The sequence below is a fragment of the Eptesicus fuscus genome, chromosome 9 (assembly GCF_027574615.1).
Source record: "Eptesicus fuscus isolate TK198812 chromosome 9, DD_ASM_mEF_20220401, whole genome shotgun sequence".
Taxonomy (NCBI): Eukaryota; Metazoa; Chordata; class Mammalia; order Chiroptera; family Vespertilionidae; genus Eptesicus; species Eptesicus fuscus.
Window position 1 is genome coordinate 64893921 of NC_072481.1, and position 72089 is coordinate 64966009.

The following is a 72089-nucleotide window of genomic DNA, read 5'->3' on the forward strand; positions in this document are numbered from 1 at the left end:
GTAATAGGCTTGTGGCCACAAGTTGAGCTGTTTTTCTAATCTGGTTTAATAACCATTAGGACTACGTACAGGTACTCATCAGCTGAATTCTTATCTCTCGCCTGGTTCCTAACCCAGATGGAGAGAGACAGTGAGTCAAAAGAACATGTGTAATTAATTATACTCCTCTGCCCAACCCAATATTACTACAGTTAACATTTATTTAATATTTACTCTGTCCCAGGGTGCATTTTCTCATTAAACTCTCCCAACATCCCTGCGAGGTGACGTTATTTTTATTATTCCCATTTTATGAATGATAAAATTGAGGCATGGTGACACTCCTAGCAAGAGATGGAGCTGAAATTTGCTCCTAACCTACTGCCTTTCATCTACTTTCATCATAAATAATACATGAACTTTTTTTGTACATAAATCTATTCTCATTTTCCTTTATGATTTATTTCATCTTAACTTTTTTGCTCTTGGCTTTTGTGTTTTGTCTTTGCCTGCTCTAATAGATTTTCACCTATACTTTACTTTAAATTCCTATGGTTTTATTTTAAAAGTATAACACTTACGATCCAGAAATTATTTGGTATATGAGATCCCTTCAAATTGTTGGTATTTTTTCTTTTTAAATCAGTTGAAACTTTTACAAGGAGTTTTTTTTTTAAAGCCTTTGAAATTAAATTCCTGGAACTTCTTGGTTTCTAGAGTTAATATTAAGAATTTAATTTTCTGACTTCAATAAATTGTTAAATGTCTTCAAAGTTTAAAAAATCACAGTTGAGTCAGTGCCATTCTTTCTCCACTTATTTATGACGCATATATTTGTTTTTGGTCTCTGGTTTCTTCCATATGCTGATTTTTCTATAATCTCACCCTGTTTTAGTTTGCTTGTTGAAGCTTTATAGTATATTTTAATATTCAGAAGGATTAAGTCCCTCCTCATTGCTCTTATTTTTAGAAACTTGTTATCATCAGGTGATGGTCTTCCATATACATTTAAAAACTACTTTATCAAGTCTCTGTCCTAAAATCTTATTAGGAACTTAATTAGAATATACTTATATTTGCCACTCAACTTGGAAAAATTTAATATCTTTATAAAATTTATTTTTTATCTAGGAACATCTAATTTACTTATTTTTATATTTTCTTTTGAGTGTCTCAAAAATAATGAATTTATCTTCATGTAGGTGGCATACTTTTTTGTGTAGGTTGTTTATACTGTTTAAACTTTTTGAGACTGTTGGGAATGAAACCATAGAAATGGTTATTATGATTTAACATCGTTTAAAATAAATCATTGCTGGTATATAGACATTAAACAAATATTCATTTTTTGTGGCTTCTTTATTGAATTAATTATTTTTAAATATTTTCCTTCCATCCTCTTGAGTAGCCTATGTATAGCTATGCCATCCTATCTAATAAAAGAGTAATATGCAAATTGACTGTACCTCTGCTACACCCACAAGCTACGCCCACCAGTCAATCAGGTGTGAGTATGCAAATTAACCCAACCAAGATGGCTGTGGCCATGGAGAGAGCAGGAGGCTTGAGTTGCCCCTGGCAATGGAGGAAGCCAAGCTTTCCGCCTGCCCTGGCCTGCCTTGGCCTCTGCTCAAGGCTACAAAGTTTCAATTATAGAAGATAAATAAATTCCAACAAAAATGGCGGCAGCCACGGAGCAAGCAGGAGGCTTGGCTCTGCTCAAGGCTACAAAGTTTCAATTATAGAAGATAAATAAATCCCAGATCCCAGGGCTCCACTTGGGTTGCCAGGGGGTGTGGCTGGCCTGCAAACCACCACAGGCCCCTCGCCCAGGCCGGCTCACACTCCAAGGATACCCCCACCCTGATCTGGGACACCCTTCAGGGCAAACCAGCTGGCCCCCATCTGTGCACCAGGCCTCTATCCTATTTAATCCTATCTAATAAAAGAATAATATGCAAATTGACCACACAAGATGGCTGCCCCCATGTGATCAAAGATGACTGCCCCCATGTAGACACAAGATGGCCACCACAAGATGGCCAGCAGGGGAGGGCAGTTGGGAGGGACCAGGTCTGCAAGTGAGGGCAGTTGTGGGTGATCAGGCCAGCAGGGGAGCAGTTTGGCATCAATCAGGCTGGCAGGGAAGTGGTTAGGGGGTGATCAGGCTGGCAGGCAGAAGTGGTTAGGGGCAATCAGGAAGGCAGGCAGGTGAGCAGTTGGGAGCCTGCAGTCCTGGATTGTGAGTGGGATGTCTGACTGCCCGTTTAGGATGGATCCTACTTGGATCGGGCCTAAACGGGCAGTAGGACATCCCTCAAGGGGTTCCAGATTGGAGAGGGTGCAGGCTGGGCTGAGGGACAACCCCCCCCCATGCACGAATTTCGTGCACCAAGCCTCTAGTTTCAAATGATTTTTTTTCACATAATTGTTACATATGTTTCTTTTTTATTTCATTTACTACAACTTCTAGAATACTGTTAAATAAAAGCAGTCATAATGAACATTTTAATTTTGTTTCTAATTTTAATGGGATTGTCTGTAGAATTTCATTGTAAATTATGATGTCACTTGTTATTTTAGGGTACATGTTTAATAGATTTAAATATATTCTAATTGATCAATTTAAATTAGACATTTAAGGAAATAATATTTCTCTTTATAAAAATGTTTCCTTTTTAACAACCTAGACTAGATGTTGAATTTTATTATATTGTTTTTCTTTTTCCTACTTACATTTTCAAACATTGAACTATCCTTGCATTAGAATAATACCACTTAATGATGTGTTGGAAGACAATTCTCCCTGGGTCTCTCACATTCTTGTATATCTTGTAAGCAGAGCCTCTGACTGCCCTTTGTTTTGAAGTATCTTTTCAACAATAGAGATGGTCTTTCCCTACAGAACAAAGGGCAGGTTTGCTTATAGCCTTGAAGATATAGTGTCTCCCCTCTGAACCAAAGAGCAGGCATGCTTACTGTAATAAAGATTATGCCTCCCTTTGGGGCAATGGCCAGATACTTGCTGCCTATTTTTGAAGAATCACACCTCCAAAACTCAGAGTTCCTTTCTTAAAATGCAACACACTGAGCATGCAGGCATCTACCTGGGCCCATATTGCATCACACCCCTGAGAATGGGGGGGAAAGGGCATTGACACATATACTGATGCTCAGGCTGCTTCCTGTGCTATAAGTCATAAAATCCTTTGTATCTAACCCCAAAGTCTCATTTCTACTGCCACAAGAAATTGTGGCAGGCTATCTTTATCAGTTGTCAAGTAAGGTAAATGTTCAGACACTTCACAATTTTTATTGTTTGAGAGATTCCATTTTCTAAAAATCTATTTGTGAATTTACATTTATACTCAAAAGTGATATCGATTTATGTTTTTTCCCCATGCTATATTTATTAGGTTTTTATGGCTAAATGAAAGAAATTTAAAAGTTTCCATTATTTTTCTGCGCTGAAGTTGTATATATGAAATGCATATTAAGACATTCAAATAAATGTTTTTTGCAAAAGAGTTTTGATTTCAAAATGTTTTAGAATTAAGTTTTTCCCCCAATTTATTGCTGAGTTAATGTTAGCCATGTATATTTCCCCAGAAAATCAGTGAATTTTGACAATTTAATAGTGTTTGGTGTTATCATATAATTTTAAGAGTATTTTTCATATCTATAGTTATATCTGATTTCTTATTTTACATATTTGTTGTTTTAATCCCTTCCACTTTTTAACTTTTTTTTTCTGGACTTGCTAGAATATGCCAGACTCTTATATATTTATTGTTTTGCTTTTATTACTCTTGCTTTTTTTTTTTGATATTTACTTTCTTCTGCTTCTAAATGATGTTTTTATTTTCTAACATTTTAAAGCTTAATTTTTTATTTGTGTTACTTCTGATCTAATAAAGCAAGCGTAGAAGCCTACTTGTTTCAATGAATAGTTTTAACTCCATTTTGTAAGATTTGATATGTAATGTTCTAAAAATTATTATTTTCTCACCAATTTGTAATCACAAATTTGATCTTTTCTTTGTTCCAAGATTTACTTACGTATGTTTTCTATTTTACAAATAGTTTCCTTGTCTTAAACTCTTTTTACTATATTCTAGGTTATTTTATTACAGTTGCAAAATGTAGGTTATATATTTTTCTTTATGAATTTTATCAAAGTTTTAGTTTGTTCTACTACATGATTAACTTCTAAAATATTCTGCAGATGTTTTAAAAGTACATGTATTCATGGAAGGGCATAAACTTTATAACAATTATATCCATTAAGAATTATTAGTTAAATCTGCTTTATATTAGGCTTACTTAATTTATCAAGGAAAAATTTCAAGATCTCATTTGTGTGTCTGCTTATTTTTTCCAATATATCAAAGAGTTGTGTGCTTTATGTAGTTTAATGGCACTTACCAGCTGCATAATGGTTCCTACCTATTATAGTCTTGTTGTGAAATCTATTTTTTAAGCACTCCTTATTTACATTCCTTGTTTTGCCCTGTGCCTTTGTCTATTTTTTGTGCTATTAAACTTTTTATTTAAATAAACAGCAGATCTTTACCCATCTCTAACTTTTAATTTATATGTATATTTTATATCCAGATATAGTTGAATTTTATTTCTTAATCCAATTTGGGAGTCTTGATCTTTTAATAAAGAACTTTGATTTATTAAGATTTGTTTTCATAACTGATGCTTTTCCTTTTTTCATCATTTATGATTTCTTTTTCTCTGCTTCTGTGTTAATGCCTTTTTATCTTTTGTTTGACATATGGACTAAGTTTCCTTTGCTCTTTTTCCTCTCATGATTGAATGTTTGCCAGTGTTTCCTTAAAATTGTAATTAACATATGTAGTCATATATTTAATAATGCCAAGTATGAAACAATCTATTGACTTCTTTCTTTGTTAGATGATGAAATTAGTGTGTATCAACCATTTTCTTATCATGAAAAAATTTTTTATTTTTAAGTATTAACCATAGGACAGTCCTGAGACCTTTGCTTAATTTCAGGAGCTAGTCAATGTCACTAAAATTATAGAAAAGGTTGCTAGGGAATCTTAGATCTTCAAAATCATCCAGGCCAAATACATTCCTATAGTAATGAAACCTCAGAGAGTTGAAGTGACTAACTCCAGGTCTTAAAACTAGTTAGTGGCAATATTAGACCTAGAAATTTGGTCTCTTGATCCCCACACTAGTACTCTTTCTAGTGTATCACATATCTTACTAGTAGCAGTTGAAACAGTGAGCAAATCTAGTTGTTTAGGGTTGGGGAGAAGTGGGTGGAGGAAGAGAGCTCTGCAGCTTAGGGAAAGGCATGATGGCAGAGGATAAGAGGTTTGATTTAGAAAGGAGATGATACACAGCTTATCACTTAAAATAAACATCAAACAAAACTACACCCCACTTAGAAGTGGACTTAGGTAGAGCCTTTAGGTTATTTGGCTGCCCCTGTGCTCTAAACTTTTGTTCACTTTTATTGAGTTTTAGTAAGAAAGCCATCTGGTAAAATATTTTGGACTTAGGTTGATATTTAACATGTAAATCAGGCTGATTTGAAGAGTGAATATTTAGCCACCAAATGAAACTTAACAAATAAGGGAGATACTAACTAAATTATAACCCAAGTAGCATGTCACTTAAATGTTTCCTGATTGACATGAAGATGTTGGTAATTTTTATTTAGTTCATAAATATAACTTTTGGGGACATCATTCCAGAAAAGCTCTGGCATTAAGAAATAGGCCAGTTTTTCTTCCCAATATTAAGGGTTTCCAAACTCAGCTCAGTGAATTTAATGATATGTACCTTTAGGGAGGCAGAGGACAGTGGACTTGATGCTGGGCGTTCATGCACATGGATACCCTTTGATCCTAGGAGGTTTTTTTCCTTTTAACAACAAATAGGTGGTATCCTTTTTAATGTTACTTCCCCATCTCTAAGAAACCAACTGGGTGTAGATGTGGATCCCTTTCTGATGCCAATCATAAGTCCTGAACCACTCATACTTCTGACTGTCTGACTATAAATTAGGGGATCCCACTAGAATGATTCACAGAACTCAAGATGTACTAAATGGAAGAGATGCATAGAGTGATGTGGTGAGGGGAGGAGCATAAGGTTTCCATACCTTCTCCAGGCCTGTCATCCTCCCAGTACCTGGATGTGTTCACCAGTCAGGAAGCTTTCTGAATTTCATTGTTCAGGAATTTCCATAGAGCTCATTTTTCTAGGTGCCCCCCCTCCCCCTTTCTGGAAGTTGGTGGGAGGAGCTGAAGTTTCTAGTCTTCTACTCACTTGGTCTTTCTGGTGACCAGCCCCATTCTGAGGCCATCTAGCGGCCCTACCTTAAATCATCTCATTGAAATAGCCTTAGGTGTGATGGAATGGGATTCCTTATGAATAAACAAAGACACTCTTTTCACTCAGGCATTTCAAGGATTTGAAAAGTTCTGTGCCAGAAGCCAAAGACAAAGACCAAATATATTTTCATGTTATACCACAAATTCCTATGTTTTCATGGAACCCTCTGGGCAGAGCAATGGGGTCATTGCTTCTCTGCCAGGACACAGTTTATCGAGGAAGTTTTTTTGTTTTGTTTTTTTTTTGCTACAGAACCCAATAATTACATGATGAAATATTGAGATTGGAAGATCTAGAAGACAGATGTGGCCTGGTTCTTGTAATTTCTGAAGCTCATAGAGGAGGGTGTCAGGTTGTTTTTAGGGATTATATTGTTCTTATCTATTTTACCCATTTTTTACACCCTCTTTCTGCCAGTGAGTTTACTGTGTTTTACTGGTTGTATTTAAATAATCGTTAAACATTCTATAGAAAATGTTACTTGGTCCATTTTGAAGATAATGCTCAAAAAAGAATTACACACAAAATCATACACAAAATATTTCTCCAAATTGGCAAATAATCTGCAAGCATTTACCTGTTGGTTTATGCGATCCTTGAATTTTATAGATGGTGACACTGGATATGTGCCTACAAAACCTTTGGTCTTTTATATATAGTATCACTGGTCCTTGGGTAAATATTTGTGCTTACCATGATGGTCTGAATGGTATTTATGCATTAATAAACAACCCATTCCTTTCTGGCTGGTGGCATCCCTTCCAGCATGACCTCAGCTGGGCTTGACAGTGGTAAAAAACCACAACTCATTTCTTGATACTGGGTGTCCTGTGTTTTTCTTTTTAGTCTCTTCAATCCATTTTGCTGATTCATATTCAATTTAATTAATGAGAATCATGTCATGATCCCAGATAGCTACTGGTGTATAAGTTTAGTGTTCATGTATGGGCATTGGGTTTATTGCCCATATTTTTTCTTGACTTTGGGTGATTCTCAACTTGAATGTGACACTACTACTAGGCAGGTTAATTGTATTGCTTTCTAGACCTTCACTTCAGTTTTAAAATTGATGTCATGATGACTATGATATTTTTCTATAGGAAAGCTATTTATAAAAACTCCTCTCTTCTCCATCTGTCTACCATATGATAATATATGGCCAAGAAAGTAAAAATGGTGTACTACAGCTCTACCTCGCCAATGCACTGGCTCCATCGGGCAGAGGCCTTAGTGCAGGCTCTGGTTATCCTTGTACTCTCAGGCCATGGTGATTTTGCCAACCTTTCAAAGAGGTCTGAAGCGGAAGCCTGACTGCTCACCTGAAAAAGCTAAGGAGGGTTTAAAACACACACATTCTCAGTCTGCAACCACATCAACTGAATCAGAATCTCACGGGTCTTAGAACCTGAGTTATGAAATAGCTATTAAAGCAACAACAATGTTGCTGGCTTCCCAGTTGGAAGAATCACTAGTCTAGAGGCTCCTGACTGCTGGGGGTGTACATGTACATGTATATAAGAGGTACTAAATAGTAACACCTTGGAATTAGAAGGAAACCTCCTAGCTTATCTCTCATTTTGCAGGGAGGAAGTGGAGGTCTTGGCAGGTGATGTCACATGTCTAAGTGCACACAGTTAGTCAGTGAGAATTGTGAAAAGCAAAGCAAAGCAAAATCCAGGTGTCCTGATTCTTAATCTAGACTCATTTTCTCTAACTTAAGTTATCTTTGAATATTTGCATAGTGTTGCCATTCTTTCATTCAATATTTCCCCCCAGTAGATATAACTTAAATATAAGTTAAATATCTTCCTCTCCTGAGCATTAGAGCAAAAATAAAATTTGAGAAGCTATGAGTTAACTGAATAATGCAGTTTTACCACATTAGAAGCTGAAAATGCTAACTGATTATTTGAAAATTCACTTGTGATGCAGGCTGATTAGCACAGGCTGGTGTACTGAGAGAGGTGGAGGGAGAGTATGAAGTTAGCATAGCATTGGCAGACCTATAGGCTTAGGACCAAATTCTGACTCATCTAAATGATTCTAGGCAATCCTAGGACTCAGTTCTGGATCTATTAAATAGGTACAATGTCTTCCTTTAGTGGTTGTTGTTAGGTTAAAGAAAATAATATATGAATGGTGCCTGGTACCTAGTAACATTATAGTTCTTATTTATTGGGTGCTTATTTAAATTCCTGCCACTGGGCAGAGTATTAAAACTTACATTAGTCTTATGAGTAGATGTCATAATTAAGTCCATCGTAAAGATGAGAACCTGAGACTCAGATGTTTACTAACCTGCCTGGGGTCTCGGTGGTAGTAAGAGGCTGGGACTGGAGTTCTGCCCATCTTAAAAGCCCCAGGCTTCATGACTACTATACTGTTTTTCAATAAATGACAGGTATCATTATTACCCCCATCCTCACTCAGAAGTCAGTATAACTTAGTGGGCAAGCATGTGGTCAAGGAGTCAGGCTCAGGTTTTAATACAGTTTCTTCCCTTTCAATAAATGACAGCTCTGTGACCTTGTGTGAGCTCTTTAATTTCTCTAATCCTTGGTTTCCTCATTTGTAAAATGAGGATAAGAAGCTAGTTTATAGGTATTGTGTGAGGATACCCAATAAGTAAGTCTTAATGCGTCTTTTGCTTTTTTACACCTTCGTCGGTCTGACATGCTAAGTGAAAGTGAATGCTGTGTCATGTCTTGACCATGTTTTAGAAGATTGTGTAGAAAGTGTTTTTATAGAACTTTTTCCAAATCTCAGATGCTATTGCAGTCAAGCTGTTTGCTGAAGAGCAATCGAAGTAAAGGTTGGTTGCACCTTTAAGGTTCCTCCAGCCAGAGTTGGTCTTTTCTTTAGCAGGGAAAGGTTCCCCTCAAGTTCTATGGCCCCCAAAACCTCTGAGGCTTCATCGGTTGAAGGGTAACAGTTCAAATATGCACATATCTTATCACCCCACTTGTGATACTTTTGGTAAGCACTCTCACAGAGGAGGGGCTCTGTGCTATGGACTTCTTACTGCTCTGCAGAACAGCCCGGTTCTAACGGGGCATTGATAGGGCAGCCAATGCAGAGATGATCCTTCTAATGTGATAGCTGAGGTATGGGGCCATTCATTCTGTACTGTCCACTCAAGTGAAAGGTTTTGGAGTATAAAAACAGGTGCTGCTAGTGATAGCAAGGGATACATGTGTGTGTGTGTGTGTGTGTGTGTGTGTGTGTGTTTACATGTTCACATGCTTTCAGTTTTTTTCTCAAACTCATTCCATCTTGAAGGCTGGCTAAATGCACATGTTACACCTTAGAACATTCATGAGACTATTTCTCCTTTGTACTTACCTGTCAATATCAAGAACTAAAACACACTCTCCTAAAGACAGTGGCTTTCTTTCTGATACTAAATCTAAAGAGAGGCCTTTTAAAGACCATCTTTATATATTTTAGCTTTCTGAAGGGGAAACGCCGTCATTAGGAACATGAAATATCACTGACTATGTCTGAGTTCAGTAACCTGAAGTTTGACAAGTTTCCCACAGTCTCCGCTTTCCTCACAGAAGCAATGCATGGGTCTACTTCTAGGCCTTTATAACACTTGGTTCTTTGTCATGCAAGAACGCATTTTAACATTGCTTTTATCTCCCTCCTTCAAGCACATTGTGCTCCTCATCCTGTGCCAAGATGAGGCTGAACCACAGCCTAGGGGTAGAGTTTTTATCTCAAGCGAGCTGTTTCCTGCATCCTCCCACCTCACCTGAGAGCTGTATGCTTGACTGAGCTGTGCTTTCCTTATCAGAGTTAAAATATATCCCACAACCAAAGTGTATCTTTATAATTTTATTAATGAGCATTGCATTAAGTACTGAATTAAGTATACATTTATAGGACAGCAATTTTACATGCCTATAAATATCTGGATCAGATATGTGATGAGCTGAATTTATAAAGTTGCTAAAAACTGGATGATTATTTCAATTGCAAAGGAACCCGTTCACTTTTTTCAAATATTTCTTTAAAAGTACAATAGTAATAGTGTCTTACATTTGCATAGTGGGGAAGGCTTTGCAGATGTTTTCATAGCATTAGCTCATTTGTTCCTCAGAATAATCCTGTGAACTAAGTGGGTAGTGACTATTATTTGCATGATTTATGGATAAGAAAGTACAAAGCATCCTTAGCACATTTGAAATGTAATCACCTATTCACAAATCAACTCATGACCACTTTAGGAGGGATGATCCATTGTTAAAAGAATGCCTACCTGTCTTTACTCAAGTGTGTAGTTAGTGTCCTGCCTATCTCTTGCTGTGTAACAAATTACCCCAAAACCTAGTCACTTAAAAGATCATTGAATTATACTTCATTATGTTTTTGGTTAATAGTTTGAATAGGGCTCTGATGGGTGATTCCTCTCTTCCATTTAGAGTCAACTGAAATCACTTGGGATACTCAGCTGGCAGATGAGTTGGTTTGGAGATTCTAAGACGGTTTCATTCGCAAATTTTATACCTGGGCTGGAAGACTGATCTTGGCTGGAACTTTCAATTAGAATGCTTACATGTAGTCTCTCCAACATGGTATCAGAGGATTTGGGGACTCGGGACTTCTAAAGACATATTCCAAGAGAATACAAGTGAAAGTTTGTCAGTAGCTTAAGCCCTGGCTAGGTCCAACAACTGGCCCAGCATCACTTCTGCGATATTCTGTTGATTATAGCAAATCATGAAGCCCACCCAGATTCAAGGGGAGAGGATATACACACTACTTCTCAATAAGAGTTAGCAGAGAATGTGTGGCAATCTTTAAACTGCCAAAGTCCATTCTTTGGTTAATTATTCACATTCTTCAACCTGAAAACTTGTAAATGAAAGAAACAGATTATTTTTTGTCCTCTGCCCTCAACATATAATATTAAGACAGTAAAACAAATGGATGTGCATTCTCATTAAAAATGGAGATAATAGAAAGCTCAGAGCAGTCCCTAGTCTACATCACTTCTGAAATCTTGCTAGCCATGTGTTGATATTCTTTGATTAGGTTTCAATTCTGCTTCCTAGGAATTATGCAGTTATAATATATAATAATATTAATAATTTATCTATTACAATTACTTTTTCACCTTACTTTCCTCTATCTGTATTATATCATATATGCTTAAAATAAAAAATAAAAATGGACACTTTAGCATTCCTTCCAGAAATGAAAATTCAGCCCATTCATTAGGTCTATTTTCTATAGGCTACATTGCCACTGGCAAGAGTATTGCCAAAATTTCTGCCACTTCATAACCAGAGTCACTTTTTCTTCAGTGTCCAATAGCAATTATCCTATTATCTTCTGAATATTCACCAACAGTCTCCTCAGGTCCTTCCAGCCTTCACTAGCCAGTGTCCCCAGGGTCTTTCCAGCTATTGCCCTGTCTGGTTCCAAACCACTACTATATGTTTTCAGGCTTTTTTGTACCAGCACTCCACTTCTAGGTATCAAATTCTGTTCCCGCTAGCTATTGCTACACAATAGATGACCCCTAAACTTAGTAGCTAAAATGACAATTGTTTTATGATATGAGGATTTTATTACTCAGGAATTCAGGCCTGGCTCAGCTCACTGATGTTCTGCTCCATGCTGAATTGAGTGAGGTCACTCAGTGGTCTTCTGCTGATGAATGGGCTTGTCTCTAGGGTTTGGGGTGGCTTCACTCACATGATTACCATCATGGCAGTTTGACCTGTAATGCAGTGCTCAGCTGGGACTGTTGATTGTAGTGTCTACACATGGCCTCTCTAGCATGGTGGCTTTAGGGTAGTAGGACTTCTTATTAGTGATCCAGGTTCCCAGAAGTATTTCCAGAGGTAGGGTATGTAAATTGCCAGTTTCTTAAACCCCAGGCCTGGAATCTGGCCTAGCTTCACTTTTGCTATATTTATTGGCCAAATAATCACAGAGGCATCCAAATTCAAGGGCATGGAATATAGGCCCCATCTCTCCTTGAGAAGAATGTCAAAAATTTTAGTAGTATAGAAAAGTAATGTTTAGTCTTTTTATTTTGTATTATTTACTAATATTTATAGGACTGTCTGACTCAATAAACTAACTCAAGATTAGCATTTAGATGGTCAAGTTTTTGTTTCCATTTCTCTCATTACTTGGCTATGTTTGAGCTAAGGTTTTAGCTTTTAGTTTCCATCCTAGACACAATGGAGATGTTGCTAAATGCTGGCACTCACTAGCTCATGGGGATGTTGTGCCTGTTTAAAAAAAATAGTTTTCAAAAAAGTATGCTCTAAAGTGCTCTAGGAAGTAGAATAATAAATTATTATAACTAATTGCACCATTACAAATTCACCATGTTTTTCTAATGAGAGAGAAAATTGGGTTTCTGTATTGTGTAGAATTAACAGGGCCACATAGACACTCTGGTACACACACTTTAAACATACAATTTCATGCCATAGTGCATGTTTCATCTGTCTTTCCTGTGTGCTTGGTGATGTACATTTTCTTACTGAATCTTTGCAACACCTCTTTGAGGCTGATGCCATTATTAACATCTTAATCATAGTTTCTGAAACATTTTTGTTCTGAAGTTTAAATTCTAACCATCTTTTGCATATTTATACATAATACATCTTAAAAGAACCTAATGAAATCTTTAGTAGAGTCTGTAGGGGTTTTGTGTAAATTCTACAGAAATCTTCCCTTTTTATTTTATACAAATATTCTTGCAAAATGAGATAAAAACAGATTTATGAAGATATCAAAGTGATATAAGAGGAGAGAAAAAAAAAAAAGAAACAGAAGAATTAGCAGAAGCTAGTTTATGTACAGAAGCCAGAAGGAAGATGAGGTGGTTGGTATTATGGGAGGAGAGTGGGCTGGAGGCCAGGGCTTCTGGCCCTGCTATGCTATTAACTAAGAAATTAGGTGTGCAACCTTGAAACGTTTCTTCTCTCCTCTAGACCAAAGTTTCCTTTTGTGTCAAGTGAGAGAGTGGAACAAGATAAATTCTAAACTGATCTCAAATTTAATATTCTCTTATCACTCAAGGAAAGGAGATGAAACACTAAATACACATAAATACACCCAACTATGAAGGAAGTGAAGATGCAGACTGGAGGATAAGTTTGGAAAATGACAACAACGTTTTTGGACCTGAAAAATCATAAATAGTAGAATGACCATAGTGACTGAAAAAGTAATCACAGACATGAGGGAAATCAATATTAAAAAAATGAATACTGAACCCAGCCATCATGAAGGCAATTTGTAAAAAAGAAAAAAAAAGGTTTAATTATTCTTTCAATAAATGTTTGTTGAGGTTCCTATGTACCAGATCCTATTCTAGGTATTTGGGGTGGAGAAATTTAAAGAACAAAAACAAAAAACAACCTTGTCTGAATGAAGCTTACCTTCTATGTTGGGGATACAGGCAGTAAAATAAATATATGATCAGTTAGATGATCACAGGTGTTTTGTAGAAGAATAAAGTGGGCAAGGAGGGTTGAACATGCTGTGTGGGGTTTGCAACTTTAGAGAAGGTGACTCGGGGAGACCTCACTGAGCAAAGCTCTGAAGGAAGTCAGCAAAAGAGCGGTGGGGACTTTGCTTCCTATTTCATGAAGAAAATGAAAGCACGTATAAGAGCATTCCAGACAGAGGGAACAGCAAGTACAGAAGTGCTGAGATCACAGCGCACCTGATGTGTTTGAAGAGTAACAAGGAAGCTAGCATAGGTGGAGTAGAGTAAGTGAAGGAAAGGGTAGTAGGAGGGGAGATTAGAGGAAAGAGTGGGAGGATGTTGAGCAGTGAGTGCCATCTAACATGTTTTAGTAAAATACCTTTATTGCTATATAGAAAGTAGACTAAAAAAGGTCAAGGACAGAAAAAGGAAGAACAGTTCAGAGGCCATTGTACTAATCCAGGCGAGTGATGATGGTGGCTCAGACTAGAATGGTAGCAGGAGAAGCAATGAGGAGTGATGGGATTCTGGTTATATTTTGAAGGAAGTATGGACAGCATTTGCTGGATGGTTATTTATGATGGAGGTAATCAGGGGTCAGGGAAACTTCGAAGGGTTTTGACTTGAACTAAGAGTTGCTAATGCTGAAATGGCAAAGACTGTGGGAGGAGCAGATTTGATAGTGGTGGTGGAGCTATTAGGAGTTAGTTTTACACATGTTAACTGTTAGGTGCCTATTAGTTATCTAATTTATGCATGTATCATGTGTCATGAATACATGATTGTGGATTTCAGGGGAGAGAGACAAGCTGGAAGTATAAATGCATGAAAGCCAGAAGATTGGCTAAGCTCAGAGTAAGCACAGGGTCCCAGTAGTGAGCCTGAGGAGTCCCATGCAGAGATGAAGAGAAACATCAAGGGTAGACAAAGAGGAGTGCCCAGAGAAGTAGGAATAAAACCAAACATGCAGGGAGTGAGAAAAAAAAAGTGTTTCAAAGATTAGACAGTGATTGTGTCCCATGTTAAAGATTGATTAAGGTGAGGACTGAGGGATGATTGCTGGCTTAGGGCCTTTCAAAGAGTTTTGCCATATAGGAGATGTGAGAAAGGGGAGTAGCTAGAAGGGAATTGTAGTAAAGAGATCTTTTTAAAAATATATGAGAAAAAAGTTTAAATGTTGAAGAGAGTGATCAAATAGAGAGAAAATTTCTGGAGCAATGTCTTTTAGTAGGTGTGTGTGCTGGGGTCCAGTGGCAAACGGAGAGGTTGGTCTTCATAGGAGAATGGCTAGGAGAGAGGGCTAAGTAAATGGGCACAGAATCAGGTAGGAGGGTAGATGTGGTGGCAGGTGAGTGAAGTTCTCTTGATTGCTGCCATTTTCTCAGTGAACTAGGAAGTAAAATCACCAGCCCAGAGTGAGGGTGACAAAGTTGGTTAGAGATCTGAAGATAGAGGAGTAGGTATGAAACAGTTGTCTAGGGGAGTAGCAGGGCATTTGGACTAGAGAAATATAGCACAACTGCTGGAGGATATTAAAGACATCTCTGAGGTAAACCCTTTAGTTTTCTTAAGTCAGATATTACTGGTCTTTTTTAAACTGGTGTTCTCACAGTGAGACATCCTTGTAGCACCAACTCTCCCCCATGATTCCTTTCCTTATTATGTGCTGAGATTCAACTAGTTGGTAGCCTATGGGTTTCAGGAAGCAGAGCCACTTCTTGTACCTGATGGGATTGTTTTACTTTTGTATTGGGCAGCTTTTTCTGATAGCAAACAACCCCAAGTTCTCAGAGGTTTAGAAAAATCAGGATTTGTTTTTCTTTTTTTGTTACCTGTTGGTGGTAGACCAGTTGTTGTTCTGTTCCACATATCTTCATTCTGAGTTGAAGGAGTCAACATTTAGGTCATATTATTCTCTGGGCAAAGGGAAAAGAGCAACGGTAGAACTACAAGATGGTTTTCAAAGTTTTTGCATAGAAGTGGTGATTTTCACTTCTGCTCACATTTCATTGGTCAAAGCAAGTCATATGGCAAAGCTTGATGGAATGGGATGGGAAATATGAAATTTTTTTAGGGAGGAGCAAATAGTTTGGAACAATTATATAATTAGCCACAACCTTCTCCATGTGTGGCAAGAGAAATCCTTCTCAAGCAACACAATGGGTCAAATTACTTCTTCCCAAACACAATTGACATTTAGAACCCAGGAGTAACCTCAGGGTGATTAGACACTGGGTATGAATTTCTGGGTGCAATTTTATGTCTAACCCTATGGGTTAGATGGTTTAGCTTTAGAATTTAGGAAATGTCTTACTTTCAGGGAGGCAGGCCAGGTGTTCTATCATATGCATTATAGGTATTATAATATGAAAAGCAACTATGCTGAGTTTTACAAAATATATCTTATAAGCTTGAAGAGAGAGTACCATCCAGAACTGTTTAATGGGACCTTCTTAAGTTCTGTGACTAATTTTGTAATGATATAAATATAATATAATAGAGGAAAGAGCTCTGCCTTCAACTCAGCAAAATAAAAATCCAGGTAAGGTAGAGAGTCCCATATGCATTCTTTGTCTAGAAGGAAGAATTTTATAGCTCGGTAAAGAGCTGGGATATTTCTCTAAGACACTCTGTAACCAAGGCCTATCACTCAAAACTCCTATGTCAAGTATGGTGCCTGCACGAAGCAGTGGGCTGTTCTGAGTGATCACCTTGCCACGGCCTCATAGAGATGAGAAGCTCGAGACCAGCCATGATGGTATCAAGGCTGACATGGATGCCTGGTATGTTGGTTTAAACATTTCCATGTTTCTCTGTTCATACAAAGGCTCCAGGCTCTGCTGCTGTTTGTTCTTTAGTTTCACTTTAGTGAGTCTTTTCCTCTTTGTTTATGATTATGAAATTCTGACAGCTGACAAAGGACATTCCAAGAACTTAGCCAGAGCCCAAATTGTGCACTGCTGTGGGAATTTCTCCTCCTAGAGTTGTCCAATGACCCTGCTCTGGAGAAAACACTCAGGTAATGCATTCCCAGTGGTAGCTTAACTCCCATCAACTCACCACTGGTGCCCTCATTACGGTGTTTTTCTTTCTTTAGGTTGTAGTTTTGTGTGTGTGTGTGTGTGTGTTGTGTGTGTGTGTGTTTTCCCCCTAGTTTATCTCAACCTCCCACCACAGTGAATTTAGTGTCTGTGAAGGGGCCTGAGTAGCTGTCCCCTGAGACTTCCTTAGGTTTATTTTTAGTGCAGGCCGTTTGGAAAAATTACTTTCCCTAGCTGACTACACCAGGACTGTCTTAACTCTGACTTAGAATTCTAGACTTCTCACATTGAACTGAGACTGAGCAGGTAACCCATGCCATCATCTTAAAGGTGGAACAATCACATTACAATGAGGATATAAGATTTGCCAAGAATTACCCAGACACCCAATTGCAAGAGCATTTTTCTTTGGTCTGTTGGTCTCAGATCTGTAAAATGTTTAACTGCGTAAAATTACAAGTTAGTCTGACTAACTTGGACAGATTGCAGGTAAAAACCCTACTCCCTAAATCCCAATTGATCCCCTGAGCCATCTATATGCCTTAAAAGTGTTATTATTACTATCAAGCTACATGCTCAAAAATTATTTCCCTTGGGAACACACACCTAACCCAGATGAAAGGATTACTACATTTTTTTACTCACTCCACACCCTTTGTTCTAAGTTTCTTGTTACTTTCTTTATTCCCATCTTATGTCTCATTCAAAATGATATTGAAATACTATGAACTCTGTAGTCTCCATAGAATTTTAAACCATATATAATCGCCAACATTCACCTGTTTTGGCCTACAAGGGTGGCGATTTCATATGGTTCAGTCTAATCCAATTATAACGAGATAGTAAATTGTAAAAATTCTCATGCAGAAAAATGCAGATTATTGACCAAGTTAATAGCAACTCATGGACAATATGTGAAAGAGTTGAATGTGTATCCAAGCTTTAATAAGATCCTTTGTAAAATGAAGGCTAATTAGCGTATTAAATGAGAATTGTAATTTGGAAGAGAATTTCGACCTGTGATAGAAAAAAAAGGGGGGGAATTGAGATGCCCACATATATGTTCATGTGCCAAGTGTCTCTGGGTGCAATGGCTGTGACCACTACTGGGCATGAACAACTTACTCCAGTCTTTAGAAAACTGGCTCTTTGTGTTTTATTATATTCTCTCTCTCTCTCTCTCTCTCTCTCTCTCTCTCTCTCTCTCTCTCTCTCTCTCTCTCTTTCTTTCCCATACTCTTTCCTCTGTTGGTTTCCATGGTCAGACTTTTGAAAGCAGTCTTAACTCACTCTGTCCACATTCTCCCTCTATTCATTGTGTAACATGCTGTAATCTGGTTTCTGTCCCCGACACTCCACTGAAACTATGTTTGCCAAGGTCACTAATAACCTTTGATAGACAAATTCAATGGAAGCTTTTCTGTCTTTATCTTACTTAACTTCCCTGTTGCATTTGACAGGATGGACCAAGATTTACTTCTTACTATTGCAGCCCTTTCTCGGACTTGGCATGATCTCTCTTTCTCTTTATTCACCTGTGTGTCCCAGGGCGTACCTTAACATACTTGTCTATATTTGTTGAATGAATGAAAGAATGAATTAATTAAATTTTAGCACTTTGTGTATTATTAGTCATTGCTAATAATAAATTTAATCCCCACTTCCAGCAATTTATCTACCCCACCTTCTACCATATACATTTTAAATAATGCATAACTTGTAAAGTGCCACATTCTTCAAGTATTTATCTTAGAAATCCTACCTGATAGTTGGGGGCAAGGCAGGCAAAACACAGAAGACTGCTGGCTCTTTCTCACATGGCTTCCTCTAATATCCAGCATTATAAATATGCTGGGTCATCAGTCATGTTTTTTAGTACCTCCTAACTCTTAGGAAAAAAGATTCATGTTCTTTTTCTTTCCTCCCCAGGATGTATCACTTAGAGATCCAATAAAGTGTGTCCACAAACAGCTACTTGTTGCTTGCTTAGACATATGACCTGACAAAAAGATAGGGGAAAAAAACAACACAAAAAAACACAAGACTCCTGGAAAACAAAAGAAATGAGCCAACAGAAAATGTGACATCCACGTACACACTTTATGCATGTTTAATTTCTGTTGTTTTGGTTGGAAAACAGCTGCAGGTGTCCTCTAATTATAACCCCATTTTCACAAATATCAACTGTCATATTTAATCTGTTATAGTCACCATATAGCCTACTGTTACAGCACATTTCTTTCATTACAAATTTAGTAGCAGAGTCTCCAATGCACAAGCTAACATTCAGGCTAGTCAATTAATGCATTATTTACAAGTTAAATGTTATTAAAAACAGGGTCTTAATTTGCTAATGATTTAGTAGACCCAAGGCAATATTCCAATTTTTTTTTTAAATTGAAAAATGGAAAAACATTCAGAACAGTTGGGAAAGGGAGGGATGTCAGGGATATTTTGGCCTCCCTCACCATGTTCTGAGTTCCTTTTTCACTTTCTTTATTGTGTGTTGTTTTGATGCCTGTATTAACCAGTTGCAGTATGAGTGAGAAGAAAGAAGTATGAAAAATAAAAACAGCATAAATAGTAATGTGAGTGGTGTTTTTAAAAACCGCCAGGCAGTTTGGAATGACTCAATACACATGTTGCCCATACAATGCAGCATATTTTGATTTACAATGCCGTTCCAGCAGCACAGCAGGTTAAGAAGGTTAGAAGTCAAGGAAATTAAAGGTTATTAGCATTCCACTGTTGTCAGGCTGCACAAATGGAATATATGTCTTTTCAAATACACTTTGAAAAATAAGGAGTTTTCAGGGTTTAAAGGCCCCAGAGTCATCACTACAATCTGGATTTTGTTCTTTGTTTAAATTTTTTTTCTTCTTTTGCCTTTGACCTAGATCCTGTTCTAAATCCCCATGTTTCATGTTCCATAATTCCATGCCATGCTTCTTATTTATGAAAGATAACCTGGCTGAGCAACTGGTGACTCCATGAATGGTTCAGCTCCCTGAGGCCAGTTACCCCATCTTCCCACTTTTCTCTCCAGCTGTCTTCTTGGCGTAGAGTCATCTCCTTTCTCCTTTCCATTTCTGCCCTGTTCACTTATACCTTTTAAAACACTTAACCAAGATGCACCTTTTTAATGAAATCTTGTTAAAAAATTCTAATCCACAATGCTTTCTTGTCTCTGAATTATTTTGTGTCTCCATTCACAGTCACTCAAATGTTACCCTTTTCCATGGGAAAAGCTGTAGAGTCAGAAAGACCTGACATGTATTCATGATGTGACATAGGGCAAATTATTTCTTTTCTCTAGGTCTCACTTTTTTCTTCTCTTAAATGAAGATAAAAACCCTTATTTGATTGTTGGGAGGATAGGTGAGGTCATGTATGTGAAGAACCTAGTTAAATGGCAGAAATCCATACACAACAGCTCCTCTTGCTGTAATGAAATAAGATAATTTATATCAATCGCCTAGCACAGTGCCTAACTCATGTTTGGCACTCAATAAAATTTAATTCCCTTTGGTACAATAAATAGGTCATAAGCATTTCTTGTTTTCATTTTCACTCTGAGTAAAATTTTTTCAAGGGCAAGCACTACATTTATTTTAAAACTTTTCAGTTTGTGTGGATTAATGTGCCATCCTCCATATTTTGGAAAGTATCCTGTGTATCTCTCAGGAAATCCAGGCAGAACTGAGTGTTCCCTGTCCACATTGGTGACCTGGGTAAGGCACACTTTTATTAGTTCCTCCTCATTCCTTGCCTCATTCTCCCTGTTCTGTCTACTCCTGGGATCACCTTCTAATAAACTACTGGTACTGAAGCCCTTGTTTCAAGCTCTACTTTTGGAACACCCAAACTAAGTAAGCAGAAACTTCAAATGACAGGAGAAAGACAATAAACAGTGTGCCAAGAAGCAGAAGAAACTTCAGATTCACCCAAGGCAACTGGGATGGAAGAATGTCAATAGAATCAAGATGAGAATGAAATCTATTCATTCATTCATTTATAATACTGAAAAAAAATTTATTGAGCATCTAGTATTAAGCACAACACCAGATATCAGTGATCAAAACAGACAAGATCTTTCTGCCCCATGGCACTTACATTTTAGTGAAGGAACGTGTAACGAACAAACAAATCAACATGCAAAAATCATGTTAAGGAGTGATAGGGGACAAAAAAGGAGGGTAAGGGTTTGATTGTGTGCAGGAGAGGCTGCTAATTTTGATAGTGTGATCTACTTAAAATAAGCCAAGGCCTGTCTGAGAAGGTGATCTTTTAACAGAGACCTGGCTGGAGTGAGAATGGCCCATCCTGTGTCCACTGTCTACCATCTTCTAGAGTGAAACCAGAAAAAAAAAATTCTTCTAGTCTGGGAAAGGGGTTATAAGATAAGATTAAAAAAAAAAAATCCTGCTCGTTAGAAAAAATGGAGTGAAGAGATTTCTCAAGGTGCAACTTTCCAAGCAGAGTGCTTTCTGCTCCCAAAGGGCCCTAAAGACCTGACCTTAGCCTGCAGGTCCTGTATAAGCCCTTCCTTTAGGGATTCCTGTGGGGGCCCTTCACCCTTTTATCTTCTCTCCTGGTCACTGCATCCTTCTCTTCAATTTCTCAAATAAAAAGAATGCCTTTATTTATTTATTTATTTATAAATATATTTTTATTCATTTCAGAGAGGAAGAGGGAGAAAGAGATAGAAACATCAGTGATGAGAGAGAACCATTGATTGGCTGCTTCCTGCATGCCCCACAATGGAGATCAAGCCAGCAACCCAGGCATGTGCCATGACCTCCCGGTTCAAAGGTTGATCGACCCTCAAACACTGAGCAATACTGGCCGGGCAGAATGGCATTATTTATATAAAATTTTAAAGTATATACAGAGCACACTTTGATTTAATTTCCATACAACTTTGTCTATTAAAATTAACTATTTTTTTTTCCGTTACAGTTGAACATCACATTAGTTCCATGTGTATAGCATAGTGGTTGGACATGGTCCATTAAATATTTTTATCCTATTTTAGAGATGAGGAAACTGGGACTTGGGGACTTAGCTTGAGAACACCCAGCTATATTAGTGGAGCTTGGGCTTAAACTCAATCTCTTAGTTACAATGCAATGTTCATTTCAAAGCAGAGTCCATGGGCCCCTAAAGTGATTTTTTGTCTCTTCCTCCGCTGTCACCAACCCTTACCCTAACCACCGAATCTGACTTTATGGGTGGGTCATCTTCTCTTCTATCAGATCCCTTCATTCTGACTTCCCATCATAGGCACAGGATCAAATCTTAGAAAATGGAGAAGCTTAGAACTGGAAAGTCTGAGCACAAGTATTTCAAGAGATTCTGTCTTCAATATTCTGAATTAGCCTGGTGCATTTTGTTTTGTTTTGTTAATCCTCACCTGAGGATATATTCCCATTGATTCTTAGAGATAGTGGAAAGGAGGGAGAGAGACAGAGAAAAAGAGATAAACGTCAATGTGAGAGAGACACATCGATTGTTGCCTCTCACATGTGCCCCAACCTGGGCTGGGAATTGAGCCTGCAGCTGAAGTATGTGCCCTTGAGCAGAATTGAACCCAGGACCCTTCAGTCCATGGGCTGATGCTCCTATCCACTCAGCCAAACCAGCTAGAGCCCAGTGCTGTACTCTTGATTGTGTTTTCTCACTGCCACATTAAGATATCGAGGTTTTCTTACAGATAATATTTAGTTTTAAGTATGTGCTAAGGTATCCTTTAATGCTCCTCCCTTTGAGAAAACATGGGGTGAAATTTGACATAATGGCTTCTGGATCAGAGACAATTTCCTCTGTGGGGTGAACTCTGCTACTTAGTTTAGGGTGTCAAGCTGAACGGGCCTCTGCCTGTGGCTTGCAGTTGGAAACTGTAGATTTTTTAAAGTTTAAAACCCAATGTTCTATGTCAGCATCTCAAAGAATATATGGAAAGCTACAGCACTTTTGAGGAGATTGCTCTTAAAATGTTGGAAATTCAAGATGATGAATGTCCACTTAAGGCCATTTCTTCTGACGTACAGGTTGACAATGCTGAACATTTTTAAAGGTTGTTTTTGTTATACAAACACTCCAACTAATATTTTTAAATTCTTACTATAATTCTGTGTGAGGTAGGTATTTTTCTAATTCTCATTTTATGCTTCAGTAGCACTTTCTATTTCTCCTTCAAAACACTTTGCTCACTTGTAATTATTTAACAACATAGTGGTTGTAATTATTTGTTTAATATGCAGGAGTTAAAAAGGTACATTCTGGAACCAGACAGATCAATTATGATTTCTGGTTCTAAAAGCTGTACTCCTGGTGACCTTGGGAAGGTGTTATAATGCAACCCTGTCTCAGTTTCCTCATCTGTAAAATGTAAACAATAACAGTATTGGCCTCACACAACTATTGTGAATTTGAGAAATGATCATGTGGACAAGGCTCAGCACAATGCCTAGCATACTATAAGCATTCCATGACTGATGGCAAGTGTTATTATCTATCTATCTATCTATCTATCTATCTATCTATCTATCTATCTATCTATAAATAAAGAGGTAATATGCAAATTATCTGGGATGCCGTAACATAATGACTGCTCAGGAGGAGGCTGTGCGTGCAGGTGGGTGGGAGGGGACTGCGTGCACAGTGAGGCAAGCCACAGATGGCATAGGCTGTGGCCCAGAGAGAAGAGGGCAGGCCTGCCCGCATCCTCACAGCTGAAGGAAGGCCCGAAGAGAAGAGAAGAGGGCCTGCCAGCTGTGGCACACCGGTAGTCCCGCCTCTGCAGGTGAGCTGCAGAGGAAACACCTTTTCTGAGCACTCATTGGCTAAGCTTCTGGTACACCACTCACAGTGTTCTTGGTAACTTGGGTAATAAGAATCCAAGAAGGTGATGTAGGGTTTTTCCTCCTCACGCCTGAAGGAAAAAAACATAGGTCCGCTGCTGGAGGGGCTAAGAAATGTCATATCCTGCCCTAGCCTGTTTGGCTCAGTGAGTAGAGCCTCGGCAACCAATCGAAGTGTGTCTCTCACATTGATGTTTCTCTCTGTCTTTCCCTCTCTTCCACGCTCTCTAAAAATCAATGAAAAAATATCCTCAGGTGAGGATAGAAAGAAAGAAAGAAAGAAAGAAAGAAAGAAAGAAAGAAAACAAACAAACAAAGAAAGAAAGGTCATATCCTATGAAAGAGACATCTTGAAAATGCCTAAAGAAAGTTGTCATTTTTTGTGGTGAAGGGACTGGAGTCTGTGTTGATGAAAACACCTTGGTGGCTGCGGCAGCCAGCAGTGGCAGCAGCAGCGGGGTGATGGGGGTGGTGCCTTCTCCAGATCAGCCCGGTCACCTCCTGCAGAGGGAGGTCAGACTTCGGCTTAAGCCATTAGTAAGACATCCCCTGAGGGCTCTTGGACTGTGAGAGGGGGCAGGTTGGGCTGAGGAACGCCCCCCCCCCCCAGTGCACGAATTTTGTGCACTGGGCTTCTAGTTATTCTATAATAAATAGGTGACCATCTTTCATGTTTTGCCAGGGACAGTCCTCATTTGCCAGTTTTCCTGCAATAATTATTAATAGTGTCTGCCTTTGCTCTCAAAAGTGCCCAGTTTGGAAAAAGTATGGCAATGGAGGATTGAGTAGTGGTTGCCTGGGTGAGGGAAGCAAACCTGGGAAAATATGAATAAGATTAATGGATTGCATCAATGTCCATATATTGGTTGTGATACTGTACTATTGTTTTGCAGGCTGTTAGTATTGGGGGAAATTGGGTAGGAGGTACATGGGATCTCTCTTTGTTATTTTTTCCAACTCTTGTGAATACACAAGGGTTTCAAAAAAAAAAAAAACTTAATTAAAAGAAGAAGAATTTAAACAGTTGCAGTATGAAAGCTAAAAAAATAGTGGGGTCAGTGCAGAAACAATGATCATTGTCTCACCAGGATATGACCACCTTCTGTAAAAAGAACTGCTATTGGTTCCCTCGATTTCCTTTACCCAGTTTAATTTTTCTTCACTGTACTTATCTCCGCTTGGCACATTATATTTATTTGTTTATTCCCTCAACAACTATTCATTAAGTGACTACTAGGTTCCAGCCTTATATCAATGAGCAAGTCCCTTGCGAAACTTACATTTTATTGGAGGAAATAAATAATAAACCAAGAACATAATAGATGAGTTAATATGTTGGAAAATGATGTGTGATGGAGAAAAGACAGACACATTAGTCAGAGTTCAGAACCCACAGGATGCACATAGGTACTTATAAGGATTGACTCACCTGATTATGAACGCTGAGAAGTCCTGAGATTGGCAATCAGCAGGCTGGAGACACAGAAAGCCAATGGTGTAGTTCCCACCTGAGGGCTGACAGGCTCCAGACCCATAAAGAGCCAATGTTTCAATACAAGTCCAAAGGCAGGCAGAAGCTGACGTCCCAGTTTGAGGGTGGTCAGGCAGGAGGATTCCTTGTCACTCAAGAAAGGGTCTGCATTTTCATTCCATTCAGGCCTTTAGCTGATTGGATGAGGCCCACCCATATTAGGGTGGGGAATCTGCCTTACTCAGTCTACTGACTCAAGTGTTAATCTCATCCCAAAACACACCCAGAATAATGTTTGAAAAACTATTTGGCCACCTCATGGCCCAGTCAAGCTGATACAGAAAATTAACCATCACAACAGGATAAAGGGGAATGGACACTGGGCAGTGGTTGAAATTTTATCAGGGTAGTCATGTAGCCTTTTTGAGAAAGGGATATTTGAGCAAAGACTTAAAGGAGGTGAGCCATTTATTGGCTTATTGTTTACCTTTCCTGATAAGAATAAAAGCTTTATGAAGCAAGAGATTTAATCTCTTATTTGTTAAACATGAGGCCCAATGCACAAAATTCGTGCAAGGGGCTTGGCCCTCTCAGCCCTGGCTTCGTCTGGAAGGTCATTCGGCCATCCGGTCTAATTAGCATATTATGCTTTTATTATTATAGATTTCCAGTGCCTGATGCAATAGATCATCACAAATATTTTTTGAGTGAATGAGTGAGGATGGGGACTATGGTTTGGGCGCATTTATAGCTTTTGTCCTTAGTGTAATGTTTGGCACATCTAAGCAATCACAAAGTATTTCTTTTTTAATTTCTATGATGGTTTATAATAAACATCACTGGACATGGCCTTACTTCTTTTGTTTGATTATGTGTCCCCAGCACTTCAGGGCTTAGAACAGTGCCTGTCACATACATCCTCTTATTATTGACTATGGACTCAGATAAGAAGTGGCTCGCACATGGCCTGATGGCCAGAAAGCAGTAGGGTTGAAGCCTTCACTCTGGTTATCTTACTCTTTAGTCACAATATTAATCTACATCAAACTGCTTTTAAAATTGTCCTGGGGTCCCTCATTTGGCCACAGCCTTTCTGTCACTTGCCCTGCTGGTCCCTCACTTGCCCACATCAGGCCACGTTATGACGTCTCCAGAGTGACAGGCAGGCAGGTCTATTGAGTTGTCAGCACACAGACTCTCAGAGGGCAGCTGCCTCCTCCAGGTGCCACAGTGTCAGGGGACAACCCCCCACATTAACAGAAGTGGAAGGTAATGCAACCTTTGGGCGACCATCGCCTTTGTCAGACAATAGTGCATTCAGTTTGAAAGACTCCACCGGGAAGTTGCAGACTTTTAAAACTAATTTGGTGTTTATTCAACTTTGCAATCACTTCTATGTACTATCTGTGTTTCACACACCGTGAAACGGCGCTACACTGTGCAATTGAATTAGTTCTACAGTGACTCAAAGGCATTAAACAATGACTTTGATATTTTAAGTACTGACTAGGAGGGATTTTTAATTCCTTCCTTATAATGAAAGCAACAAAAAAAACCCAGTTACACAACCCTGGAACACTTATTCTCTTTTCTATTCTGGGTGGACCCCACTGAGACAGGAAAAAAATCTCTGAGCATTTAGTTTGCTTAATGGCAGAAGAAAAATTAAACAAGCATAGACGTGCAACCTTAATGACACCCAGCAACACTAGAATAACAGTTCTCGGCTTCTAAAACCTGTTATTTAATACAATGGGTAAATCTTGTGGGAGCTTTTCAGGTGCTGCTGAGTCTGACAAAACAGCTACTTTGTGAGGAAGGGCGGGGGTAGAGGCAGGGTGTGCGCCCTGCTTTGTGCTCATTTGCTCGGGAGGGTCTCCCCGTGCAATCCACGTGGGCAGCTGCTGGGTGCAGTGCGGCTCTAGCTGGGCAGTCCCTGGAGGCTGTGACCCCTCTGCAGACAACACCAGGGCTATGCCAGACACAACTGCTGTCAGTCCTGCCAGTAACACCGTGGCACTTTTCATTCAGACCCCTTCTGGAGACGGCATTGACAGAAAGCAACAAGAAGAAGAAGAAGAAAAAAATCCCAACAAAAACCACAGCCAGTGAATTAGTGCCATGAAACTACAAGCATTAGCTGGTAATAGTTCAGGGCAAAGCACCTAAGTGATGATTCACATCTAACAATAAATATATGAATAGCTGTTGAAAGCTTGTTTGATTTTCACAAAGAGGTTTAAACAAACATTCATTTGTTCATTAGTCTTAAGCAACACTTTTATGGCAGGGGATGCATTAAACCTAACAGATGTCTGTGACCAAGATATTTGGTAGTTTTAAAGATGAAGACACAAAGCCATGCATATCGTTTATGCGGAGCGGCCTTGAAGTACCTGTAATGGAGTGAGATACAGTTATTATGTATTAATGCTGTGAATCTTCATCCAGCGAGAGAAAACGGATAGGCGAGAAGGAATGCCGTGTCTTTGGAGATAAAGACTTAGGGGGCCCCATTCTGCAATTGGTCCTGTGTTTGCATAAACTCATTTTGTGGTTGTTGTTGCATAATTTTTAAAAACACAAGTGGTTTAAATCTGTTCCCTGAGGTAATTTATGCTAAACTGGCATTCTAACACTATAAATTCCCAGCTTATGGCAATCTCAGCTTGGGTGTCAGGTCGGGCTGGGTTACTGAGGAAATGGCCGCTTCAGAATTTGAGGGTAATTGCCTCTATAACTCGTTGAGCATGGGCCCTGTCAGGAAATCTCTAATTGTCATCGAGGCCCTGTTCCCTTTCCCCTTCGCCTTGTTTTCCTCACTGGTTTTGCACTGATGGCCGCTCTCTGTGAAGAATGGCATCGGGCCTTTCATCTTCTGGAGCACGTGGCTTTCGTCACTGTCAAAGCCTTTGCTCGTGACTCTGTGATGTCATCCTTGATGAGGCCCAGAGGGCAGTGGTCTGGCTGAGCACATTCTTGCCCCAGCCAGGCCCCATACTTGCCCAAGAAACCAGCAGTTAAAAGAGGATGGGCCATGGTGATGAGGTTGGTATACAGTGAAGAGCAAATGACCCTAAGCCCGATTGTCCCAAGTTTTTTATGCATGTCAGGTTATTGATGTCTACCCAAATGGTGTGAGCAATTTCAACAGCATGCTCTGATTTCCTCTCTCATCTTGTGTGTGCGGGAACCTTGGTAGGAAGGATGTCATTGGGTTTGTATATTAGCTCACAGCTTCGGGCTTCTATTGATAAGTCTCTACATATGGGGATTTTTCATCAAACTGCATTATAAAATACTAGAGGCCCGGTGCATGAAAATTCATGCACTGGAGGGGGGAGGAGTCCCACAGCCCAGCCTGCCCCCTCTCACAGTCTGGGATCTCTCAGGGGCGGGAGGCAACCCGGCGATCAGGGAAGGCGACACCCCCATCACACCTCTGCTGCAAGCCTCTGCTGTCCCTGGTTACCTGCGCCTCAGGCACAGCCATCTTGCGGCTGGTGGGCGTCACCATCTTTGAGGGTGTGGCAGTCAATTAGCATACTCCCTCCTTATTGGCTGTGGGTGCTGCCATCTTTGTGAGGGTGTGATGGTCAATTAGCATATTCCCTCTTTATTAGATAGGATGTTAAATATTCAACTCCTAAATCCAATTCATTCATTATCTTGCTTAAAATACCTTTCAAATATATCACATTTGACATCATATGTCACTGATAGTCGAGGAAAATGATTACACATAACAATCAATAAATGTTTTAAATTTATTTTACTTATTATCATTGTCGTAATATTTTGACAGGGAGGGCTGACACGTCAACCGTGCCATTGTCACGATGTGGAGCAATGGCATTGAACTGTCTCACCTTCTTTCTGTGTTGCTGTTTCAGGGTAAAATGGGCCCCAGGGAGAATACAGCTAGATCTCCAAGGAAGCATCTGTTTAAGGAGTCAGTTCAGATCATCCCTGAATAAAGCAGCCTCATGTGAAACAAAAGCTGGGGGGCAAGTCCTCACTCTAATCTGTGGCCTTGCTCCCAGTAGCCTCAAAAATAATAGGAGCTAAAGTGTATGGAGTGCTTTCTAGGTGCCAGACCTTGGGCAAAGTGCTTCAGGTATTTTATCTCATTTCATCCTATGAGGTGAGGTGTGTTCATCCCTGATTTAGAGGTGGGAAAACAGAGGCTCCCGAAGCATAGGAACATGTACAAGGTCACAAATCTAGTAGGTGGCAAGGCCGGGGTTTGGATGGATCAATGACTGGCTCGTCTCAGACACCAAAGCCATCACTGTTCTGTGTGGTTTAGAACTAAAGTTGATTCTGGCTTCTGGCTCATCCTGACTTCCCACCAGAATTCTGTCTCTTTCCCAGGTTCTCGCCTGGGAATCATACAGCAGTCATGATTCTGCAGTAGCACTTGCATGTGAATAGTGGGTTGAAGTTTACAAAATGCTTTCATACCCCTGGAGAAGATAGGCTCGGGGGCAGTCTACACTTCTCTTTGTCTCCAAGCTTTAGAGGTTAAAGGCAGATTCAAAGAAAACTTCAAGAAAGGAGGTTTTGAGAGCCATGTTTTTCCTGTTATTTAGGACACAGGCAAAGCCAGATTTTTTAAAAGGCTAAAAATGCAGGTTTGACCCTGCGTGAACTAAGCACCAAAGCAATGGGTAATAGATGTGACTTGGAATCATTCACAGCAGCCGTACTCTCTATGCCCAGCTAATTAAAGTCCAGCAAAGAGCTCCTGGTGGGCAGGGCTGATGTCTTCTCAACCCAGTCTCCGTTTTGTGCAGAGTGGGTGCCCGACCAATATTTGTTACATGTGGCATTCATCCACAGCCAGAGATCAGCAACGTGCTACTTTCTTAACCCCTTTCTTCTCAACCATTGATTTGTTTATAATGTGTTTTTGTTTTTATCAGCAGGTCTACACCAACATCTTAACAATTAGCTTTGGCAACTAAAAACTAGTCATTTATTCAACTAGTAAGTATTTACTATTATTTTTATGGACAAAGCTCTGTGTTACATACTGGAAACATAGCAGAAGCGAATAAAATAGACAATTGTGGGAGATATACGTTAGTCATAAATAGTTCAATTAGTAATTATTTAATTATCATGGTGGCAAGTCTTACAAAGTGTAAGTGGTATGGGTGCACGTAATAAGAACTTGATCTAGATTGAGAGCTTTCTTGGAGAAATGATGTTTGAGCTGAACTGTTAAGGGTGAATGAGAATGAACCGGGCAGGCAGAGCAGGGAAATGATAGGAGGAAAGGTGTTGAACAAACAGTCCAGGGAGAGAGAGTGGGAACAGTGCAAGTGGAAGAACTTGGTGGGAACAGTGCAAGTGGAAGAACCTCAGTAGTGTTCTGAAACAGAAACCAGGTCAGTTTGGCTGAAATGGGGGCTGAGGAAGAAGGGAACAGTGCAGCAAAATATGACTTTCTTTCTTTCTTTTTTTTTCTTTCTTTTTTCTTTCTTTCTTTCTTTCTTTCTTTCTTTTTGACTAGTTAAGACTTTTTGGTTGCAATAACAATAAAGGAAATGTATAGGCTGGATAAAAAGGAAAAGCCAGAGGTAGGATGGCACCAGTCATAACTTTATTAGAGCTCTTTATTCCTCTCTAGTTTCCTTGGCTCTAATGTACCTCATAGATTGACTTGTGACCCCTAAGGTAGTGAAGTAGTTGCTATAGCTCCAACCCTCACACCTGCCTTCCACATTAAATTTGTCACAGCATCGCTATAAGAGGCCTGAGGTTTAACCTGATGGGAGCAGTGGAGGTCACATGCCCTGCCCTGAAGACAATATTGAGAAGGCAGAAATGGTCTGCTTAACTTGGCCTGGGCCAGGTGGTCTGTCTCTGGAGCTGGAGCCAAGGGAAGACTCAGCTTTCCTGGAAGCACAGAGAGTATAAAACAGAAATCAGGGCTTGTGGGAAGATAGGATTGGTGATGGAGAGGCCTCAGTGTCCTCTACCAGGCTGAAAAGAAGATAGGCTTGTGCTATCTTCTGTGGATTTGGGCCTTATTATAACCACAGGGAGTCATTAAAGAATATTTATTTATTTATTTATTTATTTATTTATTTATTTTTATGATTATTTTTAAAAAATATATTTTTATTGATTTCAGAGAGGAAGAGAGAGGGAGAGAGAGATAGTAACATCAATGATGAGAGATCCCCCGCCCCCCCCACTAGAGATCAAACCTGCAACCTGGGCATGTGCCCTGATCAGGAATTGAACCATGACCTCCTGGTTCACAGGTCAGCACTCAACCACTGAGCCACACCGGCTGGGCCATTAGAGGATTTTTTAACAGGTCAGTAAGGTCATTAGACTAAAATTACACATTGAAAAACATCATTAGAACTCTACCTTGTATCTATAGTTCCCAAGAAGACAATCATTGTCAGGAAAATATATAAAACACTAGGTTAGGACCCAAAATGTAAGTCATTTTTCTAGTCTTCCTAATAGTATTAATAGCTAATTCTTATTTAATGTTAAACATAGCTAATGATACAAATGCCTCTCTGAAAATAGTTTTACAAGCATTATCTCATACAGTCTTCACTATAATCTAGTAGGTAGGTCCCACTATTATTCCCCATATGATGGGGAAGTTGAGGTATACTTTAACTTAGCCAAGGTTATAATTAGTAAATAGCACAAATTATAGCTGACTGAATTGAAATATTGTGTTATTTTCATTAAACTCTGGAATATCATAGGGGTAGGGGAAACTCTGTCTTTATTTAATTGGTAAACAATTATTGAACAAACCCTTGTGCCAAGATTCAGGAATCTCAACTGGCCAGCCAAATTATGTGGAATCTGCCAGCATTAAAAAAACAAATAATTATTGTGGTAAAATATATGTAATATAAAATTTGTCATTTAAACCTTCTTAAGTGTAAAATTCAGTGGCATTAATTACATTTACAATGTTGTATAACCATCGCCATTATCTATTTCCCAAACTTTTTAAACACTACAAACAGAAACAATTCAGCAACGACTAATTCCCCATTCCCTCTCCCCCTAGCCTCGATAACCTCTGTGTATGTGAATTTCCCTATTGTAGATATTTTATATAAACACAACGGTACAGTATCTGTTCCTTTGTGTCTTATTTTATTTTGTACTTAATTCATTTAGCATAATTAAAAATTTTTTTCTCTATCTTTATTTTTTTTAGCACAATGTTTTCAAGGTTTATCCATGTTCTAATATATTTGAGAACTTCATTCCTTTTCAAGGATGTATAATCTACCAGAAATTTGACAAAACTATTCTTGTTAGTACAATGGTTACAAAATATTTGAAGCTGAATAATGACATTTTTAAGCAAGCATTGCACTCTCTAATTACCACTATCCCTGTGGTACTCTACTGCCCTAAAATCAGGAGCCCATTTCCATTTAATAACGTTTCCTGCCTGGCTCACAAGGCATTTGCAACTGCGCACGTTGCCCTTGTAATCTGTGGTGATGGAGCTTGCGGAGATCCATAGACTGAGTTCTCTCCTCAAGAAGGTAGCTACGTGTCTCTGTATACCTTTTTGCCATTGCCTATTAGCACGGTGACTCATATACTAGCAGTAGGTGAATTCAAATTTGAATTCAATGTAGTATATCTTTACCCAATATGTATAATGTTGCAGGCACTGTGCTGAGGGACACGGGCACAAAGGAAGCAAAAGAAATGTGGTTGCTGTCCTGTTGGAGACTACGCTCTAGGTAAAAAAGATGATAAGAGCCAATGATCTTAAACATACTGATGTCTGCTACTTTTATGGTTTTTTTGTTTCCAAAGAATGTTCACATATATTAGCTCATTTAGTGCTATGGTGTTTGGCATGCATTTACTTTGGAAAACGAATGGCTATTTTTTTAGTATATTTCAAATGGAACAAGTTGGAAGAGGTTATTGGTTAACCAAGATTTTAAGGTTTCATTTAATGGGTGGTAAGTGATGAATTAATTCTTTAAGAAAAAGACTTCTTTAACTCTAAAAATAGTTTGTGCAAGTACATTGTTCCTCAGCTACGTTGGGAGAGGAGCCAATTTTTGCCATGCTCTAAGAATCCTCACCAACTTTCATGCCATTTCATGAACTTAACTCTCTGGATAGCTCCGGGATTTAAGTTAAAAGGGTGACTTAAAACAAAATCCAGAGCACATTACCCTTGTCTCTTCATGTGTACAATATGTCCCTGGCTCCGCCGGGAAGGCTTTTAGAGAGTGAATAATTTCAGAGTTTCCTTAAGCGGGTTTCCTGAGTTCCCCAGACTTGTTGTCACCTGGACCTGTCCCACTTATTTGGTTGTCAACAACATGCTAATGGGAAAGGGGATAATAAATGCAGCAAGAGCTGCCACGCAGATCTCAACAACTTTCCATCTTGCTATGAGCTGAAAGTGTGGGTCTCTGTCTTCATTTGTCACAAGCCTCCCCACCCCAGAGATCTGTGGGAAGAACATAAGCGGAGAGAGCCAGCATTTAGACAGTACGAGGACGAGAGGAGACGGTGTCTTTCTGAATCTTCTATGAAGCACTTACAGGGATAAAAGGGGCCCATGGAGAGCAGTGGACTAGCATCACTCAAAGAATCCACATGCAAATCAGTTACAAAAAGTGCTGTTTGTCAAACATTAGGGAAGAACATTGCTACATTCCAACAAACCTACCTAAGAAAACTGTGTAGGAGGCAGAGAAGGAGACTATTGGAATGGGAGGAAATTCCAGTTCAGTCTGGTTTATAGAAACTTCAACCACAAGCTCCTTTCAAAAGGATATCAGGATTCAAGCATTACATCACTTAAAGAAATTCTCATTGGTGTTCAGGCCCTGACTGGCTGGAATTTGGGTCTCTGTATTTAATCCTGTCTCAGCAGAGGCATTGCCTGTTTAACTTTGGGAATATACTTTTCCTGTTGTTGCCACAGCAGTTAGCATTGGAAGGAAGTTAGTTTCTATACTTACTCATCTCAGAGTAAGTTTTTATGTTTAGAGTGTCAAAAGTTATTTCAAATGCTTGGTAGCGATATAACTATAAAAGCAGCATTACTAAGAGAAATGCTTCACTAAAAGCCTTTGAAAAATAGAGAACACAAGTCATTGTATGATTAACTTCCCTACACCTCAGTCCTCTTTCTCTTAATCCCCCTCAGCTTTATTGGGATATAAGTGACACATAATATTGTCTAAGTTTAAGGTGTGCAATGTGATGGTTTGATATACGTATATATTGCAAAATGATGACTGCAGTAAGGTTAGTTAATGCTCCATTATCTTACATAACTACCCTTTTTTTTTTGTAGTGAAAATATTTAAGATTTATTCTCCTAGTAACTTTAAAGTATATAATATACTAGAGGCCCGGTGCATGAAATTCATGCATAGGTGGAGTTCCTAGACCTGGCTGGTGATTGGGGCCTTCCTGCCGGCTGCCAGCTGCCAGCTGTGGAGGGACCAGGGGAGGTTGGCCGGCCCAGGAGGTTGGCTGTAGGAGCGCACTGACCACCAGGGGACAGCTCATATATTAAGCGTCTGCACCCTGGTGGTCAGTGTGCATCATAGCGACTGGTCGTTCCAGTTGCTCCGGCATTCTGGTCACGCTTAGACTTTTATATATATAGATTATAGCTAAATATAGTCACCCTGCTGTACTTAGCACCCCAGAACTTATTCATCTTGTAACTGGAAGTTTGTACCCTTTGACCAACAACTCCCAATTCCCTCTACTCTCCAGTAACTGGAAACCATTATTCTATTACTTGTTTCTATACCTCCATTATTGTGAGTAATGAATGCTGCAATAAACATGGAAGTGCAAATATCTCTTCAAGATAGGGATTTCATTTCCTTCAGATACATAGCCAGAGGTGAGGTTGTTGGATCATATGGTAGCTCTATTTTTAATGTTTTGAGGAACTTCCATATTGTTTTTCCTAATGGCTATGAAAATTTACACTCCCACCAACAGTACATAAGGGTTACCTTTTCTCCACATATTCACCAACACTTACCTCTTGTCTTTTTTTTTTTTTTAAACATATTTTATTGATATTTTTACAGAGAGGAAGGGAGAGGGATAGAGAGTTTGAAACATCAATGAGAGAGAAACATTGATCAGCTGCCTCCTGCACACCCCCTCCTGGGGATGTGCCCGCAACCAAGGTACATGCCCTTGACCGGAATCGAACCTGGACCCTTGAGTCCGCAGGCCGACGCTCTATCCACTGAGCCAAACCCATTAGGGCCTCTTGTCTTTTTTATTATAACAGGTGTGAGGTGATATCTCGTTGTTTTGATGTAAATTTCCTTGATTATAATGAAAGCTGAGCATCTTTTCTTGTGTACGTTGGCCATTTGTATGTCTTCTTGGAAAAATGTATATTCAGGTTCTCTGCCCATTTTAAAACTGGACTATTTGTTGTTGTTTTTTTGCTATTGAGTTGTATGGGCTCCTTATATATTTTGGATATTAACCTTGTATCAGATATATGGTTTACAAATATTTTCTCCCATCCATAGGTTAACTTTTCATTTTGTTGATTGTTTCATTTGCTGCATAGAAGCTTTTAGTTTGATATAGTCCCACTTGTTTATTTTTGCTTTTGTTGCTTATGCTTTTGGTGTCTTATCCAAAAAAATTGTTGCCAAGATCAATGCAAGGAGATTTTTTTCTCTATATTTTCTTCTAGGAGTCTTATAGTTTCAGGTCTTACATCTAAGTATTTGATTTTTTTCAATTTAATTTTTGCAGGTGAATATCCAGTTTTCTCAGCACCATTTATTACAGAGACTATTCTCTGCCCATTGAGTATTCTTGGCTTCCTTGTGAAATATTAGTTGACCATGTATAAATGTGTTTATTTCTGGATTCTTTATTCTGTTCCATTGCTTTATGTGTCTATATTTATGCCAGTACCATACTGTTTTTATTACTGTAGCATTGTAATATTGTTTGAAATCAAGAAGTGTGATACTTCTAGATTTAGTCTTCTTTCTCAGGATTGCTTTGGCTATTTGTGGTCCTGTGGTTTCCTACAAATTTTAGTATTCTTTTTTCTATTTCTATGAAAAATGCCTTTAAAATTTTGATAGGGATTGCACTGAATCTATAGATAACTTTAGGTAGTACCATCAGTCCCTTTCTGTTATAATCATACTCTGAATGTTTGGACCAACATGTATGTTAGATTGTTGCTTTAACCCTGTCATTATGGAAGAATATTAAAATTATAGGCTTATAACTAAGCGGCCATCTACAAAAATGGAAGTAACATACCATGGCCACCAAAGAGACATGTAAGTATTTTGGCTAAATGGTGACAATATTATTTCAGTATTTTCCACTTTATCTAGGAAAGGGCATTGATATAGTTAATGATTTAAAAAAATATACCATTCTGGAATTGGCCTGTAGTCTTCCCCCTGGATTCTTGAATGGAACCAGATAGATACAGATAGTAATTGTGGGTCAGAGTGGTAAAATGACTCATAGCAGCTTGTGAATTGTGAAACTGTTATCTTGATTTCATATCACTGTCCCTTATTCCTAATGGCGATGTAGGTAATATATGTTTTCCAGTAAACAAATTAAAACCTCTCTATTTCAAACATTTTTGTTTTTTATAACATCCCTGGAGATAAATGGGGACAATACCAGAGAAAGGAAATATAAGCATAGAGAAATGAATTATAAACGATAGAGGAACACAGGGAAGAGAACATGGACACCCATCTGCAGGAGGAATGGGGGCTGAGATATAACTACCAGCCAGTACATTAGGAGAAGGAGATACTTCTTGGGCTTCTCAAACCTGATGGGCTTATTCTCTCTTCTGGTTCTATTACTCCCACATTAATAATAATATTTTTTACTTCCTCAGTCAGGATTTTGTCTCTAAAGATATGAAGAGGAGGGTGGCAGCGTAAAACCCCCAAATGGCTGACCCTCAGAGAGGGCAGGAAGTTCATGACAAGAGTGCATATGAGTAGCTGAGGTGGATTATCTCTCTCTTTACCCATTGCACACAGGGACCTACATTTCAACTAGTTCAGAATTGGCAGTTGACTCCAAATGATATAGTGGTTAATACTGTGAAATTAGTTGTATTTCAAAGAGTAACACATATATTTCTTACCTATCTCACCCATGTTTCCTTGCCACTTTTGAAACAATTTTCTAGAATGAAGGCTCCCTCTAGCCCAAAGCTCAAAATTATCAGTCACATTGAAAAGAAGAATAAAGACAATCTACAAACTGTGCAGTGTCTTTCAAATATCCATATTGTAAGTCAGGTTCCTCAGGACTCAGAGAAGGGCCTGCCTTTGGAGGAAAAGAAAAGTCCGTCCGGGAGAAGTCAAACTGTGGTGCAGTTCCAACAAAGGCCTCAGGATCCTGTGACCCTTTTCATGGGGCCCTTTGAGGATCTCTAAAACTGGCTTAGACTTGCAGAGTTGTCCTGAATTGGGACGAGGGCATTTGCCCTTATTACTTGCAGCGACCAGTCATGGCATGCGGATGGCCTTAGGGGATGGGCTGTGACCCTGGCTCTCTAGGGCAAGTACTAGAGAGGGCCTCAGCTGAGAGCTGTAGCCGTCAACACTGCTGGTCGATGAGGGATGAATGTTTCAGTCTCAGATCTGGGCAGCACACCACAGCATCCACTACAATGCAGATAAAAGGTCTCAGCAAAATGGACTTCTAAGATCATTCATTTCTTTGAAAGATTGCCAAAGTAAACTTAGGATGATAAAGATTTCAAAGACAACCCTCACTGGCCCAGTGATGGCAGATTCTTTAGAAGTTTTGAGGCAAGGCTCTTGCCTGGTACCTTTTTATTCAGGTCATCCCAGGAAGGGTTTTCCATATAATAGACAATAGCAAGGACACAGGGGTTGTTCTGATTTTTGATGTGTAGGATGGTGGGGACAGGGGTAGGAGAGTTGCCACCTCCATCTCAATCTACTTGGAAGAAAATAGAAAGCAGTTGGCTTAACCTTCCCCACTCCAGTTTGAGTCCACATTCTTACAGGATGAGCGAAATGTTGCATTTCGGATCTTTCTGTGTAAGAAGGGGGGTCAAATTTGCTGCCAAGTACAGGAGCATCAGAGCCCTGAAATGGTATCTAAAAACCGGTTGTGCATTTGGAACAATGCCTTATGTGGCATCATTGCTCAGAGCCACTTCAGGGAGCTGGGGGATCACCGTGGCATTGCCCATGATAACCAAGGGCTGTCTGAGATTCAGGGGGTGAAGCAAGAAGATATGTGTGCCTAATGTTGAAGAAAAGCATTTTTATGTCTGTGAACATTTATGGTGTCCGATTGAGTGGGTTAGCAAAATAAAGACAGATGGCAACAGATTAATGCGAACACTTACAATACCTACAATACTGCACCCACTCCAGCTGAAGCTCTCCTGCTCAACTTCCTCTACAACTCACAGTCAAATGTCACTTAGTGACCCTGAAGAGAAGAGCAATTTATGATGGATCAGGAATCAGGATTAACCATACATTTATCATGGAATGAAGAATCAGAAACTTTATTTAATGTATAACTGTGATGTTTGTCTGGGTCTGGTGGATCATTACTTTGCAATCACTCCTTGTGTTAGGAAGCAGGAATTGATTAGCCTAGGGTCATTAAGTCCATCCCCTGCCTCCAGGCTGTACAGTCGGTGTAAATGGTTCCAGCTGGATATGCCCTTATGCTATTCTTAAGGAGCTCCTGAAGAGGAAATTACGAGATGTCCCAGCGGAGCACATAGGGAGGGTCTCACAGCCTCACGTTTTAAGAAGTTCTCTTCCATAGTTAAGGAGCACTGGACTAGGGAGTTATGAAACCTGGGCTCTCCCGACAGCCCTGATACTTAGCAGTGATTAGACCTGGGGATAGCCATTTTTTTCAACAGAAGAGGAGAACAATAGTATTTCTCCTGACACAGCTGACACCTCCCACAAGACTGTCAGAGGATCAAAGGAGACAGTGATAGGTAGGGCGCTGTTGCGTTTCTAAATTAAGTTGTGATTTACCAGTTCTAGGGGACAAATTGAGATCAGTTAGAGACAATTAAGGCCTGATCAGGCCATGGAGAAACAGATGCGATTAAGAGTGTAAAGCCTCAGTGAGTTTAGATGGAGAGAATAGGTATAAGGTGGAATCTATCCTGCTTATGGTTGAACATAAACTTCATTTGACTTGGTCATGTTCAAGCCTATTGCCCTCATCACAATGCAATACCAAAGGTTAAGTTATCTGATATGGGGGTTTCAGTTTTCATTGTATTTAAGTACCATTTGGGATGATTTTTGTTTCTAGCTTTAAGATGTTTGATGAGCTGGAGTGCCCTGTCCTGTATTTGGCTGAATCCAATTACTAGTAGTCTAGTGTGGATTTGATGTTGTAGAGACACCCACCCACTCATTGCACATGTGTTTCCATATCACATAATGAAAAATACATTGTAGCTTCAAGCTTCTGATAAATGATGGTAAATTTTTTCCAGTGTTGGAATTCTTTAATGTCTGATAAATGTCTTTCGTAATTCACCCAAGCTTTTTGAGTACAAGAGAACATCCATTATCAAACAGAGATATGAATTTTCCTTGTATATGCCTTCTGCCATGACCCCACCTTTGCTTTGGGAGTGTTTGAGTTGAGGCCGGTTTGTTGTTGCTGCCCCAAGGGTTACATGGCTGCACTGGAAGAGTTGTGACCCTCTCTCCCTCCACCCTCGGACACAATTTGTCCTGTCTCTTTCACCCTTGGAGAGCCTCACAGCTGGTCTGCATGATACCAGATATCATTTTTATGATAAATGAAGGCCTTTCGGAAAGTATAGTGTCTCTGTCCTGCTATGGTGAGCGAACTGCCTCCTCCAAGGACAGTGCACTTCCTATTAGTTGCAGCAATTGCACAGCCATTTCTGCTTTTTGATTTTCGCCTTTCCCAAAGTTTGGGTATGTTTCTTTCCTTCCTTTTCTATTCGATTCCTGGGGCTTTACAGAAGAGTTTTCTTGAGACTCCTGTCCTTCAGAGGCTTTTTAAAGTTTTTGTTTGTTTTGCTTTTTAAGTAGTGAATGGAGGCTATGGCTCAATGAATTTACTGTTTTGTTTATTTTCATATTTCTAGCAAGTAATGGTGCCAGTATTCAAACTCAAGTCTTCTGATTATTCATCCCATGTCCTTTTAACTTGAACACAGTGTTTAGCACAAACTAAAACTTACAATAATGTTTATTTGACACATTTAACTACATAACTACATGAATCTTGGTGATTGGGCTGCCTAGCCATTAGGCATCCATGGTAGGTTACAGAAATGAAAAGGGTGAATGTGTTTGAGGCACAAAGTCAACATTTGTAGGCTGAGGGGTGAGCAGAGAAGGAGAATAAAGAGGTTGTGGTTCCCTGCAGTTCCTCACAGTCCTTCCCTGCAGGCATCAGGGGCTCATTTTAGGGAGGTGTTGTCCTGCAATGAGCCATTTCTGGGGCCTCAGGATTGGGAAGTGAGACAAGGCAGAGGCTGGGAGTGGTGAACATCTTTCATTTCATAGCACTTGCTCTGGGATGCCATCATTAAGTTCTAGAAGCAAAAAAAAGAAAGTATGGTAAATGCCTCAGAGAAGCTAAAACAATTTCTATTAAGGCAGGTGGCTAAGGTGACAAGTTCATACTGTGATGATTAGTTTTACCTGTCAACTTGACTGGGCCACAGAGTACCCAGATACTGGGTTAAACATTATTCTGGGTGTGTCTATGAGGGTGTTTTGAGACTAAATTAACATTTGAATCATAAGACTGAGTAAGGCAGATTGCTCTCCCTAATAAGGGTGGGGCTCATTCAATCAGTCAAAGAACTGAATAGAACCAAAGAGGCTGCCCCTGCCCCTAGTAAGAGGAGTAAGAGAGAATGCGCCCTGCCAGACCACCTTCACCCTGGGACCCCCGCTTTTGCCTGTCTTCAGACTTGATGTGAAACATCAGCTCTTCCTGGGTCTCAAGCCTGCAGTCTTCCAACTGAAACTATATCATCACTTCTCCGGGTTTTCAAGCCCTCAGACTTGGACTGGACTGGAACTACACTATCGGCTCCCCTGACTCCCCTGCTCTCTGTCTGCAGACCTGGGGGCTTCTCAGTTGTCATACTCACATGAGCCAATTCTTATATTTAATATTTTTCTCTATGTACATCCTACTGGTTCTATTTCTTTGGAGAACCCTGAGTCATATAACATCCCTCCTGTAAAGTAGGTGGTAAATAGTGAAAGATAAGGCAGAAGTGGAAGTAATGCGTAGTCTATGGAGATCTGGGGGAGAGAAGTTGGGGTCCTGGCAGAGAAAACACTCCAGAAATAGGACACAAAAATACAGGATGAGCTATATTCTTCCTACAATGTATGGGAGTGATTTCTCAACTTTGCTATGACCTTTCAGGACAGGAAATGTAATGAGGAGGAGGTAAATGGAAGGGGCTAAAGAGTGAAGGCAATCTGGGAGCTTGAATAAGGAAACCTGGGCCAGAGTGTAAAGCAATCATACAACAATGTGAAATGTGCTGGGGTACAAAAAATGAGAGAAAAGTAGAGAGGCAGGGCGGGCAAGGGAGAGACATTCTGAGAGGGTAAGGGAAGGGCATACAGAGAGGGCATCTCAAAGACTAAGAAAGTTGCCTTTAGCCAGTCTTGCTTGCTCCTCTCTAAAGATGAAAACAGTGCCATTTCACTTTATCACATAAAATTTTGCCTAATTTTAACTCACTCCAGCCAACATTTCTTATTCATTTATTCAACAACTATTTATTGAGTGCTTACTCTGTACCAGGCCCTGGTCAAAAGTGCACAGGATATAGCTGTAAACCAAACAGTCAAAATTCCCTGCCCTCCTGACTGTCAGATCGTGCCTCCTGCTTTAGTAAAACCAAAATTTTGAACAGAAAAGACAGTCCCTGCTCTGAAGGAGCTTATTGTCCAAGAGGATGATTTACACACGCACAATTAATGATAACAGGACAATGTGACACACGGGAAAAGGCTTCAGGAAATGAGAATTACTCCCTCCTAATTTTTTTTGACCCACTTTGAGATCCTGCCATTAAACCACATGATTATTTAGTGCCTAACAAATTACAAACTGCATCTGACATATATTATCTTACTTCATGCTCTGAAAAAAAAAATTTAAGTGAGATAAATCAGATTATTAATTGCAAATTTGAGAAGATAAAAGCTCACTTGTTTAAAAATATGTTTTTATTGATTTTTAGAGAGAGAAAGGGAGAGGGATAGATAGAAACATAGATGAGAGAGAAACATCATCTATGGGCTGCCTCCTGCACGCTCCACACTGGGGATTGAGCCTGTAACCCGGGCATGTTTACTGATTGGGAATCACACAGGTGACCTGTTGGTTCCTGGATTGACCCTCAACCACTGAGCACATCAGCCGGGCTCAATTGTTGACAGACCTGTTTTTATGGAGAATTCTATATTTCTCTTTTCATTCATGTCAGGCCACATGTCCTGCCTTTTCTAACCTCGCCTACTGGTGAGAGAAGTGAAGTATTGAGTGCACAGGATTGGGTAAGCCAGTGGCAGAGCTGGTTCTGAGTGGTTACGAATCAAGGATAACCAGGTGGGTGCAAAGGGAAGTATGGGGTGGTGGGTACAGGAGTGGTATTTTGTACTAGAATTGACATTGCATGTCCAATTTATGTGTAATGCCATGTGAGGATGAGTGTTATATGATACTAGAGGCCCGGTACATGAAATTCGTGCATGGGAGGGGTGGTCCCCTCAGCCGAGCCTGCACTCTCTCCAATCTGGGACCGCTTGGGGGATGTCCAACTGCCGGTTTAGGCCCAATCTCGGGGATCGGGCCTAAACCGGCAGTCAGACATCCTTCTCACAATCCTGGACTGCTGGCACCTAATTGCTCACCTGCCTGCCTGCCTGGTCACCTCTAACTACTCCCCCGCTGGCCTAATCACCCCTCACAGCCTCTGCATGCTGGCCTGATCACCCCTAACTGCCCCCTGCTGCTGGCCAGGTTGCTCCTAACTGCCCCCCCCCCCCCGCCGGCCTGGTCACCCCTTACTGTCCCCCCCTGCTGGCCTGGTTGCCCCTAACTGCCCGCCTCTGCCAGCCTAGTCATCCCTAACTACCCCCCCCCCATGCTGGTCTGGTCACCCCCAACTGCTCCCCACCCCCCGCTGGCCTAGTTGCCCCTCACTGACCCCCTGCCAGCCTAACTGCCCAAAACTGCCCCCCCCCCTGCTGGCCTGGTTGCCCCCAACTGACCCACCTGCTGGCCTGGTCGCCCCACGTAGCCTGCTGTTCAGTCATTTGGTCATCCCTCACTAACCCCCCCACCAGCCTGGTCATCCCTTACTGTTCCCCCGCCAGCCTGGTCACCCCCAACTGCTCCCACACCAGCCTAGTCGCCCCTCACTGCCCTCCCCTGCCAGCCTAATAACCCTCAATTGCCCCCCTGCCGACCTGGTTGCCCCTCATAGCGCTCACCCCCTCCCTGCTTGCCTGGTCGCCCCACACAGCCTACTTGTTCAGTTGTTTGTTCGTCCCTCACTAACCCACCTGCCGGCCTGGTAGTAGGCAGTCATCTTGTGAGGGCATGATGGTCAATTTGCATATTACCTCTTTATTATATAGGATTAAAAATTTCTAGGGAACATTTCCCTTGTACCTACAGACAACTTTACTGTGCTCAGATGTATGTTTTTCCTGCCTGTCAAGCAGGTCTCACAAAGGGGAGGCTGAATAGAAGGAATGGAAGGCACCCACCGGAAAGGGGGCAGTTCTTAGCAGTCTTCTCTCAGTAAACTCATCCTACCTTTCCAAAAATACTGGATAAGAGGACCAGTTCTTTCAGGATACTTACAGGATAGAACCAAGGAATTGCTACAGGCCAAAAGTCAAGGGGACTGCAGAACAAAGCCTCAGATTTCCCTCTAACAGCATGTATTTAGAAGAGTTTGTCAGTCCTTTTCATCTTCATCCTCCTCCTGAGAGGTGGGCAGGATAGGTACTGATGTTCTCACTCTATGGATGAGGAACCAAGACTGACATGTTTAGTATTTTATGGAGATTATAAACAAGTGACATGTGGAGTAGAGTTTTGATTTCAAGTATGTCTGATTTTTAAATCACAGGTTTCTTTTTCTATGATACAATATTCCCCTATGAATAAAAAGTGAGGGGAAATGGAAGCTTAAAGTAAATATTATAACTAGTTATATATATATATATATATATATATATATATATATATAAATTTAACGATGTAGCCAGTCAGTGGAGCTTACTCACAGTACTGTTTTTATTCTTCTCAATTAATTGTGGCTTGCAGAGTCTTAATGTAACAAATCTCAACCTTGTTGTACATCTGAACTTTTCAAAAAAATAGATATGTCTCTGTGTGTGCATGTGTGCATGTTGGGGTGTGGTGGAGGGAATTAGTTATATTTTCCATATAGAATCAGAATTTCTAGAAGTTAGACTATATGAATTTCCAGGTTATTCTGATGGGTAGCCAGGATTGGAAACTACTGTTAGGTCTTCTACTTAAGCAGAGTCTGGCTTTGATGGTGTATAGCTTGACCAGGTCTCTCCAAATGGTGTCCAAACACTGATGGTGCTTGCATATGGTTATAACTTAACAAGGTTCATATTGGTTGGTATACATGGAACAATCTATTTATGATAGTCAGAATTATGTGATAACCCAATAACCCATGCCCTCTATATTTCTCTCCCCTTGAGTAAGATCATGGTTTTTTAAATACATTTTGCCAATCTTTGTCTTTTTATTGGAATGTTTAATTCACTTACATTTAATATACTAACTGATAATGTAGGATTTCAATTTTTCTATTTGTTTTCTATATGTCATATCTTTCCTGCTCCTATATTATTTTCACTAATAAATTCTGGGTTACATAGTTTCAAGTGTGGCATCTTAATCCCTTTGCTACTTTTGCTATATTTTGGAGTTATTTTCTTAATATTTTCCATGGGTATTACACTTAACATCATAATTCCACAATTTAGTTTGTTTTAATATCCACTTAATTTCAATCCTACATAATAAAAGGGTAATATGCAAATTAACCATCACTCTGCTACACCCACGATTGGGTCGGCGGGAGGCGCGGGGGGCGGGACTCGGGGTGGCCAGGGTGGCTGATTGGGCCGGCGAGAGGTGCGGGGGGTGGGACTTGGGGTGTCCAGGGTGGCCGATTGGGCTGGCAGGAGGCGCGGGTGGCGGCGGGGACTCGCAAGTCCCCACCCCCCGCCCACGCCTCTGGCCGGACGCAATCGGTCCCCATGCCACTGAGCGGCGGCCGAATGGGGCCGGCAGGAAGCTGAGCTCACGTTGCCAGTGGCGGCGCGAGCTCAGCGTCTGCGCCATGGCTGTGCTGCGGCACAGAAGGGGCCTCTGGGGCAGCGAGCCCACATCCCCGCCCCGGCCAGCCTTGCAGTGGGAGTGAACGGGATTGTGGGGCCCGGAGCTCAGCATCCACGTGGCAGGGGAGGAACCAAAAAATTGGATCTTTCCAGTTCCTGATGCTGACAGCCCTATGGGTGCCAGGGTCTTCCACCTGCAGCCCCCAGTCGCAGCCCATCAGCCCCAGTCACAGACTGGAAGCCCCCTGCCAGCAGTCCAGACGGGACCAGTGTGGTGCCGCGGTGGTGTGTGTCAGCGGGCATGCTACAGACATCGAATCACTGCCACCGAGGCCACCCCCCGACACACACTCGCAAGTAGTATGGTCCAAGGGGGTGACTCCTAAGGCAAGGCTCTCATGGCAGCTGATGCTCACCATGCCAGGTGAGGAAGCCAGACCTGAAAGCCCAAGCCCCCGAGTACCTGAACTGCAGGGCATCGTGGGCCAGGGCCTTGAGGAGGCCCCAGGACAAGCATCTTCCCAGAGTCTGTGCAGAAGGAGGGGAGGAACCTTTGGCTAGAGGCCGGGGTGAGGGATGCTGGCGTCTTTGCAGACCAAGACAGGGCTGAGGGACCCACTCCCCCCCACACCCCCATGCACGAATTTCGTGCACCGGGCATCTAGTAATTTATAAAAACTTTGTTCCTAGCTGAATTTCTTCCTTTCTCCTTTGTCATATTATTATTTTACAAATGACACCATCCTATATAATAAAAGGCCAGGACCATAAGTGCAACACCTGGAATGACCGCTCAATCAGTCACCATGAGGTGCATTGACCACCTCTGTCCCTCCCGCCCCTGTCCCGCAGGCTGCAGGCTCCGATTGCAGCATGGCAAACGTGGAACCATGGTGAATGGGGGAGGGAGGGAAGTGGTGGCAGGGCAGGACTGGGAACTGTTGAGTGGCAGCGGGTGGCAGGCAGCGAGAGGTAATGAGCATCCAGTGGCAGGGCGGCAGCAGCAAGTGTCACAGAGCGTCATGGGATGAGGAGCGTTGAGGAGCTTCGTGGGGCAGTGGTGGGGAGCATTCCGGAGCATCATGGGGTGGCTGTGGAGAGCATTGCAGAGGGTCGCGGGGCGGGGAGCTTCGTGGAGCATCACGGGGCAGTGGAGGCGAGTGTCACAGAGTGTCATGGGGCAGTGAAGGTGAGTGTCGCGGAGCGTTGTGGAGCATTGCAGAGCAGTAGCAGGGTGAGGAGTGTTGCGGAGCATTGCGGGGTGGGAAGAGTCGAGGAGTGTTGTGGGGCAGCGGCGGGGAGCATCGTGGGGTGGCAGAGGCAAGCATCGCAGAGCTTTGCGGGGCAGTGAACATCGTGGAGCATTGCGGGGCGTTGCAAGGTGTTACAGGGCGTCGCAGGGCATCAGACATGGCCATGATCGCAGGCTAGGTCTAGGGACCCTACTTGCACATAATTTCGTGTGCTGGGCCTCTAGTTATACATTATTTGCCTATTAACAGATTTATAATTATTGCTTTATACAATTGTATTTAAAATGTTATGGAAGAAAATAATTACAAAGGCTTTATAATGCCTTTATATTTACCTATGTACCTATATTTATCTTTACTAATACTCTCCATTTCTTCATGTGGGTTTTATTTACTGTCAAGTGTCCTTTAATTTTCTCATGAAGAACTCCCTTTAGTATTTCTTATAGGGTAGGTCAGCTAGTGACAAAATCTCAGCTTTCGTCCACCTGGGAATGTTTTAATTTCTCCTTTTTTTTTTTTTTTTTAAAGGATAGTTTAGCTGGGTATAGAATTCTTGCTTAATAAGCCTGAGTCAGGTCAAATAAAGATAACCCTTCACGTGAAAGTTGGTAGGAAACTGAACTGGTCAAATAATAACAGTTCTTTGGGAACCCACTGGTAGCTGCTAGACTGCTAATATTTATTGAAATTGTGGGGCTGTTAGTTTTCAAGTGTATATCATCAGCACTGAGAAGAAAGGGATTGAACTTAAAACAACGTATAGTTTGTTTTTCTTATAGAGATTATTGAGTAAAAATTCCTTGTTGCAAGCCTTTGATTAATTTCCAGATTCCTGAAAAACTTTGCTTTTTGTCCTTTTGGCTTTTATGAAGGAGCAGATTTTTTGAAGTCCTTATTCTGCCATTTCTCTGACATTACCTTCCTTAGCTTATGTTAATTCTTCAAACAATTTTTAAAAGATTCTTTACATTATCTCTTTGAAAGTGGAATAATAATATCTGACCTGTCTCATTTTAGTTTATGGTAAGAACTAAAAGGTATAATATACCTAAAATATAAGTAAGCAAAATAAAGCAAATTTAAATGAAATATATACTATTATAGTTCTTTTGTTAAGATATATACCGGTATTAGTCTAGTGTTCTGGCAGAGATGCCTGGCTCTCCTTAACATTTGTGCTTCCTCTTCCAAGGTGTAAAGTTATTGCTGAGAAATGATTTTCTAGCCATGGACTCTATCTGTAGCTCTCTACCTCTTACTAGTATATCTGGGAGGGATCATGCAATTGGTTTTCACCAATGGATTATACACAGGATGTTAATGCTTAGTCAGAGGGGTTAAGGAATGTTTGTACATCTCTTTTCCCTTCATTCAGTTTGATACAAAAGGGCATGGTGACCTTGGGGGCCATGTGTTGAAGACAATAGAGCTGTTAAGATGGAAATCCTTACTTAAAAGAGCACCATTCTAGATTTATTTATTTATTTATTTGTTTGTTTGTTTGTTTATTTATTTATTTGAATGAGAAGCAAACTTCTGTTATGCTTGATCTAAATGCAAGAGGCACTCCTACAAGATAAGGCTAACATCTGGGTTAATCCATTATCCTGTATGCAATAGCAAGACTTTTGGTACAATTATTTCACTTGACCATGTTAATTTGAGGATCTGAGAGTGAGAGCTTCTACTAAAGTCAGCCAATGTGGGCTTACCTCGACATGACAATCTGGGCTGGTATAAATAGCTGATGAAATGCTCTGTGGTCAGAGAGACAATTTATAGCTGTCAGGTTGGGGGTTGATGACGTGTCCCCTAAGGAGTAGACCCTCCAATGAATAACTGACTAGCCTTTAACTTCCTAGATAATATGTTAAACTGGAAAAGTCAGGGTTCCTTTTATGTAGGTCGGGGAAAACTTCTATAGGCCAAGGTCAGACTCTTAAAAGAGGCTATTCGGGTAGAAATATCTGGCTTGAACATTGATGTCAGTTATAACATCTGGAGAGTCATTCTGGGAGTCAGGCATGACAGAGCAAATGCCATACTGTGGAAACAGAGGACACTTGCAGTGATTTTGGACACATATGAGATGCCCCAGGAACCCTTTGAATCCGAAAATGGGCTAGGGAATCTTGAAATTTTGCCAGTGACTGTTCTATAAAGGATAGTTCTTTTGTTGCTCCATTGTGGCATACATTTATCATTGAACCATCAGACTTTTGAAACCTGAGGAAATGCAGCCTACACACAGATGCTATGATGAGCTGGGCTATGCAGCTTATAATGGAGGCAGAAAAAGATGCTGTGATTTGCGTGTCTCCCTTGCTCATTCTCTTTTACTGTCTGAATTTCACTTTTTTTTTTTTTCTCCCTAATTGTATGACCACTGGGACTAGAGATCCTGTGGATGGAGTTCTGAGAAATCTAGGGGAATGTTGTAATGAGAAACTGTTTCCCATTGATCTTCTTCTCTCCCAGTAAGCTCTGTATTTGGACTGCTTTGGGCGTGGGGGGAATGGAGCAAGGGCAAACATCCAGGAACTTACATTGTCAGGAGCTTTGTGGTTTAGACTCAGAAATGCAGTGAACTGATAATGATGGCAAGCAGAGGTTAAATCTCCATCTCATCATCAAACTGGGAAGAATAAAGGATTTGTATTCAGTCACACAATGTGGAATGAGGGCAGCTCTTAAAATGATTGCTTAGGGTTCTTTTTAGCACAGCTTCTGTTTGGCTGTATGTGACAAAGTCTGCTCAAAAAGAAACTTTTGACTAGATATATAATAAATGAGAGATGCCCTTAGGAAAAGAGAAACACCTGTTTTCCCCTCACTTAGTTCAATTCCTACCCATTAATTACTTAGGAATATTTAGGTGGCAGGCATGCAGAGTACAGCACCCCCGAGCCCTAGCCTTTGCCCCAACAAAACTCCCTTTGGCATTTTAAAATTAAGAGTTATTTTTTTTTTCTCCTTTGGCAAACTGGTTTGCTTTTATACTGCCTCTATGGGGCCAGGGGAAATACCCATCCCTGAACATACACAAATCCAAGTTTGAAAAGCCTGGTGTGAGAATGATCCATAGAAACAAGAGAAGGCCTTTGCTTTTGACCATACATGGACCTTGGCACTGCAATGTGGGGAATTTGCACGGGCTCTTACACAACTTCTGCCCTGTGCCCTCAGCGGGCAGCTGTGCTTTCTTTAGCATGGATGCTTCCGGAGAGTGACGGCCCCTAAACCTTGGGAAGTTTCCCCCTCGACAGAAGAGCCCTGTCTAGGACGTTAGCCAGAGCAGAGCAGACATCACTCAAAAGGAGATGTTTCCTGAACGTCTTTTCCTCTTAAATCCACTCCACTCCTCACCATAGCTTCGCAAGAACCCCTTTTATTGCCACCTCTCACAAAAGTTTTTAGAATGTTTCTTTTCCACTTAATTGACTTTCCAATTTCTTACTCACACTTGGCTTCTGTCTTTGTTTTACTTCTGTGAGAGTTGAAAGCAATATTATTTAATAGACACATATATATACCTTCCCGGAGGGCTACATCCTTGTTACAAGTCCACAGCTCCCCATTTTATTCCTTGAAATCAAGAGGAAACCCCCCCACCAAAACGAGTTAGATAATTAGCTTGGCTACTGTTTGCTGCAGAAAGCATTTTGGGTTGGCTCTGGCCATTGTGCCTCAGCTTTTGGGCTGGGCCTCCCCTTCAGTGCAAGGGGCAGTCAGCATTAGTGCCAGCTGACCCCTGCTCCCTCACCACAAGCCCTTAATTGTTTATTAATGAAGCTTTCGCCAACCAAATCTACACATTGTCTAAACCTTCCGCCCCCAGAGAACATTCCAGCCCGCCCACGAAAGTGCACCACGGTGGGGCCGCTCTCCGAAAAGCCTCATTCCCGTCCTTTTGGTAGAGTTGGTTAGAATTCAAACTTTTTTTTTTTTTTTTTTTTTTTTTTTACTTTTATTGGCAGCACCAACTAAATATGAGATCATTTCTGATCCCTTCTAACTGGCAGCACAGGTGTCACCACTCTAAGCTGAGCTTCCTTCTTTGCCCAGTTCCCGCAAGGACCGTGTCCCTCTCTGCTCCGCAATTGGTCTCCGGGCCTGGGAGACAGGGCAGCCCTGGTGGAAACTCCTCCCAAACACCCGGTGGATGGAGCAGCCCAGCAGGAATAAGCCAGCAGTTTCTGCTTGGTATTTGAACATCATTTAATGAGTGCCCAGAATTCATCTGTAAATGCACATTGTTAATTTAGGGCCTGCTATTCATTAATTAGGGCTTTAGTGGCAAGTGCCATTGAGCTATCTGCAATGTTTAAGGTTATGTCAAGCCCTAGTAAACGGCTTGCTGATAACAAGCTGCATCCATCTTCATTACTCCGCCACTCCTGTCTGACTTTGCTCAGCATCTTCGAAGGGCTGTGCCTCTTGGAACTGAAGAATTAAACTTTTATCCAAACCAGATTCTGCTCTTTCACCTCTTCTGATTCCCTGAGTACTTCCCATTTATTTTGCCTAAATGACATCTGATTACCTAACATGGAGTGGAGCAAGGTCTTAACCTAAAACAGCCTGCAGACCTCGGTTCTCAGCTGCACAAGTCCAGTGGGTTCCCGCTAAGGAAATCCTTACATTTCCATTTCATCTGATACTGGGCTCAGTGTAAAAGAAATAGTTTCTGATTTTCCCTCTCATAAGGTTGCAGTTTCAACAGATTTTTTTTTTAAAGCCAGAGAAATACAGGAAATTAATTTTAAGCCTAGAGAATAAATGTCCCTATTGGTTTGAGTTTACTTTTGCAGTGTTTTTCTCTCTGAAAATATGTATCAGTTGAGGCAATCATGGTGCCAAATGAAATAATTCCGACCATCTAAAGGGCCTGGCATGGCAAGTCTCAGCTGCACACTCGCCGTCCTGTCGGAGGTACCAGAGGGGTTCCACAGTGAGCTTGTTTCGCCCACAGAGGAAGCAGGCCGCTAGCACGGACATTTAGGGAAATACTGCTCTTAAAGAAAAGGATGTAAGTACAAGTCTGTTTATCCTTCAAATGCTAGGTTAGAGGACTTGCATAAAAACTAACTTCCATTGACAGATGGTCTCCATAAGTAGTCGATTCTGAGAAGGCAGAGCGCTACCTGGCATGGCTGTTTAACACATGAGGGTGCTTGCAGGGAGGACCTACTGCTCCCCTGAACCATGGTTCAATTTTAAGCATCACTGGCCGGGATGGGTTATTGTAACGATGTTGAGAAGTGAGCCTGAGAGCCTGATGCTCAGTGTGTGCAGAGGGGAGCGGGGGAGGAGGAGGGGCCTGATAGCCCAAGGGAGGGTATCTGAAAACCTGTGCACCACTGAGCTGGCACACTTATCACAGGGTGACAGTCCATACAGCGGCCTGCAGTGCATTGCTGTTTGGGGCGCCTGCTGCCAACTGGCTTAGAAAATGCAGATCCCCCTTTCAGATAGAGAAAGCAGGAGGCAGAATGTCAGCCGAGTGACATTCCCAACAATAGGTCTTCCTGAGCTCCGGGCGCAGGAGGGTGGATCTGAGCCACGTCCAAGTTCGAGGGGTCAGGAGTAGCTCCTCCTGGGGAAGGGCCTCCTCTCCCTCTCCTAGCTCTCATCAGGAGCCCGCCCGACCTGGCACTGGGCTGGAGGCCAGCCCTCTACCCCGTCTCACAGGCTGGCAGGAATGCCATCTTGCCTTTTTTTTTTCCTTTTAATTTTTTAATTAAATGGCACCACACAAATTTTTTTTAAGTGAATTTATTTGTGGATCATGTTGTCCTACATCTTAATACACGCAATATAGAAAATGCCCCAGGAACCTCCCCACCAAACAAACAAAAGGCTTGGTTTATACCATTTAGTCACGAAGTTATCTACAGGCTATGTGATTGAAAGAGACAATCTTAGGCTGAGGATTTCTTAACTTTACCATAACGATGCGCTGGGCACTTGAAGCAAGAGCCCTTGGGAGCGGACGTGCTGCAGGAGAAAGCACACGCTCTCTTTGGGAGAGAGAAAGCCAGGATGTTGTGGTGGCAGGAGGAACAATGGAGCCAATGAAACAGAGGTCAAAGCTGAAGGTTTCTGCTAGAATCCAGCTCTATACAGGTATTTTAATTATTTTATTCCAGCAGAAAGTCTGCTCTAGCACTTGGAGTACCGCATGCAGACCGCTGGGAAGAAAAGCACTCATTGTTCAATTTTTATTATTCAATATTGTATTAAAATTTTTTTTTAGGCTCTTTGGGTCAAGGCTACTTTTAAAAGGTTAAAAGCTATTCAGAAGGGTTACCATATCCATAAAAACAAATGAGATTAAGCCTAAAGACCGATGGAGAAAAAACAGTAATTTAGATAAACTGCTACCATCTAAAAAGTGTTTTGACTTTTACGAGAGAAAGGGAATTCAGAGATTCTTGGGTTGGTTGTCATATCAAAGAAAGATTCATTAAATTTGAAGCAATTATTTTTGTGTTTTTATTGTTCAGTGTGTTTTAGTCCAGCGTCTACCTTTCTTCGGTTACATTCTTTAAAATGGTTTGGGAATTGTAATTACGTGGCTCCAAACATCCATCTGTCAACTCTTGACCTTGCTGGTTGGGCATCTGTAACATCAGACACTGTTGTCATGGAAAGAATTATGATGTTTCAATCGAATGTATCGCAAAGTTAACAAATCCATAACATGATCCAGATCACATGGAAGAGTTTAGAAAATGTGTTTCAGAGACCTCAGGGGGAAGTGACTAGGTTATTCCCATTAATGTTTATCTCCAGTGCTGGCCATTAATTGGGGTAGTTTTCTATTACAACTGAAGAGCTAAATTTCAACCCCGAGCTTGAAGTGAGTACTCCAGATCAAATCGTGGAGTGCAGCAACTGAGACAAAAGCCATTATATGCTTCCAATGTCAAGTTGTGCATTCATTTATCATTGATTGACTTGGTGGCAACTTTGGAATGTCGGCCCTTCTTGGATCGCTTTAGTTTTTGCTTAAAGTACCCAGAGATATGCTTTAGTCTGGTTTTGTTGTTGATGTCAGAAAACTGAACCTGACAAAGGGTAGATGGAACTCTCAGAGCTGGTAGAGCTGACAAAGAGGTGATTATAGCAATCAGGATTGGCTGAAATTTACTCAAAAGTCTAAAAAGCATATAGAACAGAAAATTTCTTGACATTAAAGTGAGTAGTGAGCTGCTATAAAAGTTTAATTTTATATTTTATGGAAACAGTTTGGCTTGACAAAATTAAAATTAATAGAAATACAGTAATATTCCGGACACTTACATTTCATTTTCACTGTCCTGTGTCTGAACAAATAAGCATTCCAAGCAAGTAAGAGGAGCTAACATCTCCATTTTGTGAGAAATATTCTCTAACAAAGAGTTTTTGTGCTACATACCTTTCATTTTTACACACTCTAAAAGGAGAATGGTTGTTTTGGACCTTGAAATAATCGGATTTCTTGAATCACAGTGTCGAAACAATGCAGATGCATCTGAGAAGAGCTAAAACAACAGGATTCAAGGTGGCCCTGTCTGAAGAAAATCTGTAAAATGAAGAAACTCATTTTACAGATGAATAAATTAGGGGGTGATTACTCATATTGTGAAGGAGTCTTTAAAGGATTCCCCTAGGATTTTTTTAAAGGCTGAGCTCCACTAGTTCACATAAGTGTTTGTGTGCAGATCATTAACTATTTGACAGGCAGGCTGGAAATGCAGGTAGAGCCAAGGGGAAGAGAGAGAATGTTCAAGAGGTAGAGGAATCACTGACACCTGAGGCTCACCTACTCTCCAGATAGAAGTTGATGAAACAATGATAGTCAAAGTAAAAATACGATATTTATTTACAAGATATGCTTTTTACACTAGAGTTCTTGGGGACAGACTGCTTGGGTTTAAATGCCATCTCCACCACTTATTTAGCTGTGTGACTTTGGATATTAACCAAATCTACCTTTCCTAAAGGTAGGCCCCCCTGTATATTAACCTTCTAGGAATGTATGAGTATTATATGAGTTAATATATGTAAAGCATTTAGGGTATTGGCATGAAGTAAATGCTGTGCTCATGTTTCTAAGATGATTCTGGAACACGCTATTATAAAATACTAGGTGTTCTCCAAAGCAGAAAATTAGTGTTAATGTAAGGCTTAAGACTGGAAGCGATTTAATAAATCAAATACACCTTATCCCCCCAAAAGAAAACAACAACAACAAAGTAATATTGATAAATAAATATTGCTTTCTTTTTGGGGTTCCCAAGGAAGTCAATCTGAAATTTAACCTTCTTTGAAATTATTGTCCTAGCTTTAGTTTTCTAGTGATTTGGTAAAATTTCCAAAATTGGGAAGCACATAGAGGCAATTAGCAATCTATCTGTTGACTTTTTAAATGTTAAAAGTCTTTGATTCACCAATTATTACATTTGCCATCTCAAGAACAATAGTGTACAGGTTGAAATAACTTTCTTCTTTGTGGGAAAAACTTCTTGCTTAGTTGACTTTGCTTGGACGGCAAAAGAATAAACTCTTTCCATGTATTCTATCCAGTGCAGTGGTTCTCAACCTTTCTAATGCTGCTGCCCTTTAATACAGTTCCTCATGTTGTGGTGACCCCCAACCATAAAATTATTTTTGTTGCTACTTCATAACTGTAATTTTGCTGCTGTTATGAATCATAATGTAAATATCTGTATTTTCCGATGGTCTTAGGCAACCCCACAGGTTGAGAACCACTAGCAGGGTTGCCTAAGACCATCGAAAAACACAGATATTTACATTACGATTCATTAACAGTAGCAAAATTACAGTTATGAAGTAGCAACGAAAATAATTTTATGGTTGGGGGTCACCACATCATGAGGAACTGTATTAAAGGGTCGCGGCATTAGAAAGGTTTAGAACCACTGATCCAGTGCATCTGTACTTAGAGACTTTTGGGGGTGAAATAGACATTAATTGATACTTTCCAAAGGAACAACCAGTCAGAAAGTGTCCCAATCAGCTTTCTGATTCAATGCATCAGCTTAACAGGTTGCCAAACCAGAACCACTGAAAATGGGCATGAAAGCTGGGGAGTGTGTGAAGTCAGACAGGATGGCATAGGAATCTCAGATGGGCAGATGTCAGGAGGGTGCTGCCGGTTCATTGCATGTATTGAGTTTTCCATTCTGGGGTCCCAGCAGGTGACAATTGGCTCGACTATCTTAATTTTGCCATGGCACATAAGAAAACCCAGACTGTTTTAAGGGCCAATAATGACAGTTCTCTTACATTATAAAATGGTCTTCTAACTATTTAATGTACTCTCCTTTTGTGCCCCTTGAAACTCCTCTTCTGCTCAGGACAGGCCTCCCTGGCTGGCCAGCCCTCTGGTCACATCAGAAGACCCACAACTCTCTCACACTCTATTCCATATCCCAGTTGGATACAGGTTGAATAAAAATATGCTTTCTGGCCCTCACACTTAGTTTATGTGAGTGAATGCTGATGGAAATGGGTAAGTAAATAGTTTTTAAGTGCAGGAGATCAAATTACTTCCTTCACAACTTGAAGTTCTTGACAGCTCTGAAAAAAATCTGCTTTTTTTTTTTCTCTCTCAAATGTTAAAGTGGGTTGATCTTCACCTTGCCTCACAGCAGATTGCCAAATTGCCAGCTTTCAATACATTATTTTTTTGGAAAAAAATTTTTAAGTGATTTGATTCATTTGGGGGAGAAATTTCTCAAGTTCAGAAAACTTAAAACAATGAAAATCTGTAAATGCTTTTATTTCTGACTTGAGTTATATTGAATAAAATACAGAACTTAGCTTAAGTGGGAGCTATTTTAGTTGCCTTTAGTTAAGCATTTGTGTCTCTTACTGATTATTTTCTGTGGATCCAATAGCCTTTATACGTCAGTACCAAGAAGTCAAATTTTGTTATACTACTTATTACACAACTTTGCCCAAAGCAGTCTGGTCTCTCAGGTTTAAATTCCCATTATATTTTCTCATTATACACACGTTCATTACAGTACATAACACAAGTGTATGAACAATTATTTGTGTAATTATTTACTTAATGTCTGTCTTTATTGGTAGACAGTAAGCTCTATCATGGTAAGCTTACCATGTTTGTCTGGCTCATTGTTACAGACCCAGTGCTTAGTATAAGAGCACACATAGTAGATGCTCAAAAAAAGTATTGAATCAACCAAATTACTAGTAAATTTTCCGTCCTTACTAGTACTCAGCTTAGTGGTAACTACATATCTAATATATAGAAACATTATATATGTAACGGTTGAAATACTCAAACTTGTAGAGATGGGAAATGGATGAAACATAAATTTATCCTCACTGTTCTCTACTGATCTCCAAAGGTTTCCAAAGACAACTTTGATTGCTTTTCTTTTTAGCTATTCTGATATTTAGCATCATATTTCTAAATAACATTGTACTCTTGGTTTTGTTAAGACTTCAGACAATATCTGTTGGTTTCCAGATGAAAGATAAAAACTTTAATGTATTCATACTCTTACTTTTTCCCTCTGTCTCTGGTGTGTTTTGGTTTTGGTTTTGTTTTGTTTTGGTGTTGTTATTGTTTGTTTTAGCTTTTCTAGTAGTTATCTTTACTACTTGATATTATTCTCTACTAGAGGCCCAGCACATGAAATTGTGTGCAAGTAGGGTCCCTAGGCCTAGCCTGCGATCAGGGCCATCTTCCGCCCGCTTGCCAGTCCCCAGTCCCGCCCCGGTTCCCTGTGGTTCCCCGTTCTCCATCTGGCAATCGGAGCCTGTGGGCTGGGGGGAGGGACTGAGAGGTGGTCAATGCACCTCATAGCAACTGGTTGAGTGGTAGTTCTGGTTGTTATGTCATTATGGTCACTGGGCTTTTGTTATATAGGAGGTTTTCAATCACCAACTTTAGAATGGCTCTATTTTCTCTATACTAGATGGAATGAAGAAATCTGTGCACCTATAATTTTTCTTCTTTTCTTATCTCCACTGACTTTTCACAGCTGAATCATTGTATTTTACATTTTTACAGTTTAAAGCAAAATATATAAGTATCATTATTATTATCATAATTTGCACTTACATATTGATATCATTCCATTTGTACCATTTACATTTTAGTTATGTGTTCAGTGTGTTTTGTGAATTGTCTATAGTTGGATAAAAATATAAATATCTGAAATAATCAGTATTTAAAAGTGAAGAATATTACTTTTTCTAGAATCGTGTATGACAAGGCACATAGAGAAAGTAATGTAATCCCATGTAGTTCCAAGCACTAAAGTCCAAAAGGATTAATATGTAATATAACTTATTAATTATTAATATAGTGATAAAGAAACAAAATGTATATTATACATATTATATATATATATGTACATATATCACACTTTATATCACACTTTAGCTTGCTTAATATTTACCATGACTTTCTTTTACATCTTTTTTCCCTTGCACACTACCATACTCAACACACCTCCAACTAATATAAATCTTTTTTTATGCTCATTACTTTTGTGGCCTACTGTTCATTCTGAAATTTCTTTTAGTGTACCTCTGGATTATATTAAACTGTTCTTAGATGCATTTTTCCTCTTTCTTAGATTATTTTTTTCATGTTACTAAAGTATATCCTCATAATATTTTCTTTAGAAAAGGTAGATGAGAGGAAAATTTTTTGAGTCCTTTCATGTCTAAAAGTGCCTTTATTCTTCACTTAAGTCCTATTTATAACTACATTTATATATAGAATTTTAGGTTTAAAGTTGCTTTATAGTTTTTAATAGTCTATGTTGTTAATAAGACATTGATACCAGGTCTAGTGATCATGACTTTTTTAGTAATCACTTTTTTTCCTCTCTGAAAGCTTTTAGAATTTTTCTCTTCATGCTTAGTGTTCTGAAATTTTACAAAGATGTATCTACTATTGTTGTTTCTTTCTCTTGATCTTTAGATAGGTTTGTGAATTTTGGGGTTGACATATTTAACAGTTTGAGAAAATTTTATTATCTATTTTCTTTTGTTATTTCTTTGGTTATTCCAATTCCTTCATTGTTTATATTATTTTCTTCCAAACCACCTTTTTGATAAGTTTTGGACCTTCTTGATATATGCTCTTTATCAGTGCTTCTCAAATTTTAATGCATACAAACACCTGGGATCTTATTAAAATTAAGATTCTGATTCAATATATCTGGATGAGGCCTATGATTCTGCTGATTCTGCTTGTGTGGACCACATTTTGTGCATTGAGTCTTTACATTTCTTTTTTAAAATGTGTTTTTATTGATTTCAGAGAGAGAGAGAGAGAGAGAGAGAGAGAGAGAGAGAGAGAAATACCAATGAGAGAAACACCGATGGGAGAGAAACATCAGTCAACTGCCTCCTGCAACCCCACTACTGGGGATTGAGCCCAAAACCCAGGCATGTGCTCTGACCAGGAATTGAGCCGGTGATCTCTTGGTGCATGAGATAATGCTCAATCCACTGAGCCATGCTTGCTAGGCAGCTTTATATTTCTTGAAATAGCTTTTTGCTCACTTTTTTTTTTTTCATTATGAAAAATTTTATTAATTCCATCTTCTAAACTAAACTTGAGTCTTTGCTTGCTAATGTTTAGTCCACTGTTTAATTTATTTTTAGATGATTGTATTTTTTATTTTCAAAAACTTATAGCCTTCTTTTAAAATATTACAAATACAGTATATTCTTGAAATTTTGAGGATATTAATTAGAAATTTTTAATGTTCTCTTTTATTCGTTCCATTGTGACTGTCTCTTTTGTGGTCAATTTTGTTTATTCACCTTTGTCTTTCTTTTTTTTTTCTACTTAGTTTTTCTTAAATGTCTGCTAATTTCAGGTTGATCACTAAAATTTGGGCTATGTTTATTAATTTAGATAGCTGGCATGAGTATCCTTTCAGGTCAAAAGGACCATTTTAAACAAAGGTCGCTGTACTGAATGGGAGGGCTACCTCTAGGCTCTGTGTGGAAGGATGAGCCTGGTTGACAAGTGGCTTTTTATAAACAGGCTTGGGGCACTACCACCGCCAAATAAGCCAACTACTCCACATCCAGAGAAAAAAGAGAAGTTGCCTAGTCCAGCTGCTTTAACGATGGTCTTCCAGTTACAAACCCTTATTGCTGCCCCTGACCAACTTCTAGCTATACTTGTTTGGAGTCTCTCAAGAGATCTTTTAAGAAAAGTGATTATACCTCTGCTACTATTCTTTTCTATGTGTGTATTTTGAGTTGTGATTTACTCTTCTGGAGTTTATCTAACAATACAGTCTAATATGCCTCCTACCTTCTAAGATTTCATCAAACTTTCTGGTGTACTAATGTCCACCCCCTTTCTCCTCCCCTTTTCTGGTTTGTTTCAAGTGCTGCCAAGGATTTATTTATTTTTATATGTGTGGTCATTTCAATTGGAATTTAGAATGGAGAGACGGCAATGTAGTTCCTATCTATCACCTTGAACTAAGAAACTATATAGCCATTTTAGAGTTCTCTAAATGCTTACCTGAACTTGCTTAATACTTCATCTGGCTGTTCACAAACAGACAGACCTAACTGTAAATAGATAAATTCCCATGCACGTTCCCTCGACCTTGATAATTATTCTTCATGGATCAACTAGGATTTAGCAGTGTTAAGAGCTTTAGATGATTCTAAATTGTTCCCTGAGCCTCTTGGCAGTTTCATGTGTGTATAGAAGTGCCTGATCATAAAACAAAGTAACTATAGAGAGGTGCCTAAACGAAGACTAAGATAAAAGTTAAAGTTAAAGCAGAATTTGAACTGGCCTACAATTTACTTTGGAGTGTTACATATTTTGTGTTAGTTGAGCTTGACCAACTCTACCTTGGATTTGCCAAAAAAATAATTGATGTAATCACAGAGCCAAGAATGATAACATGTGAATATCTGTGGAGGATTGGCAGGACCCCAGATCACTGGGAAAAATCCAACAGAGTACCTATTTTTAAAAAGCAATAAAAAGTTGTTTGAGAATTAATGACCTTTTATAGAGTGAAAAAGCAGTGCATACTTATTACCTTGACCCAAATAAGTTTTAGACAGTCTTATACTGTAATGGCAATAATGAGTAGAGGAAGAATGTATTTATATATTGTACCAACATAACATTAAGTATCCAAAATTAGATAAACATTTTTTTATATAAAACTATTAGATTTTTATTTATGGCTATCATTTTATTAGAATTTAAATCCATATCTTATCAAACATCTATATAATTTAAGACATCCACATTTTGGCCACATGTCTCCATTTTTACTCACATATATGTTATCACTTAGATGTTCTGAGTAACACAGATGTATAATATTAAATAAAAAATATTAACAGTCATATTCAGATGCCAAATCCTTCTTTGATATGTATGTAGGATGTATGTTGAAAACCTGATGGTGGCTGCCTTACTCTTGAATTTAAAATTAAATTAGAAACGATTTCTGCCCTAGCTGGTTTGGCTCAGTGGATAGAGCATTAGACTGTGGACTGGAAGGTCCCAGGTTCGATTCATCAGTCATTATGGGGTAATAAAGTATATAGACACAGTCTCTGTCTTTGAATCCTTGACTTCAGCCTAAGACAAGATGTAAGAGAGGCATATCCATAATGACAATACAAGGTAGTACATACGTATCCGTGCTACAGGAGTCAGAAAATATTGTGCCAAGTGATGAGGGAAGAGTCTATAAAGGGTTGGTATGTGAGTCAGGTCTTAGACAGGGTTTGTTAGGTGGTAGATGTGCTCAATGTTTGCAGACTGTTGAGTGGTATTTTGAAAGTTGAAGTTTAGGGGAAGATTTTACTTATTAATTTATTCATTACCCAACACATATTTGAATACATACTAGATACCAGACATTTTCCCAGAAACTGGGATATTATTTATTAACCCAGGTGTGGACCTTTCTTCAAATACATTTTCATTGTGTTAGAGTCTTAAGTAAGAATCAAATGTCAGGGTTGGCAAGGATTTTTAAAAATCATGAGGCCCACCTGGTCTTTAGTTCTAACTTCTAGAATAATAGTAGCTCCTAGGAAATTAATATAAACCCTGGATTTTAAGCATGCATTCTTCACTCCATTTTTACCAAAACAGCAATAAGAGAAAAACCACAAATATGACCTAGTGCTCTCTTTCACACACTTCCAGCCCCATAGATAACCACCATAAGTGAGAAATTAAAGCTGAAATAAAGGATCAGCTGTACACTAATAAATGAATTGACAAGTTTCTTTTGATATTAGGTCCTGGTGACTAGGTAAATAAGTTTAAAAAGAATCATCTGTCATATTGAGAGAATTTGAAAAATATTAATACGTAGCCAAGATGATCTTAAGGCAATGATGAGAATATCATCCGTCAGTTCTAGCTATTTCCTGACTGGAAATGAGAATGACTGGCTTAATGTAAGAATGTCCCACTGCATCAGGATGACTAAACACCACAGACATTTTGAGAGAGGGTTAGAGGCTCTGGAAGAATTGGGATAAAGTCACCATTGGGTTTGAGACTCTTTTATGAGAGCTCATATAGCTACAGTTTCTGATGTTGAGCTGGGAGTAAACACTCTAATTTCTTTTTACCATCAACATTTGTAAAAGAAAAAGAGTCTCTGATGCCTCAAAACAAGGCTTACCTAACAAAAATTACTTAGTGGAACTAAATATTCACGTTTAGACTAAAAACCTGCCACGTTTCACATTAGCCCAGTATGTCTTTAAAGCAGCAAAATACGTGACAATTGAAAAATGATTACCAAGTAGGAAAATGCTTATTGAAACACTTCTCTGTGGAGTATCGTACAGGAGGGTGGATGTATTTGAAGGCCCAGGTCAAAATGTCTGTCTTGCCTTTCAGAATAATTGTGTTAGTTGTTCTATGGACAATTGTTGAGGAAAAAGCACCCAAAGTCTGTGTCCACGTGGCTTCATTTCTTTTACTTTTCATAGAGCGATACAATGACTCTCCTGGTTACCATGTTCATTCTGTGGCCAGTTCCTCCCGCTTTTCGCAAAAGAGCTGGTCCTGCTGTCACCCTAGCACGGTCCTCCCCTTCCCACCTGCACCCCCAAGAGGTTATTCCTTTTCCCTACTCCAACATTCAGAAAGGAGCAGCTCATTGCTTATGCTGCAATTTTGATAACCTAACTGGCAGAACAGTTATTCAAATTTTAGCTTCTGAATGCAGCAAGATCAACTTGGCCTATCCACATAAATAATTTTGACACGATAAGTATGCGAGAGCGATGATAACCGATAAGTGAAGCAATTACCTTGCTTTTTTGGATTATATTAAATGAAGATTCTGAGAGAGTAATGAAAAGAGACAAAGCAGACAAAAAGTCGGCTGCAGAGCTTTTGGGCACTGTGTTATCTCTATTATACCATATTGAAATAGAGAAGCTATCACCAATCATGCATTTTTATGTAACTTCTGGCTTCTAACAGTGAACAATGAATAAATTGTCACAAGACAGTAACTGATAAATTGGGATTGGCAGTGCTTTTTAAAAAGCATAAATAAACTTACTAGTCACCTTTTTCTTTCTCAAATCAGTTTTTAGGGGACTCTGGAGGGGGGATCCCTTGTAAGTTATGTTCCCTTCTGTTTCCTCTCTCGGCCCCAGCCCCTTCCCAGCCACTGGTCTTTGTTTAGTAATCAGAGTTAAGGAATCAGGATTGTGCTTTGGCCTTATCACCAAATTTCACCAATCTGTAGCTCTCTGGATTTGGAATGTGGCTTGGCTGTCTGGAATTCACAACAACATCAAGTTCTTTTAAAAAGTTTACTTTTGGTAAATCAAGTTTTATAAGTAAGGGTAAGTATAAAATATGGACAATTCGTTCCATGAGCTGAGGGCTCCAGCAGAATGAAAGTCCTTTAACAATCTACAAACCCTTTAATGATGGCCCAGTCCTGTATTTGCAGATTGTGTAGAAACAATATTCCCCTTGTTGCAGGCAGTAGCAATACGCACTTCTACCAGCATAAACCCCTTGGGTGTGAGCAAATGAATAGCTTTCTAATGCAAACTATTCCAACTCAGTATTCTGGCAAAGTTTGTTCACCCAGCAGTTTGCAGGTTTAATGATGACTTGTTTATTTACTTATATTTTCTTTTTCAAATGGACTGCAGTAGGAGAGGGTATGGTTTAGAATTCAGTTCCTTTCACAACTACAGCTTGGACCACTGATGCTAATTATACCACCCACCATGGTGCAGAGGCAGGAACTTGAATGTGGAGGTGACAATACAGGATTCAAGTGGCAGTGCCATTTCTACTTATGGGGTGACACTGGGCAAGTATGTCTTTCTTCTTGTTTTCTATCCAGTCCTAAAGATTTCCCTACCTGGCTTTCTCCCGCCTCCTTCATCTACACCAATGGATTTCTTGTACCTTTCTTATGTGTTCTCCTTTGATACTAATGGAAAAAGGAACGGCAAAACTGTCATTCTCCAGAGCTTTTTCCCAATCCATTGGTATCTTGCTTCTGGGCATGTCCTAAAAAAAATGGCCCAAATGAATTCTTGTAAAACTTTTCTATAGGTTTGGACATTGTTTCGTCTACACGGTTTAAAAGAGCGCATGCTAGTGAAAATGCTCTGTAAACAATTAGGCACAGTGTGAATGTTAGTGAGCATCGATCTGGCTGGGGGAAGCCCTCAAGGTTCAGAGAAAGGACCAGGCCCAGTGCTGCCATTGGTTTTATCAAGATTGGAGTTTCAGGCCAATAGCGTGTAATGGCCGCGTCTGCTGACTTCGTTCCATGAAACAGAGTGTGGGAATAAGCATCATTAGTCTCCTGCTCCTACAAGCAGGATCATTTATTTCCTCCCTTGTTAAAAATGCAAAAGCAAACTATTCACATGGCCACTTTTCAAAATGAAAAGGCCAATAAAGTTATTAAAAGCAAATCACATTTGATTAAATTATTATCATTATGGTGTTTAAAATAGCATTTGTTCTGTTTATCAAGTTCCAGTCTTACAGCATCAGTAAAGAATTTGCCTTTAAAGACCAGAAAAACAACAACACAGAAACGAAGCCCAGTGTGTGCTCTGAAGCTGGATCTTGGGCTGTTTTTCACGAGGTCTTTACAACAGGCCTGCACTGCTAGAGCTCAGACTCCCAGACGGCCAGCCACACACATGAAGGACAGTTGGGTTGAGATAATCAAAGGATGTGAAGGAGAGATGGAAGGAGGAGAAAGGGAAATGCAGATATCGTGAACCCCAAAGCAAAGTCTGTTTTTACATCTGCCTGGCAGTCGTTTCACTTTCATGACATATTTAGCAAGCTGACTTCACATAACTCTGTGTTAGGTGGTCTTCTTAAATGTATAATTTCTTCCGTACAACAGAAAAGATTGGTTGTAGGCATTACTCGAAATAAAGGCAAAGAAAGTTTTTCAATTTGTACACGGCCAACATCAGCTTTATCTCTAAAGTTTAGAAATTGGCAACCTTAAAGTATGTTATAATGAGCTTGACTATGACTGGCCATAACTGGAGAGACAGGTATTCATCAGATACGGACCCGACATGTGCCTGGAGGCACCGTGCCAATTGTGATGACTGGTCAAGGGCAGCGAGGAGCTCCAAAAGCACTCCTCTCTACACACCATCTTGACCACCAGAGCACCTCCCCGTGTCTTTTCCAGAACTCCTTGCCACCCAACAACTAAAGGTTAATGACTGGCACTCCGAGGTGTATCCATATATCTGCTCGGATTAGTCAGGGCCTGTGTCCCACTCGTTGTTAAGTATTTGAATATCTTAGAATCTATTTAGTATTACAAAGTCAAGTAAAAATAATAATAGAGAGCTGTATTTCAGCCTATGGAAATGAATTTATGTCTGTAACCCTTAAAAGATGTCAAGATAAGCCTAATCAAATTCAAGCAAAAATTTAGAAACATTTAATACTTTTTTTATCTGTGTATTCTATTTATGCTTCTATAGTTTACTCTGGATATATTTGATAAAAATTTCATAAGGTTGCCACTTTGGATGGCTGCTACACAAATGGAGAAACTCCAAGTCATAGTGTTTTGACACCCACGGACAAAGGTCCTCGAACTAGCCAAGCATCTTGTGAACGTCTTATGGTATTATACCTTTGACAGCCAGCCTTAAAAATATGAGGCAGATAGAAAAAAATGGAGCTTGACTCAGCCCATGCCATGTAGAAGAACACTGATATGTTTATAAGACCTGCAAAAACTGTGCCAGGCCTATACGTGTCCCAGGACCAAAATATGCTTTCCATAAATCCTAGAGAGTATTCAATACTTTCTGGGATTCCAAATAGTAGCATGACTTATTATTCTTTCTTTTTTGAACACTTTACTTTGGAAAGAGGAATAATAAGAGGGCTTCTGATGAGATGGTAACTAGGGATTTGGCCACTATCAAATAAGAGCATCTTGAGGTTTGAGCTGTGGACTTCAGCAGCCCAGCAGATACCACCGGCTCACAGTCTCACTGAGTTCACCACCTTTGATTTTGTCACTTGGAAAATGGTAGCTGTACTCATGTTTGTGTGATTAGGCCATGGGAGTTAGAGGAGACGGACATATTCTCTCTCCTACTCCTTTTAGGCTCCATGCTCCTTATCCCTAGTGTCTAGCATGTAGCGGACATTTAGTAAGTATCTGTTGAAATTATAAATATACGTAGAGATGAAATGTCAAGTCCTTTTTTTATACCTCATGCTGATTCTTCTCCTTGGGATGATTTTCTTTTTATTCTCTTTATGCAAACTCCTTCTTATTTTTCATTTGTTTATTCATCAATTATTTACTGAGTGCCTACTATAGGCCATAAACCATGTCAGGCACTGGGATCCAGCTCTGAACAAGACTTGGCTCAAAAGTCACTGACTTTGAGAAGCTTTCCCTGAGTCTCTTAAGCAGAAGTTGCTAGGTCCTATACTATCTCTGCTGTTATAATATTTATTACATTGCATTCTAATCAGCTGTCTAGTTTTTCCTTTACTCTAAGCTGTAATTTCTTAGAGGAGAGGATTAAATCTTGATTATCACTATATTCTCCCAGCCATCAACACATTATTTGTGACTGTGGTAAATTGATTGCAAAAAAAGGACCATGATTCTTCACATTTCCCTGTAGCCATGGCCTCTGCCATTTGACCTTATAGCTCATACCATCAAGAAGTAGATCTCATCTGGGATGGCCTTGTGACTTGCTTTGGCCAATAAAACATGGTATACCAGATATGAAACTACATCTCAAGGAATAACAGGCCTGTTCTAGCTTGGTGGATGATTGTGATTGATGGCCTTTGTTTCCCCAACTAATAGCCAAATGCCAAATATGTGAGGAAGGCTATCCTACACCAACAGACTTCAGCCTACTCACCAGATAAACACAGATAGGTGGTTGTGCCCTGCTAAGATATGCTGAGGCTGGCTCAGATCAACCAACTATCCAGCTGATCCATTAAACTCAGGAAAAATAATAAATATTGTTTGAAGCCACTGAGTTTTGGTGTGATTTGTTACACAGCAATAACTAACTGATAGTTTGGCATTCTTTCTTTTAATTTGTGCTTTCTCCTTGCACCTAAACAACAACAACAAAAGGTTGTTTATGCAGTTGACTAGAAAACTTAGCACTTTGGGGAAAAAGAGTCAATTCCTTGACTTTCTGAAATTAGCTACTACCAGACTGGGCCCTGGTAAAGATGATGGACTGACTGAATGTTAGAGCTAAAAGTGCTGTAGTGGTTATCTTACCTATACCCCTTCCCCCCAATTTCTTAAAAAGAAAACTGAGCCAAGAGAGGTGGTGTAGCTTACTCAAGGTTACTTAACCTTTACAAAGTGCAGTGTCAATCACAGTCCATTCTGGTGTGGTGCCAGAAGCGAGCCATAGGTTTCCACAGCTATAGCACATTTCTCACCTCTCAACCAAGCTTTGATAACTGAAGTCTTTCATTTATCTTCTTTTTCTTAAAGGTACAATTGGCACCAAACGTTCATAAACATAGTCAAACTTAATGAGGAATGCTATAGGCATCCAAGAATGAGATTATCTAATTGCTTCAATTACTAAAAAAATGCAGTATGTGTATTTTCTTCTGCCCCATTTATAATGTTTTTGGACCCTCACTGCAGCCTAAACTGATGCCAAGAGTTCCCCAACAGACAGCTGTGTGTTCATGCACAGCTCCTCAGCTTGAAGCTTATTAGTCTTACAAAAAAAAACACAAAACACACCAATTTCTCAACTGACCACATGATTATTAAACTCTGATTTGAAGGATATGATCACTCCTGAGGTTTGTTTGCTAGAGGAATTTCATTTGTTGTGTATCATGTAATTCTTGGATGATCATAATCAAATAGTGCTCAGGCCTAGGAGCTCTTCAAGGAACATTATTTTCTAGCAAGAAAGCTAACACCTTCAGCAAAAAAATATATTCGAGGCCTAGCATATTTTTGTTTGGTTTAGTAGGAAATAAGGCAAACCTTTTTTTGCTGAGTAGATAAAGGAACCATGTTTTGAAGTTTGGGAAGAAAAAGCTGAGGGTTGTAGCTGAAGCATTTGGGTGTTGATACAGTGCTTTCCCAATAAAAGTCAATAGTCAGGAAACTGATATGTGTCCCAGTCTAAATTTACAATAATCAACAGCTAGGAAGACAAAGCATTTGGTATTGATCTACTCGTAGTCAGAAATCAAATGGAACCTAATCTCATGACAAAGGAAAATTAACTCTTTTGTTAATTACTATAATTATCTTCCCCACATTTATTTCGACAGCAATGTCAGTGGTAGAAAACTATCTCTTTAAGTTGCCTCTTGCTTATTATGAATTACAAATTCATACAATTTTGATAAATGATTTTATTCTCTCCTTTACACTTGCTTTGGGGTCTTTTGCAACAGATGATTTTTCAGAGAAATGCCTTGGAGACTTAAAAATAAAGAAATGAGAAGAAAGGTCATATCGAAAAGATTAACTATGTGAAGAGACATCAGGCCTTAGAACTACCTATCAATCACAGGGAGTCTCATCTTTCCTTTGATTTTTTATTCCAAGGGTGTTCCAGAGCCCTGGAATGTTACAAGCAAAAATTAAGAGGTCATTGTGAGAGGTTTAGAAGTTTTCAGCCAAGGATGACCTCAAACGTGACTTTTGGCCTAAGGCCTGAGTTTTTTCTAACGTTACACCACAGTTAAGATCCACTGTTAAGGAAGTAGAAGAAAATTCTCAGGGTACCATGAACAATCAAGTCTAAAAATAAAGGTTGTTGCTTTGCTGTCCAGACAAATCTCCATTAGTTGCCACAGAGATCTCAGACCTCCCTGACTACTTCTGTTCCTCTCTTGGGCTTTACAAACTATCTTTAGTCTCCCTCTTTCTGGTTCCTTCAGAAGCCTAGAGAGCTTGGATAAGAGAAAGAGCAATGAATTCTGTCAGGATCAAAAAGACAACCAAACATGAAAAGCCATATTATTTGTTAATTTAAACATTTTTGGGGGTCTGGATATACATAACTGTCAGGAACCAAGAGTCGGTCAAAGGATTAACTCTGACCTTCAGTAAGTTACTGAAACTAGGCCCACTTCCTCTTGCCTGAGGACAAAGCATTTCTTCTGTAGCCGCCCTTCAACCGCCACACCCTTTATCTATAGTTACGACTTTAGCGGATTATCTAGGTCAGCCCCCACCCCTCCTAGGCATCCACCCTTCTAGAAATCACATATAAGGAACGCTGTAAAAATAAAGTTTTGAGGCTTGATCAGAATCCCTTTTGTCTTGCCTCCATTCTTTGCGTCCCTTGTCTGTTTCTCATTCTCTTAGGTGCGCCGCCTCGGTACCCCCGTTAGAAGACCCCGCAGGACGGGGAAATAATGGCGCCCAGACGTGGGGCACGAGAGTCGGCTCTCCAGGGAACATCTGCACATCGGTCCGGCCGGACACCCTTGAGTCGCCACGGAACTCCCGTGAGTGAAGACTCGCCTCTTGAGTCGCCACGGAACTCCCGTGAGTGAAGACTCGCCTCTTGAGTCGCCGCGGAACTCCCGTGAGTGAAGACTCGCCTCTTGAGTCGCCGAGGAACGCCGCGAGTGAAGACTCGCCTCTTGAGTCGCCGCGGAACGCTGCGAGTGAAGACTCTGTCCCTTGATCGCCGCGGAGCTGCCCGTCCGTGAGTATGATCTGATTGCAGTTGAGTTTTGCAGATGATTTTTTCAGACAAGATTTAAGAGTGAATTCCTTGTGAGAATGAGTTTTTGTGCCCTTTGACGGATTTCCTACACTTTGAGCTTCTTGATTCAACCTCCAGTCCGCTAATAAGCACTCGTCTCGCCGATCCGGGAAGTGTTAAGGGTACCGCGATCTGGCTGAGCGAGAACTCTGAATCACCCTGAGGAGTAACTTGTCTCTGGTTGGTTCCTCGTCATGTCTCTCGCAAACCCTGAGCTCACTCTGTCTTAGTGGTCGCTAACCTGGCATGGGGCTTATACATCCCGACCTATGATACGTGAGCAGGGGCCTTTGGGCAAACAGAGATTGTTGATGAGACAACTGTCCTAGGCAACGGAAACTCAGGGCTGACCTGGCACGGGGTTTATACGTCCCAGAGGCTTACGCGGAGGAGGCAAAAAATTGAGAAGCTCCCACATCAACATGGGCACCTCTCTGTTCTCACAAGGTATTCCTCGGTGGGCTCAAGGAGTCCCTCAGGACGCAAGGAGTAAGGGTAAAAAGAAAGGCATGAAACATGTCCCTGGTTTCCACTAGTGGGCACCATCGATTCAAAGCGATGGAAAAGAGTGGGCGACGCCCTTCAGGATGATTATGAGACTTTTGGCCCAGAGAAAATCCCTAAAGGTTTAAAAAGACCCCCTTAGATGATAAACTCTCCCCGGAAGATCAGAAAATAAAAAAAGATGCCAGACCATTACTGAATCTTCCCCCTAAGAAGGAGGTGGGGGAAGGGAGACACGTGGCGATCCAATATGGACGCCACTCCCCAAGAAAGCCATCTTTATTTATTTTCCAGCTAATGACTTAAAGCTTTTACGAATTCATAAATGCATCCGGGATTTCTGTGCACATGTAAGGGGAAAAGTCCAGTTTAAAAATGAGTGCGCATAGTTTTGAGCTGAACTTGACCTTTTGCTGTGTACAGAATAAAAACCCGAGACTATTTTGGCCTTAAAAATGGCGGAGATGAACTGGAGAAAGAAATACAGACTAGTTCCCCAAGGCGATCTAAGGTAGCTCTCTTGAAATTTCCCGCCCAGAGGCAGGTAACCACCAGGAAGTAGAAAGCAAGTTTACATGTGAACAGCTATGGGTTTGTTTCTTGACTTCCTCAGCAGGAAAAATTCTTTAAAAAATTTAGTGGCTGTGCCAAGCCTATTGGCTGGAAATTTAAAACTTTTAAGTTCAAATGATCTAAATGTATTGAAATTTAAAATAATGAAATGTTGATCTAAGTCTAGATGTTGTAAGTTAACCTATTAATTGAATAAATGTATCCTTAAAAATGTAAAAGTTTTATTGATTTGAGAAATACTAAGTATTTGATTTGCTACCTGAAAAATTGTAGCTCTGAAAGTTTAAGTCTTTTTTCTAACCATGAAAAGGCTACAAAAATGAAAAACCCAGAACCTTTTTTTTCCTAAGAAAAATGGCGGATTTGACCAAAAGGAAAAAACAAGCTAGTTCCAGCAGCAGATTGGCATTTCCATAAAGTAATTTTTAAAATGCTAATGGAAAGTATTAAAAATTTAACCTTAAGGTCTTCAAGACAAAATTTATCCAAAGTAAATGCCTTAAAACAATTGTAATTGGATTTGAAACTCAAAATTGTTGAAAAATATAAAAATAAAGTAGCCCAGATAAAGACTGGCTATGCCCTTGTTAATGCAGGAAGGTGTAGTCGCCCTTCCCCCAGCATTCTGGGAGGCAAGTTCCCGCCAATAGCCATTTTTAAGAATGTAAAGTAATTGCCGCCTGCATTCTTAATTAAGCTAGAGGAGGAGCAACATTTGCAGCTTGTGAGATAGCCGCCATCTTGCCTGCCCCTCTGGCCACGTGGTTACTGCCCGCCATCTTGAAATAACAAAGGCCAACCCCTTTCTTTAAAT